The sequence below is a fragment of the Saccopteryx leptura genome, chromosome X (genome assembly GCF_036850995.1).
Source record: "Saccopteryx leptura isolate mSacLep1 chromosome X, mSacLep1_pri_phased_curated, whole genome shotgun sequence".
In the NCBI taxonomy this organism is placed as follows: domain Eukaryota; kingdom Metazoa; phylum Chordata; class Mammalia; order Chiroptera; family Emballonuridae; genus Saccopteryx; species Saccopteryx leptura.
Genome location: NC_089516.1, coordinates 93,363,184 through 93,435,272, shown reverse-complemented (window position 1 = coordinate 93,435,272; position 72,089 = coordinate 93,363,184). Strand labels below are relative to the sequence as shown.

General features: G+C 35.7%; 1 non-coding gene across 1 annotated transcript; it reads right to left on the bottom strand.

Moving 5' to 3' along the window:
- Positions 1 to 37,894: 37,894 nt before the first annotated feature.
- Positions 37,895 to 38,001, bottom strand: LOC136386597 (U6 spliceosomal RNA). The gene has a single exon (XR_010747966.1). It is a non-coding gene; the product is annotated as a U6 spliceosomal RNA (small nuclear RNA).
- Between the last annotated feature and the right edge of the window lie 34,088 nt (positions 38,002 to 72,089).

The following is a 72,089-nucleotide window of genomic DNA, read 5'->3' as shown; positions in this document are numbered from 1 at the left end:
AATTGGAGAAGATGTATATTTGTTGAGCAGTTGTATATTTGATGGAAAAGAATGAAGAGAGCTTGGAGATGAAGGAGAGAGTGGGGATAAGTGAAGAACCAAGAAAATATGATATTAACCACACAAACAACAGTGTTATTTTTGGAAGAGAAGAGCCTTCTTAAGATCATCAAAGAAGAAAGATAGATTAAAAAAATCATTGAAATACCGTGTGTGTGTGTGTGTGTGTGTGTGTGTGTGTGTGTGTGTGAAAATTGTGGAGCTATTTTGGCAAAGTACTTGATACATTCTCATGATTGAAAGAGATGAAAACCTAAGTAGTGACAGAGACAGAGAGAGGGACAAATAGAAACAGACAAACAGGAAGGGAAAGAGATGAGAAACATCAATTCTTCATTGCAGCATCTTAGTTGTTCATTGTTTGCTTTCTCACACTGTATGGGTCTTGATCAGGGGGCGATAGCAGAGCAAGTGACCCCTTGCTCAAGCCAGCGACCTTGGGGTCGTGTTTATGTTCACACGCTCAAGCCAGCGACACCACGCTCAAGCTGGATGAACACGCAGTCAAGCCAGCAACCCTGGGGTCTCAAACTTGGGTCCTCTGATTCTCAGTCCGATGATTTATCCACTGCGCCACCACTTGCTGAAGCCTAAATATATTTAATAACAAGAGGATATGTTTATTATTTCTCAACCGGCCAGTGAAATTCATACTGAGTTGTTCCTTTCTTCTGGAAGAAACAACAATAATAAACGTATGCACTTATATCTATCTTTCATTAAACCCTTACAAGACAAAAATAGTCTAAATTTTGAAAACATTGTAAGAGTGGTGGTGCTGATAAAATATTAGGTAGGTACAGCCTGACCAGGAGATGGTGCAGTGGATAGAGTGTCGGACTGGCATGTGGAGGACCCAGATTCGAGAACCCGTGGTCACCAGCTTGAGCGCGGGCTCATCTGGTTTAAGCAAGGCTCAGCAGCTTGAGCCCAAGGTCACTGGCTCGAGCAAGGGGTCACTTGGTCTGCTATAGCCACCCCAGTCAAGGCACATATGAGAAATCAATCAATAAACAACTAATTGGAGCCGCAATGAAGAATTAATGTTTCTCATCTGTCTCTCCCTTCCTGTCTGTATGTCCCTATCTGTCCCTCTCTCTGACTCTCTCTGTCTCTGCCACAAAAAAAAAAAAAAAAAAAGAAGAAGAAGAAGAAGTTTAAGCAAGGTAGGTACAATAATTGTGAAAGAGTGCCGAAGTCCAGTTCACAAGCTTTCTAGAGTAAAGCCTTCTGGATAGACAGTTTGAATATCAGTTATTTTATTAGTGGGGCCTAAGTTTCTCCTCTCTGTAACATTGGGTCACTCATACGGGTCACTGAAATTAAGGGATATTTTATAGCTTCATATTCATTTTGAAATATCCCTTAATTTTTGTGAGTAGTATATTTATATTTTTCTAAGACATAATTATTTATATTATAGACTCTTGAAAAGACTGAGAAAATACATGGCTCCTTTTAGGAAATGTGCTGCTCAGGATGAGATTGAACAAGTGGGTTTGGCTTCCTGCCACAACAAAAGCCAAAGTCGTGAAACAAGTGTTGGTGAAAAAGGAAAGAGGTTATTTAAGTGCTGCAACCTGGAAGAATGGTGGACTCAGGTTTTAAAGAGCTTATCTCCTTCTTGCTCAAGCCTGTAGTTCTTATAAAGATAGGGAGGGGAGGGCTTTTTTCTCATCCAATTATTTTGTTTGCTTTTGGTGTGTTCAGGTCCTATTTACCCATGTTCCTAATATTTGGTGTTTTCATTGTAAGAACCTACCCATGCCATCCTGGCCGATTGGAGAGACTCCTTGGCACTTCTTGATTTTCTACAGTAATAATCTCCCTTTCAAAATTCTGAACCCTTGTAATATATACAAGGGTAGATGGATGGAGGGCTCATCTTCTGTAGTTTCTTTCTGCTGTCAAAGGGCGTAGCCTTACCTATCCCAGGGTCCGGAGATTCTTTCTATGTACTAAAGGAAGAGAGTGAAGAATGGAGGGAAGCTTTTACACAAGGGAGGGTTGTTTTCAGAAGACAACACACACAGCATCTTGATATGGCACTGCCGAACAAGCAAAGCTGACAGACTGCTTCACATTTCGAGAGACAGTGTTGTAGATGGGCTTCCAAAGTAAGACCTATTGAGTAGACAGTGAAGAATTTAGTGAAGGGTTTGCCTAGTTAGTGCAGGGGGGAATTGTAGTGAAATCAAAAACTGGAGAGACTAAAAGATTCTCAAGATTTAATCTTGCGCTGGGCTTTGGATAATACACTGAACAGTAGGGGTAAGTTTGCTGAGGAAATCACTGTCTAGAAAATGCAGAATAAAATAAAAAGTAACATTGTCACATAGCTTTGGAGGCACTGCCCCTTTCTGAAAAGGAATTTTGAATCTCTTTCAGTGCAGCTTTCTTTTGCAGTATCAATAGCAGCAGCAAGATTTGAGTCCTTCTCCAGTGGTGCTTGCTTCATCCATGTGTGGTGGATGCAAGACTGAACTCCTGTGAGCTTCAGGAAATAATGTATTGTCAGCAAGATGTCATAGGGACTGGCCCATTGCTTGGCTAAATGCTGCTCAAGACTTGAGTCTTCCTGGTCTTTAAAAACTTGTTATCCTGGCTGAAACAAGTGTAAGGGTTCAGCAGATGGGTAGATAGATGTACAATGAATAAAGCTGTTAGTGTTTGTCTTAAATGTTGTACATATTGTTTGATTTTTGACTCATGTTCTAAATCTAAAGTGTTTCTTTAAAAAAATTAAGACTTTATTCATTTTTAGAGAGAAAGAAAGAAAGAAGAGCAGGAAGCATCACTTCACGTATATGTTGTGACCAGTCAAGCCCAGGGTTTCAAACTAGCAATCTCAGCATTCAGTGGGTAAAGGTCAACGCTTTACCCACTGTGCCACCACAGGTCAGGCATAAAGAGAATGTTTCTAAAACAGACTTAGCCGGATTTTCCACAAATATTTAAAAAGAGTTTCATTTTAACCCTCTTTGGGGTGCTACTTTATTCCGGGGCAAGGCAATAGGTTGTGCCTGTTTCCATTTCAAATGTGTTTCGTGGCATATTTTCATCAGGGTCTTCTTTATTGCCTGGTTTATTTTCTCAGGTCTCCTCATAGATTGGAATCTCCAATATGCATTCAGTTTTCATTCAGTCTGTAGTGTCTGTCCTATCTTCCAACAGATTTATTAACTGGACAATGGTCTATTGCTGCTTTGAATGTTTGTCTATAGTGACTACCTGGCTTGTCACTGACCATTCTCCATGAAGCTGCTTCCATATATGTATAATTCCCTGGAAGATTCTTTCAGCAGCTGGTCCAGTAGTCCAGTCTGCTGGAACAAACTTTGTCAATGCTTTTTTTTTTTTCCGAAGTGAGAAGCGGAGGACTGAAGACAGACGGACTCCCACATGCACCCAACCAGGGTTCACCCAGAATGCCCACTAGACGTTGATGCTCTGCCCATCTAGGCTGTTGCTCTGTTGCAACTGAAGCCATTCTAGCACCTGAGGCATTGAGCCATCCTCAGTGCCGGGGAAAACTTTGCTCCAGGGGAGCCTTGGCTGCAGGAGGGCAAGAGAGAGATAGAGAGAAAGGCCAGAGGGAGGGGTGGAGAAGCAGATGGGCGCTTCTCCTCTGTGTCCTAGCCAGGTTCAAACCAGGTACTTGCACATGCTGAGCCGATGCTCTACTGCTGAGCCAACCAGCCAGGGCCTGTCGATGCTTTTTAAATAGTCATGTTGGAGGTCTGAGCTTCCCTCTGAGTTTGGGAGTAACATGGTCAAGTTTAAGATAGTGGTAGTTTATAAGGTAATATGTGAGATGTCTAATAAAATGGCTTGATTTTTCCCCTGTGTCCTGCCATCAGCTAATACCCTCTGTTCTGTTCTAATACAGTTAGAATCTGGTGTGATACAAATACCGTAATACGTTGCCCCAGTGAATTGCTCTGCTTCTTGTAAGATGACACATGTAGCTGCTGTTGCCCAGAAGCATGGTAGCCATCTTTTTTTCAAGTGATCCAGTTTATTGGAGAGATAAGCTATGAGTTGAAGGGTATTGTTTGTTTGTTGTTTCTCTGTGGGATCCATACCCCTTCTTTTTAGGTTTTTATGGGTTGAATATTATGCACCCTACCTGGGGTTCCTTTGGCACAAATGGCTCAGTTGCCCTACTTGTAGATCTCAGGGAGAGAAATGCTTACTTCATGGTCCTTCATGGCAAGTCAGGAGCACTTGGAACTGATGAGCATGTTCTGGTGAAGCTTCTAAACACAATTTTTGCTTCTCAGGGGGAAAAAGTTCTTTGTGTATGCAGTTGATAAAGTAAATTTCTGTCCAACCATGGCATGGGGCAGTCTGGCATGGAGAGAAAACTATGCATAAATTCTTTTAGCTCCCAGCTGACATTCTAGAGGCTAAAGGAACACCTGTTTTGTAACTGTTCTCTCCAGTAATCAACACCACAGGTAACATTTTCAAGGGATTTTATCTTTCTATTTTTCTTTTTAAGTTCTGGGCAGTCCTAGTTCCAATGGCCCTCCTTTTTGCAATAGGTGCATTAATTGGTGCTTAGTGGGTATTTTCCCCTTTCTTTCGAGTTCCATCTTCTTATTTCCCGACATTGTTTATAAGAAAATAGTGGCCTGCTTTAATTTTCTTGTTTCCTGCACATGGGAAACTTTAAAGGCTACGTCTACCAGCTGGGAGAATTTATTCCCAATGCCCTATCTAAACATTAGAGCTTCCTTCTGACATCCAGGGCCAGTGGTGGAATTCAGCTGGTTCTCACCAGTTCGGCACAATCAATACCTATTTTATTGTTGAGTTCAGTGAACTGTTTGTTAAAATAGCACTTGTCATCAGGGTTCTTTCTAAGGTGGGCACCTGGGAAGCCGACCAATGTGGGAATCACACATTTACATTCTTTACTCTTTTTTAACGTCCATCTGTGCAACAGTGTGTTCTCTGCACCCAAATTGATGTTCATTCTGTCCATTAGGGGGAAAAATTTGTGAGGATGCCAATCAAGAAGCAATATAGGAATATCTTAAATAAAACCAGTTTTATTGTTTTATGTCAGGTATTATTTAAGATTTTTCATTAAGATTTTAAAACTCTTATAACATAATCTAGTTTTATGTAACTTTTATTGTTCTTATTTAAGAATTAAATATATGAAATAACTACTTTTTGGTATATCATTTTTTTTATACTTAAAATGGTCATTAGGGCAGAGAACTGGTTGTTAAATTATCTGAATCCCACAAGTGTCCAGGGCACTTTGCCTAATAAAAGTCATATTTACTGTTCTGACATTTTCTGGTGCCCATCGGTCAGCATCAGTGACCTTTCACTAGGCCTGATAGATTCTTTCTAAAAATTCAAAAGGATCTTTGCTTTGTATCAGTTGAACATTCTATATCATATTCAGGCTTTTTTGTTTAGGCACCCCTTTCTTAATTGAGCCTTTTCAATATGCACCTTTTGTAATGTTCTAGGAAGGCTAGGTTTCCACCATTCGAATCTCAGATAGGCTGTCAATGGAATAGCCCTGACTAGGTTGGGGGTCCCAATGGCATTCTCTTGATGGAGGTGATGAGCCTCTTCATCAGCCTTATTTATAATAAGCATCTTTTCACCAGCTGTTAACTGGATATGTATAAGTCTGCTCAGTTTGGAAGCTGAGTGGCAAAAATGGAGGTGATAAGATTTGTCATCCTGTAAGCATCCTCCATATATGAGGGGTTGGAATGCTCCTAATTCAGTGAATCTAAAGTAGAAAATGGAGTATAGGCTGAGTAGCATCCAGTGGGATGGACTTCCTCATTTATTCTGCCTATAAGATATTGCCTCAAAGGGACTTGTCTTGCTCTGGATAGGGAAGCCCCACGGCCAAATTGGGTGCCTTTCTAGATCTTCAAGAAGGATACCTCTCCTTCTTCATATGGTGGTGAGGCTGTCACCCCTCTGTGCCCTATTTTAGGGCTATCTAGTAGTATGTGGTGGTGGGAGAAATCTTCCTGCTGCTAACCCTGGGTCCCTGGTATTAGAGAGAATTAACTCCTCATTTTCCCTTCTTCTTCTCTCTTACTATCAGGGAAAGATTTTGAAGCCAAGTCCCTTCTTTGCATCACTAGGTTCTTATTCCTTCTTTACTGAATCCTTATAATGTAAAGACAGAAATGTTGGGCATATGGGATTTCATGCCATTTCCCCGACTATTGGCAAAACAATTCCAACTGTATGATGGTGTAGTAATTTAGGGAACCAATTTGGGATCATTTTTCCCTGTGGCCTAAAGTATACATAGACCAAGCAGTGTTACAATAGAAAACCAATTTCTACTCAGTCATTAGATCATAACTGTACATGGACCAATCTGCTAAAATTTGGCTCAGTGGACTCCCTTCAGGAATTGAAACAGAACAGCCCTGATAGTACAGAGGTATAAACCCAAAACCATAACCATGAAGGACCACAGATGAAGTGGGAACATATAAATAAAACTTGGATCCATAATTCAATTATTCCAAATGAACGTTCATACACAAGTCCTAGTGTCTTATCTCCTACCAGCTGATAGCTCAAGCAGTCCTTACCAAAGCCAAATGGCATGAAGCCCAGATGACAACTATGACCACAAACCGTCCTACCAACAACCATTACCATAAATGCTTCTAACCAGACCCAAATACATATCATGAAACCCAAGTGGCACAAAACCCAGGCAGCTATTTTATAGATGCCTGGCTAATCAAAACTTTGCGGGCAGATGTTCATGATCTCTCAGTTGCAGCAATTTCCAGAAGTAAGCAGTGTACCAGCTATTAATTTTACACGACCAGCCCATCAGAACTTTGCCGGCAGCTGTCATTGACAGGAAGCCTAAGTGTCAGGAATAGAGGAGCCCAGTGTACAAGCTGGTTTGACTGACCAAGTCTTGGGGTCAGCCCACTCCCCTCAAACCAGTTTTCTTTGAGCAGTCAAGCATTCCAAGGGACTGAAGCCTTAGGAGGAATGCAGCGAGGCTCCATGAGAGAAGTTCAGGGCTGCTGCGGGGAAGTCGTCATCATTGTCCTCCGGTGGTTGGCCTGCCACTGGCAGCTGGAATCATGGCCTGGATCCTCCAGGCCTCACAGACAGACATGCTCTCTTCGCTGGCTCACCAAAAATTGTAACCAAAGAAGTGTGTTCGTCTGCTTGCGACAACAAAAGCCAAACTTGTGAAACAAGTGCTGGTGCAAAATATGTATATTCAGGTCTTGCAACCTAGAGAATAGTGGACTCCCATCTCAAAGACTATCTATCTCCGTGCTCAATCCTGCAGTTTTTATATAGGAAAAGGGAGGGAATGGCTTTTTTCCCCCCTATGCAATTACATTGTTACCTTTTGGCTTGCTTGGGCTCTATTCACTCATCTTTCTAGCCTTTGGTGCAGTTGATGTAAGAAATTCCCCTTGTGCCATCTTGGCCAATAGGGTAGACCCCTGGGCTCTTCCTGACTGTCTGCAGTAACAATAATGCAAAGTATTATCTGTCATTTTGAATAGTCATTTTTCTCATGACAAACTCTCACCAAACCTTCTGTGCCCAAATTGAACTTCTTCTTTTGATTCTTCATCTATGTCAAAACTTATGTTCTTAGCAACTTGTCTACCCTTTTTATCTCACACATCAAATAGTGTCTCGTGATTGTTGCTCTATGAGTCAGTCAGTGACACCAATGAAATGTGTCAGTTATCTTAATAAATCTTTTCTTCTACAGCTGGTATATACATAGTGTAGCTGAAGGCAATTAGTGATGGCTCTGTTAAGGAGGTGGTGAGAAACAACAACAAAAAAGGTGGTATGAATTTATTAAACTCCTGTGGTTTCAAAGATGAGTAAACTGCCTCTGTCACGAGCTTGGGCATTTGCATTATTAAATGGGTTTCTCTCCTCAGCAGTGATTTTTTTTTTCACATGAAGCATTTTTTAGCTTTTCATCTGTTTCAAACAGGAGGATGTCCTTTTCTAAGAATTCCCACATTTTTAATTTCCTTCTTAGAATCTTCTTTTATCTTCTTTTTTCTTTGATAATTTTAAGAAGGCCCTTCCCTTTCAAAAATAACCCTGTTGTTCATGTAGTTATTATCATATTTTCTTTTTTTAGATTTTATTTATTAATTTTTAGAGAGAGGAGAGACAGAGAGAGAGGGAGAAGGAGGGGAGCAGAAATCAGCAACTGGTAGTAGTTGTTTCTTGTATGTGCTTTGACCAGGCAACCCCGGGGTTTTGAACCCACAACCTCAGTGTTCCATCCAGGTTGACACTTTATCCACTTCATCACCACAAGTCAGGCTCATATGTTTCTTAATTTTTCACTTACCCCCACTCTTTCTTTCATCTCCAAACTCTCCTCATTCCTTTCCACCTCTCAACAAATGTACAACTGCTCTACCTTTAGAAGACAATGAAAAAAAAGGGAAACAGAACAAAGCAAAACATCAGTTCCTCGATGCTTCTTAATACCTGAATGTAGGTTTTTATCTATCTTCTTGTTTTATCAGTATATAAATCAATAAAATATTATGCATGCTTATTTCACTTTAAAATATTCATCCATGGGTTTCTGCATACTGCCTTTATCACACATTTTGAAATTGATGCCTCAGAAGTCAGCTATAAAAATCCCATAACAAATTTTAAAGCTTATTCTCAGTGCTCAACATAATTTAAATCTGGAACACATTGTCCTAATTATCACTCACTTCTTGAAAAATTTTTTCTTCTTTGCTTCAGTACATCCCTGCAGTAACATATTACTCACCAATTATAAAAGAAAGAAGTGAGGAAAAAAAATGACTATAAAAAGCATAATGGAATACTTTAAGGTGATGAAATGATTTACATATTGATTATTGTCATAGTTTCATGACTGAATATATTTGTCAAAACTCATAGAACTCTACACTAAAGAGGACAAGTTTTATTATTTGTAGGCTATAACCCATCTCCAAATAACAAAGACAACAATAAAACTTTCTCTGCCATCTTATCAAGTTAGGCGAAACCAGTTTCTCCATACTGAAATTTCCAATGCCTTTAATTAATTTATTTTCCACTTCTAATTCCTTAGCAATATTTTCTGGATCTTTCGTGTCTTCAAGGTGCTTTTTGTATTACAATAATAATGTCACTCATGTGTCTATTCATTTAATCATCCATTCACTAACAAACTACTGAGTGCCTATCCTGTATCTAAATCTATGTTGTACCTTTAAATACACTAGTACACAAGAACAACATATCCATTTATCTACATGAAGCTTATGCTCCAATGAAAGAGACAGAGAACACAGGGTGTGAATATGGCTATTTCAAGTAAAGGTGGTCACTAGTAATCTGCACTACATTGATGGTAATATATGAGCTGAGATTTTAAGAAGAAGGAGAAATTAATCCAAAAGAAAAAGTGGAGGAAAGTTTTTTAGACACACAGAACCAAAAATGCAGACACTGAAATAGGGAAAGGATTGAGATTCACTGTCCATTATGAAAGACAAGTCACTTATGGCTATTTAAATTGAAATCAATAGAAATCAAAATTTATATATTTTTTCTTCTTTTCCCAGTGAGAGTAAGGGTAATACAGACTCCCACATGTGCCCTGACTGGGTAGTGACAGCCCCCTTCCCCTGTATGAGACCAATGCATTGCCCATCTGGGGCCATGCTCACAACAAAGCTATTTTTAGCACTTGAAGTAGATGCCCCATGGAGCCATTCTCAGCACCCCACCCCCGGCAGATGTGTTGGAACCAATCAAACCATGGTAGCAGGAGGGGAAGAGAGAGAGAAACAGAGAAGTGGGAGGGTAGAGGTGGAGAAGTAGATGGTCATCTCTGTTATGTGACCTCACTGGGAATTGAACCCAGGACATTCACACACAGAGCTGATGCTCTACCACTGAGCCAACTGGCTAGAGCTTAAAGTCAAAATTAAAGTGCTAGTTCTTTTGTCTAACTGACCACATTTCCTTCTTTCTTTCTTTTTTTATTTGTACCCTGATACTGATATAACATGTTAAAAGCATTTCATCTATCTACACTGTACAAAGCTTTTAAAGTTCCCCAAATTAGATTTTTATCTTAATAAGTCAAATTACTCTATATTGTTAAAAACCATTATACTTAAGAGCATTTCCTAGAAGTCTCTCACCCTAAACATGACTAAAATATTTACAGACAGGTACACAGAGACACAGGCAGGGCAATGACCTACCCACAGTCACAGAACACCAATGGCGGAGACAAGAACTGCAGTGAAGACCACCTTGCTCTTACTATGATTAAGCATTTTTTACATTTTGAAAGGCTACACCTTCTCTAACACAAGATAGTTTAGATTTCAGACAATATAATATGACACCAAAACACTTCTCGCTCATTAACTACAACAGGACTTTAGTCTTAGAACAAGGAGACATGATTCTTTTATAGGCTAATGATCACAAAACTAAAAAAAAAAAAAAAAAAAAAAAAAAAAGGACTTCTCAGAGAACAAATAGCAATTAGTTTAACTCCCTTCTGAACATAGTACTCAAATTTAGGATTTACTGACCTGCGGAAAAAATTATTTCTATGTCTTCTAGGTAATGATGACAAATAAAGAAAACAATAGGATCTTCCTCCTGTAATATTGAATTGCTGGGGAAAAAATGAACAATCTGGAATCTCCCCCCAATAAAAACCCCAGCAGAAAATCTTCATAATAATCAAAATTCTTATAATATCTCCTGCCAAAGAGAAGGGATTCTGAATCCAAGTTATTTTACAGAATCTCAAGATGGAAAAGCAAAACCAAAATCCTCCAACCCAAGCTGTACTCTGCCTGCCCAAACCCCTTCTCTGAGGGGGGGAGGGAGGATCATACAGAAAATATGGGTACATCTGCTCACCTTCCTCAGGAGTACTAAGAAGCAAAGTGGAACAGGGAGGAAGGCAAGCATAACGCAGAAAGATCAGAGAGGACAAAGTGAGTGGAGAAAACAAATCCAAGAAACAAACAATTTGCACTTTAGCAACTCTAGAAAAAATTAAGGAATACAATGAATTTAAGAAACTAAGACTTCACCCCTCCCGCAGCCGAGGCTCCATTGGAGCAAAGATGGCCCGGGCGCTGGGGATAACTCCTTGGCCTCTGCCCCAGGCGCTAGACTGGCTCTGGTCGCAATAGAGCGTCGCCCCGGAGGGGCAGAGCATCGCCCCCTGGTGGGCAGAGCGTTGCCCCTGGTGGGCGTGCCGGGTGGATCCCGGTCGGGCGCATGCGGGAGTCTGTCTGACTGTCTCTCCCCGTTTCCAGCTTCAGAAAAGTACCAAAAAAAAAAAAAATTAAAAAAGAAACTAAGACTTCAGAGCTGAGATCTTGGCATAAGAATGAGAAGGAAAAAAGAAACACCTGGCTGAGAAAACAAAATGGGGGTCAAAACGACACCATCACAGAACTACAAATGCATAAATAACATCTAGAAAGCTGTAAAACCAAACCTCTTCAACAGGAGAGTCCTCATCAATGCGACGGAAAAAGAGACGGAAACAAGAAAGAAGGTAACACATAAGATCCATGCTGCTTAATATAAAGCAGTTAGCATCATTAGGAAAGCACATAATGAATAAAATAAAAAAACTTTGTTACCTTCCATCGTGGAAGCAGAGAGAGGGCTTGGATAGTCACTACATGGTAATAATGATGGTCCACCTGATTGTGTGGGTTGTTTTTTGTACTTTATGTTCTGCCTGTTTTGTTTTTGTTTTTAAGATAACACATTTCACTTTCCTAAAACCAACAGTCACTGTAGGGACTTTGCTTAAGCAAAGTCTAACTGACCACATTTCAAAAGCACAGGGGCTGTATGTATCTAGTATTTACCACACAAAATAGTACAGTGATACATCATTTTCATTATCTCAGAGACTTTTTATACACTGCTAAACTAGAAGCATACTTTAGTATATTAAAAGTGAAAACAGCCTGATCTGTGGTGGCGTAGTGCATAAAGCATTGACCTGGAATGCTGAGGTCGCCGGTTCAAAATCCTGATTTCCCTGGTTAAGATACATGTGGGAGTTGTTGCTTCCTGCTCCCCTCTCCACCCTCTCTCTCTCTTTGTTTGACCTCTCTAAAATGAATAAAAATATTTTAAAAAATTTAAATGGCAGGCATTTCTGGTGAGTTGAATATAGCATTTCAAGAAAAGATAAGGAACAAAAATAACTATTTGTTACCTATTTTTTGTTAGAGTCTAAGTTTTGGATGTAAGGAACTCTTTTGTGTTAATGCTTTATGACGACCTGCACATATTACACGCCCACTAAGTATCATCCAGCATTTACCTGTCCATATTAGAATTACATGTTTTGGGTGTTAATCCATCTCATAGAGCCTTCGTCTCTGTTAGTCATACAGTTCTGGAAAAAGATACGGAATTCCATATTCAGACAGGCAACTTGCTGTCAAGATGGTTTTCTTCAATAGTATGCACTTCTTCCCTTTGAAAAATACCAAGACTCCTTTTATCTTCCTATACCCTTATTTTCTGAGTGGTTTGAACCTCTAGGGCACAGAAGCTAAAATGTGCTTTAAATCATTTTTATGGAAAAAAGGATTTACCCACACTTCATATGCCTCCATATTTGATTATATCACATATTTCAAAGTCCTTGGTGAAAATTGTCTTTATAATTTTTCTAATGCCTTCTTAGACCACTAACACCTGTTTCTTAGTCGTTTCAGAAACAAACTGTGAATCCATAAGGGATATAAAACTATATTATATGTATTTTGACTAGTGGGTCTTCTTTCATTCTGATTTTTCATTGGGGAACTTTGTACTTATTTCACGATTTTTTATTTAATGGGTTGTTAATATTTCTGAAATATAGATTTTTTGTTTTTCTGGATAACAAGAGAAAATAATTGGAGTGTTATCATTGTTAAAATAGGGATCATACATATCATGGAAACTAACCTTTGAAATTTTAAGAAGTTTCTAGAAATTCCATTGCAGTACTAGATACATAAATGGTATAAATGATAATGTAAAAGCTAAATTCAAGAGGATTTGGAAAGCCCAACTGTTTCAAAATATTTGCCTATTCCCTTCATTCCCTCCATCAATAATGCCTGTAGTGGTAGAGCATCGGCCCGGCATGGCATGTGGATTTCCTGGGCTCTATCCCCCTACAGGGCACATAGAAGAAGTGACCATCTGCTTCTCTCCCTCCTCCCCTTTCACTTTCTCTCTTTCTTCACCTCCTGCAGCCATGGCTTGGTTGGTTTGAGCACATCTGCCCCAGGGATCTGAGGATGCCTCCATGGAGCCTCCACTTCAGGTGCTAAATATAGCTCAATTGAAACATAGCCCCAGAAGGGCAGGGCATTGGTCACAGACCAGGCTTGTCTGGTGGATCCTGGTTGGGGTGCATCCTGGAGTCTGTCTCTCTATCTCCCCTCTTCTCACTTGGGAAAAATTAAGAAAGAAAGAAATGCTTGTAGTAGATACTGAAAACCTTTTTACTTTGCTTAAGTTTGCAACTTATGTGTAAATATCATTAGAAAAGATCACAAATATTAACTATCATAATCTAATATTTTAGCAAGCTTTTTTTCCCCACTTTAATGGCTAGTCGTGGTCAGGACACTACAGAAAAAGAACATGGAATAGCACTTGATTAGATGGTATATATCTAACATGGAGAATAATGTAACATATATAATAAAAAGTAAATTCTTAGAGTTTATTTTCTTTTCTAATAAATAACTGCTGTTTTTGGTCAGAAAGTCCAATAGAATTCTTTAGTTTCTTATAATCTTTTAAAAAGATGCATGATTATTTACTCATAAAATAAATTTATTGTAGACATTTTATATTTTTACTTGTGAAAATAACATTTAGAGCAGACAACTGTAAATATACTACTGCTACGGTTTGAATGTTTATACTCCCAAAATGCATATGTTTAAATTCTAATATCAAATATGATTATATTTGTAGCTGGGACCTTTGGCAAGAGATTAGGTTATGAGGATGGAACCCTCATAAATGAAATGAATGTTCTTATAAAAGAGGAGAGGCATAAGTGAGCTTCCTTGACCCTTCTGCCATGTTAAAATATAATGAGAAGTCTACAACCTGGAAGACGGTTCTCATCTGACCATACCAGCTCCCTAATTTGGTACTTCCAGACTCCAGGACTATAAGCAATATATATATATTGCAAATTAATATATATATATTAAATTAAGTGAGAGATTGAGGATTGAGGGCAAAGAGATATACTTTCACAAGCCACCACACCAGGATCCACTTAACAACTTCCATTTGGGCCTGATGCTCTGCCCACTTGGGGCCACTGCTCCACTGCTCCACAATAGAGCTATTTTAGCACCTGAGGCGGAGACCACTGAGCCATCTTCACCTCCCATGGCCGACTTGTTTGAACCAAAGTGTGTGGAACCTGGGATTCCACATACCAGACTGAGGCTCTACCACTGAGCCTAATTGACCAGGGCTAATTTCTGCTGTTTTTAAACCACTTAGTCTATGGTATATATATTTTTATCATAACCCAAACAGAATAAAACAAATACTATGCAGGATTTTGTTTTGTTTTTTTTTCCTTTTACATTTAACATATATCTATTCACATTTTCTATTCAGAAAATTAGAAGGACTCTTCACTTATTCAAGTCTTTGATGATCCTCACTAATGTTTTGCTAATTAATTCACAAAGTACCTACCAACTGATGGTTAATTTTATTATAGTATTTTCAGATTTGCATTGCAAAATTTCAAAGACAGAGTATTTTCTCATGTATAATACACACTTCTTTTGGAAAAATTTGGGATCTAAAAACTGGGTGTGTTGTATACAGTGATTATAGATTCTTTTACTTGCATGTCCGACTTTCTTGCGCTTGTTTTTGTGCTCATTGTTGAAAACAGTGATTCGTCATCAGACACAGATGAGGACAAGCTAATGGATGGGACTTTTGATAGTGATGAGGAGTTGTATGAATTTTATGATGAATAAAACTTGAGTTCAATAACTTTATGTAATGCATTTTTTTAAATTTTGTGCCCCCAAATTAAGGTGCATCTTTTATATTGGAGCATCTTTTTTTTTTTCTTTTCTGAAGCTGGAAACAGTGAGAGACAGTCAGACAGACTCCCGCATGCGCCCGACCGGGATCCACCAGGCACGCCCACCAGGGGCGACGCTCTGCCCACCAGGGGGCGATGCTCTGCCCATCCTGGGTGTTGCCATGTTGCGACCAGAGCCACTCTAGCGCCTGAGGCAGAGGCCACAGAGCCATCCCCAGCGCCCGGGCCATCTTTGCTCCAATGGAGCCTTGGCTGCGGGAGGGGAAGAGAGAGACAGAGAGGAAGGTGCGGCGGAGGGGTGGAGAAGCAAATGGGCGCTTCTCCTGTGTGCCCTGGCCGGGAATTGAACCCGGGTCCTCTGCACGCTAGGCCGACGCTCTACCTCTGAGCCAACCGGCCAGGGCCTATTGGAGCATCTTATACATGGGCAAATATGATATTTTACAAATGATAATTTCTAAACATTCTGTATTTTATGTAGAATTTTGCTATTTTTGTATATTTATGTGTAATCCTCTTTCAAATTATAGTCATATTTCAGATAGATTTTGTCATCTATCAAGTTATGAAGATAAAAATGATTTAGGCTTTTTATTGGATTTTGTCCATTTGGTTGAGTGTTATTTTTAGTTTCTGCTACAGGTGTGGTAGATACTTTGCATAATCTGGAGGAGGATATTTCTGTGACGCAGCTTTAATCACACAGTTGAAAACAACACCCAAGGTGGAGGAACAATAAAATGGAAAGAATCAGGGTCTCTGAGTTAACACAGAGCAGAGTGCAAAACCAGTAAGAACATCACTCTTTCAAACTTTACCATTAGATTGCAGCAGGCATCTTTAAACAATTATATATATTTGAGCACCTCTTTATTACAGCTCCAAAAATGTGATTCCATGGCACCACTTGATTTTTCTTTCTATAATAAATTATATTCCATGCCCAATTATACATTTCATAAATATTAAAGTAAATTATCAATAAATTTACACAATTTTAAATTTTTTAGAGAGAGGAGAAATACAAAAAGAGAAGAGAGAAAGAAGGGGGGAACCTGGAAGCATCAACTCATAGTATGCTTTCTGTATGTGCCTTGAGTAGGGTGTACCCAGGGTTTCTGTATGTGCCTTGAGTAGGGTGTACCCAGGGTTTCGAACCAGCAACCTCAGTGTTCCGAGTTGATGCTTTATCCACTGTGTCACCACAAGTCAGGCTTACATAGTATTCTTTTAAAACTTTTTATTTATTGATTTTTAGAGAGAGGAAATAGATAAGAGAAAAAGAGGAGAGAAAAGCAGGAAGTAGTAGTTGCTTCCCACATGTGCCTTGACCAAGCAAACCCGGGGTTTCAAACCGGCGACCTCAGCATTCCAGGTGGACACTTTATCCACTGCGCCACCACAGGTCAGGCATATAGCATTCTTAATATAATAATAATGCTATTCTTGCTAATCTATAACTTACTGCTTTCATCCCTAATATTAGATCTTTTTCTTTCCTCTCTTCATAAAATTAACTAGATATTTGGTTGTATACTCAATATTTCTCAATGAAATATTTTTAATTACTTATAATCTATATCTGTGTTTATACTACTATCTATTTTCTTATTTATCTGTTTATATTTATTAATCCTTGTTGTCATTACCTTTAACTATAGTGTACTGACTATAATCTAAGTTCCTGAATTTAATATTTTATTTCTCTTTATGGTTTATTAAATGACTGAAATTATTTGAACTTGTGAATTTGTCCTTGGGCATAATTTTGATTATGTCACATATTTTAATATTTGATGTTAACATGATTATTCTTTTGTAAATAATACTTTTAAACCATGAGTGATTTGAGAGACTGTTTTGAAATTTTTGAGTCATTTTATTTCATTTTGTTATTAGTTTTAAAATTTACCATAGCATGGTTATAAAGTATACTTCAAATAACTTCTATGTTATTGTACTAATTTGTTTATTTTATGGCTTTATATTGATATATAAAGTTGTCAATGTTAATGTTAAACAAACATATTATGTTTGTATAATGGAGAAAATTTAGTATTCCTAATGTAAAGAAACCTTTTACAAATTGAAAAGGAAATACCTACCACCTTAAAAATAAGATGGAAGGTTAGGTCCCAATATTCATCTTTCACACCCCCCTCCACACACACAAAGCAAACAACTATCCACTAAAGTAAACTACAGTAAATAGCTCATGGAAACTTCTGGACTATAAAGAAGCAGCAGAAGCCCTATGGAGTTCAAAAGGTGAAGATGCCTGCATAGAAATGTATAGGAAGTATATAACCTGCATTAACCTGTCCCTTGGCCAAAGCAGCTTGGCAAGAGGTGGGATCCCCTTATAGGAATTTCATACCGTAGGGAAAAGGACAGCAGGAGAACCCCATCACACCTACCTACTGTGGCTAATCGCGGCCTTTACTACAGCGGTCTCCTCATCTGCACCAATACTGATACCAGCTCACCGAATTGTCCCAGAGGCCCTACCACTGTATTCACAACTTGGGCTTGGAGCTGTTGCTGTGGTGGAACTTGTATTCAGGGACCACAGTTACTGCCTTGACCCACTCTCTGAGGTGAGAAGCTATAGTACCACACTATAAATAGGGCCAGGGTTGTCACTGCTCCTCACCATACTCCTGGCCCCAGATCACAGCTTTGTCCTGCTATTGCCAGGCCAGTCTCCACTGTCCTGAGCCCCACCCACTGTTTCCCAGGTCACACTTTAACCACTGTTACTGAGGCCACGTTGTTGTTGTCTGAGCCCCGATGCTCATTCCAGGTTCTGACTTTAAACCATCATTGTTCAGCTGTGCGGCCCTCCCTGGTTCCCAGGTCACTAATCTGAGCCACTATTGCCAGGCCATGTTGTTACTACTCTGAACCAAGCTCCTCGTGTCCTGATATGTGGCTTTCATTGACCAGCACTGGAGTCATGTTCTTGCTGTCCTGTGACTTCCCCATGGACCCAGTGTTGAGATTTTGACACACCATCTCTAGGCTGTGATGCTACTGAAACTTACTTACTTACCTCCTGAGCCCGAGCCACGACTTCCTCTTGTCATCCCAAGGCCTGTGCAGCTGCTACATACTCCCCCACACACACATACACACAACAGCTGCAGTCATTGCCACATATCCCTGAGAACCAGGTCTTGGTTCCACAAGATATCTGCACATGTCCACACCAGGGAAACCAGTGCCACACCACAGCGAACAGAGCTGTGTCCCAGGATCACAAGCACCGTGATATTTATTTACCTTAGGAACCTAGCTCTACTACTGCTCTGAGTGCCAGTATGCTAGACCAGGATGCAAGGATTGCTTAACCTATGCAATAAATAAATGTAATATACCACATTAACTGACTATAAAACTAAAATTATGATTTTTTTTTGTATTTTTCTGAAGCTGGAAACGGGGAGAGACAGTCAGACAGACTCCCGCATGCGCCCGACCGGGACCCACCCGGCACGCCCACCAGGGGCAATGCTCTGCCCACCAGGGGGCGACGCTCTGCCCACCAGGGGGCGATGCTCTGCCCCTCCGGGGTGTCGCTCTGTTGTGACCAGAGCCACTCTAGCGCCTGGAGCAGAGGCCAAGGAGCCATCCCCAGCGCCCGGGCCATCTTTGCTCCAATGGAGCCTTGGCTGCGGGAGGGGAAGAGAGAGACAGAGAGGAAGGAGGGGGGTGGAGAAGCAAATGGGCGCTTCTCCTATGTGCCCTGGCTGGGAATCGAACCCGGGTCCCCCGCATGCCAGGCCCACGCTCTACCGCTGAGCCTACCGGCCAGGGCCTTATGATTGTTTTAATAGAAACAGAACAAGCATTTGACAAAACTTATCATTTAATGATAAAATTTGTCAAAAAAATTAAGTATAAAATAAATGTTTTTCAACTTAATAAGAGCCATATATGACTAGTTCACAGAAAACATTATACTTAATGGTAAAAATCTGAATATATGAAGATTAGAAGTAGTGAAATCACATTTCTTTATGAACAGTTCCTGAGCAGGGCCCTTCTTTTTTCTTCTTCTTTTTTTCAAAGTGAAAGGAGGGGAGATAGACAGACTCTTGCATGCACCCCAACTGGGATCCATCCAGCAACCCACATCTGGGGCCATACTCGCAACCAAGATATTTTCAGCGCCTGAAGTGGAGGATCCATGGAAACGCCCTCAACTTCCAGAGTCATGCGTTCAAACCAATTGAGCCATGTCTGTGAGAAAGGAAGAGAGAGAGAGAGAGAGAGAGAGAGAGAGAGAGAGGGGTGGGGGGGAAAGGTGGAGAAGCAGATGGTCTATTCTCCTATGTGCCCTGACTGAGAATCGAACCAGGAAATCCACACACTGAGCCAACTCTCTACCACTGAGCCAACTGGCCAAGGAATGGGGTCTTTCTTGTGGTGTGATCTTTCTTACTGGTTCTTTTTGGCTGACTGCTGTCTGTAAGTGGGACAGGGGATTCTCAAGTCATAGTATTTATGAGCAAGTCTCCTTTTCTGGGATTCCTCTTATCCTGTGTTTCTGGATGGGATGGGGCTCCCAAGCTCCTGAAAACTAAGATTTACCAGGCAAGGCCACTAGGGGCGGATTCCTTTTGCAAGTGTGGCCTGGCAGTGTGGGTGTTTATTGGTAGAAGAGGAAAAGTGTCAGGAGAATACTTCCTCAGACCACTGTCAGATTGGGACCACGCCCTTAAGCATTCATTTAACTTTATCTCTTTAAAGACCCATTTTTAAAAATATAATCATATGGGAGATTAGGGCTTCACTATAAATTCTTGGGGACACAATATGATTCATAACTATCTTTAAAAGGATTTTTTTGGTTATCTCTTGCATTATTTCTAGGGTTTATATTTCCACTTAATGGGAAGATACAAGGAGAAAGAAATCTATACCATCTTTTCCAGACCAAAGTTACTGTCAGTATTTTAAATGATACAAAATAGTAAACAGAATCTTCAAAAGGAAAACATTAAATTAAACAATTATAAATGATGTATTTTTAGTATGATTTAGACTGTCTTTACTGTGACAGCAACAAAATAGAAAATTTCTATGTACTATAATAACTTTTTTTTTTAATTTGGTAACATAACCAACAATTAAAATTTGAAAAATGATTAACCCTTGGATTAGAAAACAGCCAATTTGATGGCTTTTTGTCTCAGCAGAGAGCAGTAATTGAAAAATCAGAGTTGACACACATACACATCATTATCTGTGTGTGATTTACATTTCTTTCTTGAAGCCTTGAATTTTCATCTCCCAATGACAATCAGGCAGACTAGAGAATTCAATAGAAAGAGGATTAACGGTCATCTATTTTCCAACAGAATATAATTGTGAAAACTATAAATTCTATACCAAGCACAACAGGGACACAGTATTACTTGAATGTAGTTCCCCACTATACCCCTGGCATCTCCATTTGCAGATCACTCTGCCCACCAATCATAAGACAGGCTTTTGTTTTGCAACAGGATTTGGGCAGTGTATACATAGCAAAAAAAAGTGGTAGATAATCGAAGTTTACAGATTTGGTTTGCGTCCAGTGTTTTTTCAAACAGCAACTTCATACTGGTCTGCAGAAGAGTTAACCACTGTGATGTTGCATGAAGATTATAGAGTCTATAATCATGGTATCTGATTCATAGAAAACTAATCCTGTATCTATGTTGATTGCATATACACAGGTTTATGTTTATATGGAGAACTTTATAATATTCAAAAGTGAGGTTTACTTGATGATAGTTCTGAAAAATAGTTTTGAGAAAAGATGAGCTGATTAATCTAGTAAGCCGACACTCCACATTTTACACTGTTCTTTTTTTTCCACATAGTAAATCCCATTTTATGTAAAGGTATCCTCTAAATAGTTATCTTTATATATTTAGAGGTAAGATAAAAAATTTTGAAGTTATTTTCTCTCTCTCTCTCTTTAAAGGTAGATAGCTAGCTAGCTAGCTAGATAGATAGATTTAAGCTTGTTATCTTAGATGTATTTCTACTTTCCCATCTACTTTTTTTTAAAGAATTTATTTACTCTCTTAGAGAGGGGAGTAAAAGAGAGAGAGCGGGGAAGAGAGAGAGAGGGGGGAAGAGAGAGAGAGAGAGAGAGAGAGAGAAGTGGGAGGGCCAGGAAGCATCAACTCCTGTATGTGCCTTGACTGGGCAAAGTCCAGGGTTTTGAACTGGTGAACTCAGCATTCCAGGTCAACACTTTATATACTGCGCCATCTCAGGTCTGACCTTTGTCATCTACTATTGTAGTGGCTGATATAATCAATCACTCTACTAAATTGTCCCCTCATTTTTTTGAGGGACAATAGAGAAATTATTTTATTTAATATTTTGTTTTCAAAATAAATAATTCAGAATTAAAGGGAATGTTTTACACATGTTTAGGTCATGTAAAATTGACAAATGGTGACTTTGTTTAATTAAGTAATTTAAAGGCAAATGCCAGCAATTCACATTGCTCTTCACACAGAGCTGTAGTGGGGTAATTTCTCAGGTCACAAAACGTCTTTCAACTGGGAAAGGTGAACTAACCTTATAACTTGTGATTCAAGATTTGATTGAAGCATATGAATTTGGAAAGTTTAAATCAATAAACATTTTGCTTATCATATCCTAGACAAAGCAGTTTCAAGCAAGGTTACTATTTGTCTTTTCTAGTCTGATAGGTTATGAACTAACAGGATACAAGATCATCATATATATTTGTCCAAATAATTCTAATGTAAACCTTGCTCCCTTGATTAACTTGATGTTGCATTATAGTTGCGATAACATAGATATATTTTAAGAGAGACAGCAAGGGAGTGGAGAGGAAAGAGATGAAAAGCATCAACTCGTAGTTGTCAGTTGTTTACTGATTGCTTCTCATATGTACCTTGACAAGGTGGTGGAGTCTCAAGCTAAGCTAGCAACCTCTCGCTTAAACCAGTGTTTTTGGGTTCAAGCTTGTGACCTTTGGGTTTAGGCGAGAGACATTTCAGCTCAAGACAGAGACCTTGGGATCATAATGATTCCATGCTCAAACCAGTGACCCAAAAATCAAGCTTGCAAGCTTGCGTTCAAGCTGGTGACCTGGCGAAGCCCGGGGCACTCACACTCTGGGGCAAGGCTCAATCCACTGCACCTCCACTGTTCAGGTTACAATAGCATAATTTTAACTCAGCACAGAAAGTGCATCTCAGAGTGACAATTGAAAAGTCACATGATGTTCCAACATTGTTGAGTAGTTTAGAAAAGTAGAATGGCAATTATTAATATTTCTTTTCTCCTTTCTACCCCAAACCATTTCATTATCATAATGATCATTTTCACAATGACCCTTGGTTATTTATATACCTTCTTTACTGATTTAGGTTCTAGTTTAGGTTTATTCTTGAATCAACATAGACTTCCTTTGTGTGATCAAGACCTTTTCTTCATCATCATTAAAACTTATCTTCAGTCACTTCTCCTAAACTTGACTTTTTACTCCTGTGGTGACATTTTGTTTGTCATTTCCTAAATTTATTTTTTAATTTAGCAAGCAGTTATGTGGTTGTTATTGAGTGTCAGGTACTATAGCCTGATGACAAAAGCTAGATCAATCACTCTTATTATTTATTATTTCTGTCTATATAACTAATACTTGCAAACACATGGATATCTACTATATCCATGGACTGTTCAAGTTCTTTCTAATAGAAACACGTTTATGTCTCAAAATAACTTCATGGTGTAGGTTATATTATTCTTCTTCTTATTCTATACAAGAGAGAACTGAGTCACTGAGAGGTCATGTAACTCGCCTTTGATCTTAAAATTAGAAAGTAGAAGATCAAGGAATGACTTCAGGGCAGTCCTATCCAAAGCTTACATCTCACAGGCTGTTGCCCATTAGTGTCAGAATTAACAGGGTATATACCATTAGATTATATATAAATAGTGTGATGTTTCCATGAATAAATGTGATTTCTAAAAATGTTTAGATTTACATTGAATTGAAAAAAGAATACTCTATATATGTAATCACAATAATAGGTTATTTATGTCGAAAAGTGCTCCATCGAAAGTTAGTGGTTTGATTTGTAGCACAAGGCAATTGAAAAATCCAGTATTTCCCACAACTGGAGTTATGCAGGAGGACTTCTTTTCTGGAAAACTCTTTCAAAAATAATCAAATAAAAATTTCTGGGTTTTCCAAATGTCTGCAGGTCAGTCATTAATAGTAAATTCTGCATGTATCAATTCCAGCCCAACTTTCTGAGGAGTGTAGCTGGCTTCTCAAAAGATACATATCATCGCAAAGACAAAAAATCCATCACAGGTGCAAGTACCTTTTTTGTGAAGTATTTTGACCACAGTCTCAAGACCAGAAATTAGTACATATCTGATTTCTCTGAAATGTATCATCAAGCTAGGCTAAAAAAAGCATTTGGGTGCTGATCTACGGGAGTTATTTCACAGAGACAAGGTTTTTTTTTTTTGTTTTTGTTTTTGTTTTTTTGTTTTTTTTATGACTTCTGTATTTTATGAAGTGTGACAACCAAATAATTACATAAATAAATTGCTGCTGAATTCTGATTTCAGATTAAGTATTGTTTTGTAGTGTACTGAGAAATCAGATACATTCAAGGGATTAGAATCAAGAATTAGTTTAGCTTCAGAACAGCCTTATTGGACAAACGGAGGATAAGTAGCATTATCGCTACACAATTAAATGATTTTTCTGGTAACTCTAAAACTAAGTACTGGCTGGCATTTAGCCTTCATTAGGATGCATAAAGCTTTGGAACAGATGAGTAAACGACAACAGCAACAAAACAAACAACAGAATAGCTCAAGAAAGAGATATAATGATAGTTACAGATAAAAAGAAAAAAATATAACAAAATAGGTGTATAAAATCAGATCTCAAATGCTTAAGGATATATGAGAAAATGACTTTATAATATTTTATTAATAATAAACTTTTATGTGGATTTTATGTGGATCTATAGTCTTTTAAAGAGCTGTCGACTTTAACTCAAGATACACTTTTCAACTTCATTTATTCATGAATATACCTGTTCATTGCCTTGGTGTCAGAAATATTTTATGCCTCATACAGTCTGTAAAGTACTCTTAGAGTAAGCAGCATAATTACTTAATTCTGAGGATAATGATATATTCACATTATTAGCATCTGATAGACTACTACTACTAATATGTTTATACGAATGTTATTAAGCGATAGTCTGAAGGAAAACGAAATACCTTTGGCATATATCTATTTCTGCACATAGCACTTGATTATAAATATAATGATATCAGGATATCACCACCAAAATCTTAATAACTAAGAATTATTGATAAGATATAAAGACAGAAAAAGTAGAGAGAAGAAGAACAAAGCTGTATGGAGGAAAGCAATAGAAGAATAATAGCCAGATAGGAAAAAAAGAGAAAGAAATTTCATAAAGCCTATGCTTTGCAAATGCTTTTTAGCAGAAATTTCAATTACCATCTTTCAGAAAAATAGTATATATTTTAGTATTATTTTCAAAATCAAATGCCAGCAATAAGGAAATTGCTAATTAAAAGTAAAATATATATATTTTGACTGTTTACTTCTTTCATCAAATTAAATCAACTTTTCTAAATGTTAATGGATATTTTAATTGCTACCTAAAGAATTATTTAAAAGTACTGAAATTCCTTAATTTAATATTGATAGTAATAAATTATAGACAACATTAAAAAGTTTTCTTTGCAATTGTATGTCTGGTACTAAAATAAAATGTAGTATAAAATTAACCTACGTTTCATAAAGTTTTTCTGAAGTTTGTGCTCATTTCAGTAATGTAATATGATTGTTGAAAACTTGGTCTCTGTAATCTGGAAGATCTATCCTGGATCCTTAGTTTTTCCATGCATGAATTGTATGACTTTGAATTTTTGAAAATTAATTAATATCTTTGAATCTGTTTAGTTTCCAAAGAAATAATAATACTTTACAGAGTTGTTGAAAATATTAAATGAGATGTTCTAATTAAGATGTTTGACACTATGACTGGGATAAGCAGCCCTTTTAAATTTTGCTGATCATTGGCTAATGTGAGATGAGTCAAATTGAGCAAGTATAAAGCCCTAAGTGTTGCCTTTCCATTAGATAGTAAACAAGTAGTCCTCTGAGTAAAATTTATGATTTAACTTAATTATTTTAAATTTTTCATCAATTTAAATATGTAAATAATTTATTTAGCTATTTAGTTAATTAACAATTAATTAAATAAAATACCTTGTCAATATTATTTGATAAAAATATAGAAATCACTAGTTTTTGTCAAAGAATATAATCTAGTACAAATTTGAAAAACAAATGAAAAGCATGAAAAGAGACAATCGTGTGTGTGTTTGTGTGGTGTGTGTGTGTGTGTGTTTCATTTTTTCATGAGACTAATCTTATTACCTTATCTAAACTGAAGCAATCAATGCGGTGGGCTCCCAGGCTCCAGATGTAATTATATATACTTATCAAGCTCTGTGACTTACAAATCCTGATGTTTCTTATGGATGCTATATAAAGAAATAGAGATTTCACTTAGAATGATAATATACAAAATTATATTAAAAAACCCTATAATTAAAACTTCAAAACTATTCCTAAAGTAAAGGGAATTGTCAACATTGTATTTTAAAAGGTCATCATTTAATGTTCAAAGGATATTTTGTATTTCCAAGGTTTTCAAGGAAACATCTATGGGACTAACAAGGAAGTTTTGGATATATTGGAGTGACAGTCATGTCTAAATGAAAGTTCAAAAACTTGAAAAGTTAAGATTTTCAGATCAATATAAGGAGTTTGAAAGTCACCACTCCATCCTAATAACAAGTAAAAAGCTGAACAGATTGAAGAATTAATTAATGACTCGTCTTGAGGTCTTAAGAAAAAGGGGGACATAGTTCAAACTGCTGCCCCAAGACTAGAGAGCAAATCAGGTGACTACGGAGAGTCAAAGTTTCCCAGAGCAAAGATTTATGAGTTGAAAGACTGCGAGAACCAGCTCAATGGTGGGAAAATCTGAAATGTAATTGGAAAATTTTTGAGAGACCCAGTCATACGGGGACCTTCACAATATTGTTAGATTAATCTCCGGGAGCTCAATAAGGTTCCCACAGTAAATATCTTCCAGCAGGTGGCTTGGAAAAGGAACCATTTGAAATACATCTGAGCACTTGGTTCTTTTTAACAAGGCCTAACCTCAGAAAATAAAATATAAAGGAAAATTTCTTAAATAAGCCAAGGAGAGGATAGGGGGTAACATCTTATTTATAGAAAAACAAAAATAAATATAACAGCTAACATTCTCAGAAAACATGCAAAGAGGAAAGGCACACCGAGATATATTTAAATTGTTAAGAGGAAAACCACTAACATAAAACTCTATACCTTGCAAATTTTTGTTTCAAAAGTGAAAAAATAAATTTTCTTAGATAAAAACTATGGAATTTGTTGCTGTTTGACCTGCCTTGCAATAAATTTCAGAATAAAGAAAAATAATCTAGGTTAGAAACATGAATCTATATAAAGAAAAGAATAACATCAAAGAAAGAATAAGTAAAGTTATAAAAACTATTATTCTTATTCTGCATTAATCTAATTGATAACATTTGGTTCAAAATAATGAGTCACGTTATATATAGACAAGTGGCAAGTGTTAACACAGGTAGCTTGTAACGATGAGGCATGTGCTTTTAAGATCTGTATAACCCAAAGAAGTAAACAGTTTGATGTTCCCACTTACTTATGCAAGAATACTTCTTTTTTTAATTTATTTATTAAATTTAATGCAGTGACATTGATAAATCAGGGTACATATGTTGAGAGAAAACATCTCTAGAAAGAATACTTCTTTAGGTGATATGGGCCACACCTTATGTGGTAAACTGGCATTCAGTTTGTTTTGTAAGATGTCTTTGATCATATAAAGAACTGAGAATTATTTCATCTAACCCTCTACCCCTGGTGAATAGTTTTTATAGTCTCATGTGTCTCCCGATTTGGTAATGGTTCCTGAGCCTTTGAGGTCTGGAACGACATAGTTGTCACTTTTCTTGATGTCAGCAGTCTGCACTGTAAACAAAGGTCATAACATCAATATAAGCACGTTTATGAAAAAGGGAAGAAAAATCAATAACAATGAAGACAAAGAAAATAGACGACGCCATTTGCACTAGGATCCTCAAAAGCCAAAACATGGTGTTAACAGGTTTCTATGGTATAAAAGAAAAACTAGGCAAAGGCATTTTCCCACATGCCTAGCAGGAAGGGGAATTACATATGTGAACATATGAATGAATCCACTGCAGAAATTTGAAGGCAACAGCATAATAACCATAAAGCTAAAGACAAATAAAAAGGTATTTAGTTGAGAACTGTAGGGGTAGATCTGCTTTTATATTAATACTAGTAGTATAATTATTGGTGGTTAGAACAGGTGCAGTTGCAAGTTTCTGAAGAGGGGAAAGCCAGACAGGTTGACCCGAGGGATGAAGTATTTGAGCTGACTGAAGGGTCATTATGGGGGTAGTATGCCAGATTAGGATTCCTATTGGAATATTCTAAGTATTTCTTTGGCCACCTAGTATGTATAGTAAGGCTTTAGAAGTCTAGCTTCTTGGAGAAAAACACATGACTTTAGGGAGGTTAGAGACTCGTCACTCTGGCAGAAATACATTACCCAATTAAGCTTGCCTCCATCTTCCATCTTAAACGCCAATCAATTATACCTTGTCCAGTGATCGGTAACAGTAGGGTCCAAAATTGTGAGGCTCGTTACCCTGTCCAAAACTTGGTATAATTGCATGGGCACCTCCTTCTATGTTTGTACAGTGTGATTCCAATCTATAATATGGTGTAACAGGCTCTGTAGAGTTAGTGATTTGATGAATTAAGGCTGGCTCAACCACCTTTGTTCAACAACCAAGGAGTCTTTTCCTAACAACAATCACATCTGTGTGTTTCAGCAAGACATTCTTTTTTTTATAAGCCCTTCAGCTTGAGGGTCATATGGTAAATGGAAACTTCATTCAATGTCATTATCTAGTGCCTGTTGTCACATCCTATGACATGAGACCTTCCATCTTTATGCGATGTGGGCATCCATACACAGTGATTAATTTTAATAACTCTTTTAATTTGCTTATCTACAAAGAAAAGCCACTCATAGACCAGTAGCTGTATCTAAATGGGTAAGAACATATTTTGAGCTTTTACTAGTACACAAAGTACCAAAATAATATATTTTCCATTTTTTATTTGGTAGTGAGCTTTATGTATAATATATTCCCAGGTTGGTGAGGAAGCTTTCTAAGCCATAAACAGGAGCAAACCAGGCAATCTTGTATAGCTGCAAAAATGTCACTGTACTTTATAGGAAAACCTGTTCCCTTTTCAATATTGCTCCCTACTTTTGCTACTGATGTTCACATTTCTGATAAACACAGTGGCCTAAATCTTCAGCTTATATCAGCACCAGGGTTCTAATCTAGGCCAAAGTATCTGCTCCCAAATTACCAGGGAAAGAACTATCAGAATGAGCAGGGACATAAAACACAGTGAGACCTGCTCCAGGAGCTTGTGAGCTATCCCAAATATTTTTCATATTATCTGGTCCTACAACTGTTTTCTTAATAGAGTACATTATTTTACAGTCAAGGGAATGGAAACTGCTTGCAATTTATCTCCCACTATCCTAAGGATCAGGTCTCTCTAACCATGCCAAGTCACACTAAGAAATTTTACAGTGTCCTAAGCCTTGTGCCTGTCTTGGCTTAATCACCCATCCTTGATCCTGGAGTTGGTAGCATAAGAAATCAAGAGCTTTCTGCAAAAGGGCTAAATCATTTCACATTAACTTGATCTCGTCAGTGTAATGGGAAAAGCACACTGCTGGCAGTAAAAACAAAACAAAACAAGGAAAGATCTTACAGGACCATCCCATAGTACCTAGTGAGGTTGTGCAGGTAATCCCATGGAAAGACTTGAAAAGTCCACTGTCATCCTTTCTGTGGGATCCAGATTTTTCATTCCATTCCAGCTTATGAGCATTGCTTGTATCCCTTGCCATTGTAGCTTTTGCCTTCCAATTTCAAAAAGTGGCAAACTCAAGTTTCTACTCAGGTATTTTGTTTCTCAACCTTCTTAGCTAAGTTAGTAGCCAAAAAGGGTAGATGGACAAGCAAACATTCTTTTCAAGTTAGAATTTCTTTTCTTGCTTTCTAAGATTTGCTGTAACCTTTAATAGGGCGTCAATTGACAAGTAAATTGCCCATAGAAGTGGCCAGGCTACTATAGCAGTTATTTGCTGCCTTTCCTTACCATCATATGCAAGACCATACTAAGAGAACAAAGACTCCAGCCCAACTACAATTTTGGGGACTCGTTCAGTGGGCCAAAAGCATTTTACATAAGGACAACCCCTCCTCATATAGAGACCAACTAGCAATTTTCCTCACAGATACCTCTTTCTTAAAGTTAAGAAACTTAAGAGGCTTGTGAATGTCACACACTCCCAACCCGCCCACTTCGAGGTCAATGACCAAATCTGGGATTTGTTCTGTAGAAGCTTCTTTCCCCCTTTCCATTCTCTTGTCTCTTAGCTAGTTCACCTACTGTTAGGAAAATTAATCCAGGCTGAAAAACCAAATAAAGAGGCTGGAAACTGCAGGACTACATCAAATTTATTAAGAAAACTATGAACAGAAACAGCATCTTGGGCAGCAACAAGGCAGAAGATCTTGGCAGTCAAAAAAACATGAGGCTTATCATATACAACCAAGAGAAACATGCTTAAAAGAAGTTGCTTAAATCCACAAAATGATACATGTGAATTGTAGTTTATGGCACCTGCTTGTTTTTTTTCCTTGTTTTTGTTTTTTCTAGGTGAAAGGAGGGGAGACAGTGAGGCAGACTCTCACATGCGCCCCAACTGGGATCCACCTGGCAACCTCACCTGAGGCCAATGCTTGAGTACTGAAATATTTTCAGCACCTGAATCTGATGCACTCCAGTGGAGCTATTTTCAGAGCCTGGGACCACCTTCAAACCAATGAAGCCACTGGTTGCAGGAGGGGAAGAAAAAAAGAATGCAGAGAGGAATGGGAAGAGAAGCAGATGGTTGCTTTTCCTGTGTGCACTGGCTGAGAATCGAACCTGGGACATCCGTATGCTCTATTCCCTGAGCCACTGGCCAGGGCCTGCATTTACTTCTTAAGAGCTGTATAATCCAAAGCAATAAACAACCTAATAGGTTTCATGATCTGTGAAAGAATATTTCATTTAAAGATAAATTTTTAGAAACATATAAAATTGCAAGTCTGAATTAAGAAGAAACAGAAAATATAAACAGACTTAATACTAAAAACCAAATTTAATTAATAATAAATATAAATTCCCAGAAAACCAAAGCCCAGAACCACACAGATTCACAGGTAAAGTCTACTAAACATTTGAAGAAAAACTAATAAAACACTTCTCAAAGTGCTCTGAAAGATATTGGACAGGAGTAAAAGCTTTCAAACTTATTCTGAGAGGCCAGATTACTATGATACAGAAACCAAACAACAACACTAAAAAATAAAGAATTTTAGTAATACATTAAAAATATTATACACTAAGGTCAAGTGTGATTTATTCCAGAGATGCAAGGGTAGTTCAATTTTACAAATAAACCAACGTGATAGCCCGTGTAAACAAAATGAAGAATAAATATTATAATCATTTCAATAGATACAAAAAAAGTATTTTGCAAGATTCAACAACCATTTATGTTATAAACTCTCAACAAAGTGGGTACAGAAGGAACTTACTTCAAGTTGATAAAAGTTTATGTGACAAACCCACACCTAACATCATATTGAATGGTGAAAAGCTAAAATCTTTTTCTCTAAAATCAGGAGCAAGATAAAAATGCCCACTCAAAAATCACTCTTATTTGGCATAATATTGAAAGTTCCAGGCACAGTAATCAGACAAGAAAAAAGAATAAAATATATCCAAGTTGAAAAGGAATAAGTAAAGATGTCACTATTTGCATATGGCATGATACTGTGTGTGTAGAAAACCCTAAAGACCCCAAAGAAAACTAAAACCATTTATCAGAATAAATAAATTTAGTAAATTTGTAGAATACAAAAGTTACATTGAGAAATCATTTGCATTTCTATACATAACTAACAAACTATTAGAAAGAGAAATTAAGAAAGCTTTTTAATTTATAACTACATCAAAAAAATACCTAAGGATAAATACAACCAAGGAAGTGGAAAACCTGTATTCTCAAAACTATAACATATTGATAAAAGAAATTAAAGAAGACATAAATAAATGGAAGAATATATTGTGCTAATGGATTAGGAAAGTAAATTGGTCCTGGACATTTTGTTCAGTGGACATCTGCTCAACATTTGGAAGTCTTAGGTTTGATTCCCAGTCAAGGCACACAAGAGAAGAGACCACGTGCTTCTCTCCTCTGCTCCCCCTTCTTACTCTCTTCCTCTTCCGCAGCCAGTGACATGATTAGTTCAAATGTGTGAGCCCCGATTGCTAAAAGTAACTCAGTTCGTACAAGTGTCAGCCTCAGGTGTTAAAAATAACTTGGTTGATCAAGCCCCAGATGGAGGATGTGGGTGGATTCCAGTTGGGGCACATGCAGGAGTCTGTCTCACTATCTTTCCTCCTTTCACTTAGTAAAAAAATAAAAAATAAAATAGGCCCTGGCTGGTTGGCTTAGCAGTGGAGAGTTGGCCCAGCATGTGGAGGTCCTGGGTTCGATTCCTGTTCAGGACACACAGGAGAGGTGCTGATCTGCTTCTCTACCCTTGCCCCTTTCTTTCCTTTCTATCTCTTCTCCTCCTGAAGCCAAGGGCTCCACTGGAGCAGGGTTGGCCTGGGAGCTGAGAACACCTCCATGTTCTCTGCCTTGGGTGCTGGAATGGCTCCGGCTGCAACAGAGCAACACCCCAGAGAGCAAAACATTGCCCCCTGTTAGGCATGTCTGGTAGATCCTGGTTGGGCACATCTGGGAGTCTGGCTGACTCCCTGCTTCTAACTTTGGGAAATAAAAGGAAAAAAAGAGTAAAATTGTTAAACTGTCCATACTACCCCAAACAATTTACTGATTCAATGCAATTCCTAACAAAATTCTAATGGAATTTTTCACAAGACTAGAACAAATAATTCTAAAATTTATATGGAAACACAAGACCTTAAATAACCAAAACAATCTTGAGAGAACACAGCTGGAGGTATCAAGCTACTTGATATCAAACTATACTACAAGACTATAACAATCAAAACAAGATGGTATTGGCATAAAAACAGACACATAGATCAATGAAACTGAATAGAGAGTCCAAAAATAAACCCATACCTATATGATCAATTAATTTATGAAAAAGCAAGTAATAATATACAATGGGGTAAAGAATATACAAATGGTGTTGCACAAACTATACTGATAAATGCAAAAAAAAAAATTAAACCAGACTACCTTCTTAACCTGTATATAAACAGAAACTCAAAATGGAGTAAAACATATATGTAAGAGCTGAAACCATAAAACTCCTAGAAGAAAACATAGCCATTAAACCCTTTGGCACTGGTATTAACAATAATTTTATATACGTTTTTTCAGGCAAAGGAAATAACAACAAAAATAGACAAAGGTGACTCCATCAAACTAAAAGTATTTTGTATAGCAAAGAAACCATCCACAAAATAAAAAAGCTATTTGCAGAATAAGAGAATTTATTTGAAAATGACATATGCAATAAGCAGTTAATATCCTAAATACAGTAATAACACAGCTCAACATTAAAAAAAAACAATTAAAAAGACATATATATGGCAAACAAACATATGAAAAAAGTGATCAATGTAAATAATAATCAGGAAAATGCAAATCAAAACTACAACAGCATAGTACTTCATACTGTCAAAAGAACTATTATAAAAAGAATAATAACAAATATTGGGGAAGATGTGGAGAAAACAGAACTCTTTTTTACTGTTGGTGGAATTTTAAATTAGTGTAGGCACTATAAAAAAGCTATGGAGTTTCCTCAAAAACTTAAAAATGGAATTATACTATTCAGCAATTCTACTTCTAAATATTTATCCAAAAATACTTCAATAATTAAAAAAGATATATGCACCCCTGTGTTTATTGCAGCATTATTTATATTACTCAAGATATAAAGGTGACTAAATGTCCATAGACAGATGAATGGATGCAGAAGCATTACATATATATCATACAATGGAATATTATTCAGCCATAAAAAAGGATTTGGTTTTAACATTCGCAACAACATAGACGCATATAAAGAATGTTATGTTAAGTTAAATAAATCAGGCAAGCAAAGAAAAATATTATATTCCTTTAGTTATATGTGGAATCTAATAAACAAAACAAACAAAAATAATAAACAAATAAATAAATAAACTTCTAGATACAAAAACAAACTGACGATTGCCAGTGATGATGATGTGAGGAGAAATGGGTACGAGAATTAATAAGTACAAACTTTCTGTTATAAAATAAGTCCTTGGAATATAATGTACAGCATAAAGAATAGAGTCAACAATACCATAATAACTGCAAATGGTGACAGAAGTTTACTAGACTTATTGTGGTGATCATGTTGTAAGTTATATATATGTTGAATTATTATGCTTCACATCTGAAACTAACATAACACTTGTCAACAGTAATTAAAATAAATTAATAAAAATTCTAAGAATGCAAAATAAAAGAATATTTTATTCTGATGATACAAGCCCATCCTTTCTGTGGTTAATTGATGATGTGCTTACTTTGTAAGATGGTGTTAGTCATGTTGAATACTGGGACACATTTTGCCCAAAAGCGAGAGAGAGGATCAGACAGACAGACAGACAGACAGGAAGGGAGAGAGATGAAAAGCATCAACTTGTAGTTGTGGCACTTTACTTGTTTATTAAATGTTTTTCATTTGTGCCTTGACTGGGAGCTCCAGCCAAGCCAGTGACCCCTTGCTCAAGACTGAAACCTTGGACTTCAAGCCAGTGACCTTGGACTTAAGCCAGTGACCTTGGGGTCATATCTATGATCCCACACTCAAGCTGGCCACCCCATTCTCAAGCTGGATAGCCCATACTCAAGCCGGAGACCTTGGGGTTTTGAACATGGTTTCTCAGTGTCCCAAGTCTATGCTTTATCCACTCCTCCACCACGTGGTCAGGCTGTATATATCCTTTTATTTATATCATTAGGCATGTCATGTTTATATATAATGAAGCAAATGACGATAATACAAAAATGAGAAGAACAAATTAGGATATTTTATTATTGTGATGTGCTCACAGTATGCTTGAAGTGATATTTGAAAGTGTACTTGAGTTTGTTACAAAAATATATTGCAAAGTATATGGAAATTACTAAAACATTATAAATGACATTTTAATAAAGAAGAAAAATGAAGTCATATAGAATGCTTATTTTTAAATGTGCTTTTCAGCACAAAAATAGTGGCCATGGCTGGGAGTTGAGTTGGTTAAAGAATCATCCTGATATGCCAACATTGTGGGTTTGATCTCTAATCAGGGTACATACAAGAAGAAATGAATGAATATACAACTATATGAAATAACAAATCAATGTTTGTCTCTCTCTCTCTTTTTTTCTTTCTACCTCTCTTTTCTTCTGTCTAAAATCAAGAATATTTTTTAAAAAAATTTAAAAATAAGCCCACAAATCATAAAATGTGGAAGGTAAGAATAAAAAAGGTAATGAATACAAAATACTAATAACTATGGTAGGTATTAATCCAAATATATAAATAATCATTTTGAAATCATTGAGAAACTGTTAGATTGATTTAAAATCAAACCAAATATGTTAAAAACACATACTGTATAGATTTTTAAAAAAGATAAAAAATAGGTCATACTGACACTAAAAGAAAGCCGGAGTATCTATATTAATTTCTGAAAGATTAGACATCAAAGAGAGAAAAAATTGACATTGATTAAAAAAAGTCATTACATGATTATAAAAGGACGATTCTAAAAAAAAAAAGCAAAAAACTTAATTATACCTAACAATGTGCACCTAAAAATAGAGCATCCAACTGTGTGAGACAAAAATAAAAATGATAGACTTCAACACACCTCTATAAAAAATGTGTAGATTCATCTGTCAGATAATCAGTAAAAACTTTGTTAAAAGCAACATTAGTCAACATGATGTAATTGACATCTATAGACTATTTTATTCAACAACAGAAGAATACATATTTTTCTCACACTCACATGGAGCATTTCCTGAGAATGAATATTTTCTAGGCAATGAACACAACTTTGCACATTAAAAAAAAAGAATTATATAATGTCTGTTCTCAGACAACAATAGAATAAACTAGTTATTAATAACCAAAAAAATAGAATATTCAAAAAAATGGAAAATGAACAACACACAAGTAAATAACACATGGATCAAACAAACAATCTCAGGAGAAATAAAAAAAATACTTTGAACGGAATGAAAATGAAAATGCAACAACACAATGTGAGGGATGTAATAAGAGCAATGCTTAGAGTAAAATTTATAGAAGTTCATTAATTAGAAAAGAAAAAATATTGCAAATAAATAATATACATTTCCACATTAAAAATTATAAAAGGGAAAGTAAATTAAATCCAAAATAAGCAGAACAACATAAACAATTAAAATTATAGTAAAAATCAATGATATTAAAACAGAATACCAATGGAAAAAATCATTCAATCCAAAATCAAGACAATGTGATATAAGTGAAAAAATCATCAAATAGAGCAATGGAACACAATTAAAAAATTAACAGACAAGCTGAACTTTTTTTTAGAACCTAAACTTCATAAAAGACAAGGCAAGGGAATGAGAAACTAGGCTACTAACTGGGAAAAGATATTTGCAAAAGACACATCTGGTAAAGGATAGTTATCCAAAATATAAAAAGAACTTTTAAAACTCATTAAAAACCAACAACCTGATTACAAATAAACTAAAGACATTTTTGGCCAGTGGCTCAGTGGATAGTGTTGGCCAGGCATATGTATGGATGTCTTGGGTTTGATTCCCGGTCAGGGCACACAGGAAACTCGACCATCTGCTTCTCCTCTCTTTCCTCTTCCCATTCTCTCTCACAGGCAGTGGCTCGATTGGTTTGAGTATGGCCCCAGGTGCTAAAGATACTTGGTTCTGGAGCACTGGCCCCAGAGAGGGATTTCCTGGTGCATCTTGTTCAGGGCGCATGCGGGAGTCTACATCATTATCTCCCCTCCTCTCACCTAAAAAAAAAGTAGGCCAAATACATTAACTGACACTGCAACAAAGAAGCTATACAAATGTCAAAAAAGTATATGGCCTGACCTGTGGTGGCGCAGTGGATAAAGCGTCGACCTGGAATGCTGAGGTCGCCGGTTCAAAACCCTGGACTTGCCTGGTCAAGGCACATATGGGAGTTGATGCTTCCTGCTCCTCCCCTCTTCTCTCTCTCTCCTCCTTCTCTCCTCTCTGAAATGAACAAATAAAGTCTTAAAAAAAAAAAAAGAAGCCTCAACTCTTAGTTGCAGCATCTAAAAAAAAAAAAAAAAAAAAAAGTATATGGAAATATGCTCATATCATATGTAATCAGGGAAATGCAAATTAGATCATTATACCACTGCATATTTATTAGAATGGCCAGAGTTCAAAACACTGACAATATCAAATGCTGACGAGAACATGGAGTAACAGGCATGCCTGTAGTAAGTCTATACTTATCAATATTTGAATATAAATGGATTGAATTTCTCAAATTAAATGTTTCAATCAGAATCAATAGAGTTGTTGAATGGATTTGAAAAATTCAGCAATATACTGCTTACAAAAATTTTTATTATACTTTTAAGGAGACATTTAGTCTTAAAGTTAATGGAGAAAAGCATATATATATTAACTAAAATAGAGTAGGGGTCACTAAGATTATACAATACAAAGTAGATTTTCAGTCAGAATGTGTCACAAGAGGAAACAAAGTTCTTTAAATAATAATAAATATGTCAATCTTCGAGAACATATAACATAGTAAATTTATATGCATCCAATATTGGAGTTACTACTCATATAAAGCAAATATTAACAGAAATAAAGGGAGAAATAAATAGTGATACAATAATTCTAGGAGACTTCAATGCCCCGTGTTTAACACTGAGTAAATCAGACATAGCATAATACTCTCCAGGTCCATGGCATGCTGTTGCAAAAGGGGTGCATAGATTATTTTGAATTAGCGTTTTGGGTTTCTTTGGATATATTGCCAGGAGTGGAAGCACTGGGTCATAAGAAAGCTTCCTTTTAATTTTTTGCTGTAACTCCCTGCTGCTTTCCACAATGGCTGCACCAATCTACATTCCCACAAACAGTGGGAGAAAGTTCCTTTTTCTCCATATCCTCACCAACATTTGTTTTTGTTGATTTATTGTTGATAGCCATTCTGACAGGGCTGAAGTGATATCTCATAGTGGTCTCAATTTGCATTTCTCTGGTGATTAGTGACTGAACATTTTTTTCATATGTCTATTGGTCATCTGTTTGTCCTATTTGGAAAAGTGTGTATTCAGGTAGTAATATGGAACACCTCACAAATTAGCATGTCATTCTTGCACATGGGCCATGCTAATTATCCCTGTATCATTCTAATTTTAGTATATGTGCTGCCAAAGAGAGCAATAGTTTTATTTTCTTGGTATCTTTATCTGGCTTGGGTATCAGGATAATGTTGGACTTGTAAAATGAATTTGGAAGTATTTCCTCCTCCTCCATTTTTTGAGAGCATTTCAGAATGGTTGACTAATTTTTTTTTTTTTTTTTTTTGTAGAATTCAACAGTGAAGTTTTCTGGCATCAGGTTTTTATTGTTTAGGAGAGTTTTGATTACATGTTGGTTGGTTGTTCCTGATTTCACTGGACAAAATGAGGAAAGAAAGGTGAGTCCAAGAATTCAAATTACTTGCAAGAGCATTCATAAATGACCTAAAATTTTCCATGTTCCTTGAAATAAATCATTATGTCCTATAACCTTAAAGCTAATATTGCTGAAAAACAAATTCCACGTTTTGTTCTGATAGTGGATGAGTTACAACAGAAGTGAAATCTTCAACCCCTGAACGTTTCTGCTATTAAAGTTAGGGCATTGACGGAAGAAATGGACTCCTGGAAGTTGGAATGAGAATGTGTGAAAGACCCTGACAAACCTGTGGACATTGAACTCGTAAATCTTGATGAAGTTCTTCTTTGCCAGTAAAAGCATTTTCTCCACTTTTGTCTAAAGAGATTAACCCAACATTGACTGAACAGAGTACTGGCCTTGTAAAATATTGCTGATTTGTCTCAAGAAGCATTCACACATTCTTTATTGCTTTTCCCCATGTATAAGATGCACTTTTTTTTTTTTTAATTGGGGTCTAAAAAATGGATGTGTCTGCCCTGGCCGGTTGGCTCAGTGGTAGAGCATTGGCCTAGCGTGTAGAAGTCCCGGGTTCAATTCCTGGCCAGGGCACACAGGAAAAGCACCCATTTGCTTCTCCACCCCTCCCCCTCTCCTTCCTCTCTGTCTCTCTCTTCCCCTCCCGCAGCCGAGGCTCCATTGGAGCAAAGATGGCCCGGGCGCTGGGGATGGCTCCTTGGCCTCTGCCCCAGGCGCTAGAGTGTCTCTGGTCACGGCAGAGCGACGCCCCGGAGGAGCATAGCATCGCCCCCTAGTGGGTGTGCCGGGTGGATCCTGGTCGGGCGCATGCAGGAGTCTGTCTGACTGTCTCTCCCGGTTTCTAGCTTCAGAAAAGTACAAAAAAAAAAAAAATGGATGTGTCTTACACAGGGTTGTCGAAGTATGGCATTTCAAATGCCATAGTTGGAATTGAGAATGAGGCCATACATGAATGCAGTGTTTTGTCATCAGACACAGATGATGAGAAGCTAATGGATGGGAGCAGTGACAGTGATAAGGAGTTGTGTGAATTTAATGATGAATAAAACTTGAGTTCATTAACTTTATGTAATACATATTTTTGAAATCTCATGCCTCAAAATTAAGGTGTGTCTTATACATGGGGAAATACGGTATAAACTGTGGACATGAAATGTTCACTATATGCCAGAAATACTTCATATTTTTTTCAAATTATACAGAAAAATATCCGCAGACAATGTGTGGAAATAAATATTAAAATGTATGGGATCACATTTAAGAAACAAAAAGGTGTATTAAGAAAAAAAATTATTTTGGCCCACAAAGCAGATATCTATATAAATAAAAATGTAAATGTTTGTTTGTTCAAAATCTTAAATCTCTGAAAGTTCTTCATTGATTGTTTTGAAATTTTGACATTGCATTCAAATACGCACATGTTCTTATGTTTTTATATACCTACTATTATATAGATGTCACACCTGTGACAGGTAAAAACATGCTTTTTTTGAAAAACAGTGCCATCTGTTGGATGTAAAAGCAACACACGCTATACTAAATATTTTACAATTCCATTTCAATGTTATGGGAGAAATATAAATTGCACATGACTGAAGATATTTTCCGTCAAATACGCAAGGACAATTTAAATATGTATATGGATCTCACAGCAGAAATCTACAACAAAGCATTGATAATGATTGAAGGTTTGTGCTTAGAAATCACGAAAAAATTCTCAATCAATTGGGAATGCCATCACTGAATCAATGTGCTGTTGCTTCGTTTGATGTAGAATTACATAGCGAACAAAATTACAACATGGTGATCTTTTGTCGTATGTGCAATCAAATATTCCTAAGCTAACGCTTGAGCAAAAAGGCATTTATGATCAAATAATGCAAACTGTCAATAATGGGGTTGGAGAAATCTTCTTAGATGTGCCAGGAGGAACTGGTTAAACGTTCCTAACTAGACTGATTCTGGCAGCAATTCGATCCCAAAATGACATAGCCGTAGCTCTTGTGTCATCCGGAATAGCTGCGACATTGCTACCAGGTGGAAGAACTGCTCATTCCGCTTTGAAATTGCCATTAAACATGCAATTCATTGAAACTCCCACGTGCAACATTTCCAAATCATCCGGCATGGGAAAAATATTGCAGAAATGCAAACTTATTGTTTGGGATGAATGCACAATGGCACACAAAAAATCGCTTGAGGCTATTGATCGATCATTGTAAGATTTGTGTGGAAACATCAGATCATTTAGAAATGCATTATATTGCTTGCAGGAGATTTCAGGCAAACATTACCTGTAATTTCTCAATCAACACCAGAGGATGAAATAAATGCTTGCCTGAAATACTCTACTTTGTGGTGACACGTAAAAATATTAAAATTAACTACAAATATGCATGTCCAGCTGTAAAACGATCAATCAGCTGAGATATTCTCACATCAATTACTGGAAATTGGGAATGGAAAAGTTGAACTGACCTTAGGAAGAATTTCATTGCCTCATAACTTCTGCAATTTAGTGACATCAAAAGAAGAATTGGTTGAAAAAGTATTTCCCAATATTCAAGCCAATTATAAGAATCAGGATTGCCTGAGTGAACGATCTATTCTTGTGGCCAAGAACAAAGACGTCTATGAACTTAACAATATTATTCAATCTAACATTCAATGCGAGGCAGTCACATACAAGTCCGTCGACACTATTGTAGAAGCAGATGAAGTGGTAATTATCCAAAAGAATTTTTGAATTCATTTGATCTTCCAGGGATGCCACCGCATGTACTGCAATTAAAAATCGGCGTGCCAATTATCATGTTGTGAAATATCAACCAGACAAAGCTTTACAACGGCACGCAGCTTGCAGTAAAAAAGAATAATGAGCAGCATTGTAGAAGCAACAATCTTGACAGGACCTTTCAAAAGTGAAGAGGTCCTCATTTCTCGCATTCCTATGATTCCAATGAATGTGCCATTTCAATTTAAGAGATTGCAGTTCCCAATTCGATTGGTGTTTGCAATCACCATCAACAAAGCTCAGGGCCAATCTTTAGAATTGTGCAGTTTAGATCTAGACACGGATTACTTCTCACATGGACAATTATATGTTGCATGTTCTAGAGTCGGCAAACCAGACAATATCTATATCTGCATAGACAATGGGACAACAAAAAACACTGTATACCCACAAGCATTGTGAAATTAAACATTAGAAACGTGCGCTTTCTCTTTTCTTTCTTTTCCATTTAACCAGACTGAGCTACAGCAACGCGTGGCCAGGTACAGCTAGTTCTTAATATAATTTTTCAGTTTACAGGTTTAGAAAGAGATCTAACAGTTTATTATTTGTTTGGTAGGTAGTGATAGCATGTCAACTCATTTAGTATAATCCCCCTTTTGCTTCAGATTTGTACTAGGTAATATGTTAAACACTTGAACATGAAATATATCATATCTTAGGAACAATTTTAGGAGGTAAATATTATGTCTTCAAAAGTTGAGACCATGTTGGTCTTATTCAATGCTGTACTCTGGTACTTGGTAAACTGACTTATGCAGCAGGTTCTCACATAACATTGGTTCATTCAATGTCATTTCTTTTATTGACTGATCAATTGATTGATTTCAAAGAGAGAGAGGAGAGAAAGAGAAACACTGGGAGGAACAACAATTTGTTGCTCAACTTATTCATGCTGCCATTGGTTGATTCTTATATGTGCCCAGACCAGAGATCAAACTCAGAACCTTGGCATATTGGGACAACACTCTAACCACCTGAGCCACCCAGCCAAGGCCAATCAATGTAATTTCATTATAACACTTGTGAATGCCATAGGAACTTAACTCTTGTTTAAATCAATTAACCTATGCTTATAGTTTTTTATATTGTATGTCATTTTACCTAAAGTTCAAGAACCTTTTGATGACATTAAGTAAGAATTTACTGTAAATGGTAAGTATTCAATAAATGCTTGTTGATTGGATAGACTTCATTATTAGAAAATAAGACTTCAGAAGTTTAAGTATCTTATAGACTGTCACATAGCAAGTTAATAATAGACCAAAAAATCAACCCTATATCTGTCTATAGATTTATAACTAAAACTATGATATATTTATTGTCACTGGCATTTTTGTGTGATTTTACTTATATCACTCATTATATACTCACCTGGAGATTTTAACTTTATCAACATCAATTAAATTCTTACATTCCCTGTAGGACTCAGTACAAGATTTCAGTTCTCTAAAAATTGTCACAGATAATTTCTACCCAGTACTAATCTTTATTTTTCTTTGTATCTCCTCCACGTGTGTGTGGTCATCAGAGAGGCATGTTTATAATCACAAAATAGATTAGCAGATTTCAACCTTGGTTGTGTACAAAAATTACTTGTGAAGATTTTTAAAATTACACATGCCTATATCAAACTATAGATATTTTAGTCAGAATACTCCATTTGAAAGCCTGAGTAACTGAAAAATTTGAAAGTTATCTAGGCACAGTGAGTGCTGATATGCATTTGACAGACCTCTCTATAGGACCCACAAATTCATCCTTCAACTGCCAAGAGTTCTGGCTGCTGATGGCGCATAGCTGAGACCCTATCAAAAGAGCACCCCTGGCAAATGGGACTACCTCTCCCAAGGTTACACTTCTGTCTTAGATGTAGTTTACTTCTACTGATTGGTTACCTTCTGAGTACAAATTCCCCACCCTTTGCCTCAGTTGAGACAACTCTGAAGGTACATTTTAGCACCAGGACTCTGTTCCAACAACAGAGGTTTCTGTTGGAATTGCACTGTTGTGGAACTTTTGCAACTGTCAGTTCGTACTTTCCTCTCCATTACAGTTGTTAATTATAGGAGAACCTTCCAATAAACCTCCTGCATGCAAATCTTAAAGTTTTCACATCTATTTCCTAAGTCATCCAAATTACTATACCAGGTGATATAACACACAAGGAAGAATAAAATTATTGTACTATATTGTATGTTCATTAAAGAAATAACCAAAGTACCCTGTCCCATATCCAGTCAAGTACTTCTAAACACTCAGAAACAATACATATTTTAAATTGGATGCAGAGTTGCAGTTCTAAGACAAAATGGTCTAGACTTACTTTTTCCTATTCCTTCCTTCTTAATAAAACCAACTATACTTAAAATAATTTAACAATCAAATAAAAATTCTGATGGATGGAAAGACAAATATGGAATGGCTAAAAATATTAAGATTTAAAAAATGTAATTATGGTGAGTTTTGTTTGTCTTTTGTCTTTCATATATATGGAACTGAGTACCTGAGAGATCAGAAACCAAGAACTATGAACAGGTTGTATATTTGGCAAAGAAACAAACAAACAAGCAAGCAAATATAAAAAAACAAATAAATAAATAATTAAAAATAAATTAAAAAAAGAAGAAAATAAAGATCCCAGCAGTGACCTAATGAAAAAACTTAAACTTGCTGGAACCAGGGCTCAAAGTGCCTATGAGTTGGGCTCCAGCAGTGTTCCAGGGACAAAAGGCCATTCCCTGTGTCACAGCAGAGTGCAGCAGCGAGATGCTGCAATGACCCCAGTGGTGACCACGGAACTTCAGAGAAATGGAAGTTACTAGTGACAAAGAGGGACATCAGGTAATGACAATGGGACCAATCCATCAGGAAAACATCACAATTCTAGATGTGCTTGCACGGAACAACAGAGTCTCAAAAGAAATGAATCAAAAATCAAAGGAGCTGAATAAAGAAACAGGCACATCTCCAAACATAGCATGAGGTTCTTATGGGGAATTTTGAGAAAGCCTAGAATTAACTGTGATGATTGTTGCACATATCTGTGGATTTGACAAAGAAAAACATTAAATTGTAAACTTAAAATGGGTGAATTCCATGGTATGTGAATTATGTCACAATAAAGAGGCTACAAATTACTACAAGAGCCAAATATATTGATTTGGCATGTTAGAGATTAATACGCAGAATTTGCTCACTAGTATATAACCTCCAAGGGAGCTGCATTTTGTTTTCTATTAACTGTTATATCCCAAGATCCTGGCTATAATTGGCAATCAATAAATATCTGCTGTGTTGTTTTATAGCTGTTTGTAAAATTGTTTGTATTTGTGATTTGAACCAAAGTCTCAGAAAATCTGAGGTTTTGTTTCTCCAAAACCATCTCTTTCTAATGCTGTTAAAGTAAAAAACAAACAAACAAACAAAAAACTAAAGTTGAGTTGCAAATATTAAAGGAAGATACACAATCAGGGTGCAGACATCCAATATGTGATTATAGAAGACACAACTCATTGCTACCAAACATTTTTCTTTGCTAAAAAATGTATACTCTCCTCATATATCAGATGACCATGGGTTTTATAAACATTGAACTTTTTTCCATCCCAATAATGAATCGTACTTCATCTAGGCTGATTATGGTATTTTATTCCTCTAGTACTCAGGGTTTTCCAGAGAAACTGTAGAAATTGTGTGTGTGTGTGTGTGTGTGTGAGAGAGAGAGAGAGAGAGAGAGAGAGAAAGAGAGAGAGAGAGAGAGAGAGAGAGAGAGAGAGAGATTTCTTTTGAATCATTTTGGAAGCTGGCACATCCAATATCAGCAGGAAAGTCTGACATGCTGAGGACTTGGGAGAAGGTAGTGTTGTAGCTCAAGTCCAAAAGCGACATGACAGCGTGCTGCCAGCATTCCCTGTTCCTCAGTGAAGGTCAGTCTTTTCCTTAAGGTCTCCCAGTGATTTTATCAGCCCCTCACCACATTATAAAGAGTAATCTGCTTTTTTCAAAGTTTAGCAATTTAAATGTTAATCTCATTAAAATAAATATTTGCAGCGATCTCTACATGTGTTTGACTAAATATCCAGGTAAATAGCCTTGCCAAATTGACACATAAAATTAACCAACACATGTTTACGTCTTGTCAGCTTGGCACCCATGTGCTTCTCCTTAACCCATACTTTATCTCAGAATACATACAATAATAAAATGATGATTCTGAATAACATGGTATAACTATCCTGTGTAAAACCAAAATTGTACTACCTCCTTCTCCAGGAAAAAATATAAAGACCTTGTGTGATGTTCACTATTTTTCTGACAGCCTATAATTTAATTGCTATGATGTAAAGCTAACTATTTAATATTCTGATAGAAAAACAATACATCGTGTGTTACATAATAAAGGGGTAAGAGATCTAAGAAGTCAAAGTTCTTTGTTTAAATGAATACACACAGTTAAATATAATTTAAAATGAATTAAGAACAAGGCTATGTGATCTACAGGATACTATTAAAAATACAATCTGTCAATATTGACGTAACAGAAGAAAAACAGAGGAAGAAGGAGGCAGAAAGCTCATGACACTTAAAGTAGAAGCAATAAAAAAAATAAAAAGAGGGACTATAACAAACTAATAAGCTTCTGTAGACCAAAAGAAAAAAATCAATGAAATAAAGAGACAATTTATGGATTGGGAGAAAATATTTATAAATTATGTATCTGATAAAAGGTTAATATCCAAAATATATACACAACACATACAACTTAATAATAATAAACAAATTATCTAAATAAAAAACTAGGTAAAGAAACTAAATAGATTATTTTCTAGAAAAAAATTTTTAAAAAAAGACACCCAAATGGCTAACAGGTACATGAAAAGATGCTCAGCATCAATAATAATTGGGGAAATGCAAATCAAATCCACAATATGTTACCACCTAACACCTGTTACAATGTCTTTTTTCAAAAAATCATGTGGTGCCAAGTGTTGGGAAGAATGTCAAGAAATAGAAATCCTTGCTTACCAACAATTCTTGGGAATGTAAGTAGGTAAAGCTACTATAAACAACAGTATGTAGATTTCTCAAAAACTTGAAAGTGGTGGTGCAGTGGATCAAGCGTCGACCTAAAATGCTAAAGTCACCAGTTTGACCCCCAGTCAAGGCGCATACAAGAAACAATTACTACTAGTTGGTGCTTCCCACTCCCCCCCTTTCTAAAATGAACAAGTAAAATTTTAAAAAAAAGTAACTGAAAGTAGAAATGCCATATGATCCAACAATATTACTTCTGGGTATATATCCAAGAAAATGAAATCAGCATTTTGAAGAGAAATCTGCACTCCAGTATTTATTGCAGCATTATTTACAAAAGCTAAGATATGGAAACCTAACTGTCCATCTATGAACAAGAAGATGTGAGATGTACATACACACAAAATGAAATATTATTTGGTTATGACAAAGGAAGAAGTCTGACATTTGGAACAACATGACTGAACCTTGACTCTGTTATTTTAATTGAAACAAGTCAGACAAAGAGAAACAGACACCTTATGATATCATTATATGTCTAATCTAAAAATGTCATATTCATAGAAACTGAAAGTAAAATGGTGTTTTCCAAGACCTAGAGAGTGAGAGGAATGAGATTTCCACTAAAGGGTACTAACGTTCAGTTATAAGTTGAATAAGTCATGGGGAGTTAATGAACAGTATGACAACTACAGTTAACAATACCATATTTATATACTTAAAAATTGCTAAGAGAGTAGATCTTAAATGTTTTCACCACAAAAAGGAAATGGTAGCTATGTGGGGTGACAGAGGTGTTCACTAACCTTACTTTAATAATCATTTTGAACATTAGGTCATCATGTTTTACACCTTAAGGTTACATGATTTTATGAGTTATAGCACAATAAATTTGCTTAAAATTTTCATAATAGCTCATAAATCTTTCTGAAATGAAAGCTATTTGTTCTAGTAAAATAAAACCCCACAATATTTAGGCCCTGGCTGATTAGCTAAATCAGTTAAGAACATTCTTCTGAAACAACACGTTGTGGGTCTAATCCCTGGTCAAGACACACATGGGAAACAGCCAGTAAGTGCAGGACTGAGGGAAACAATAAATTAACCCTTCCCTTGCCCCTCCTCTTTTTCTCCCTTCTTCCCTCTGTCTCTCAAAAAAAAAAAAAATTATTCCCTGTCAGATAGCTCAGTTGGTTGGAGAGTCGTCTGGGAGCATGGAAGGTGATGGTTTGATTCCCCAGTCAAGGTACATTCAAGAATATATCAAATTTCCTGTCTATCTCACTGACTCTCTAAAAAAATATTTACTGGTATAAAATATTATCTTGTACTTATTATTTAAAAATTAATAAATAGATAATGGTAAAGATTGAAAAAATTTGCTCACACATCTGTGTAGAATGGTAAATCCTAAATTTGCAGGGTAGGCTGACTTGCTGGAAATCTAAGGCCGAAAGAATTGATCCTAGAGTTTGTGTCTGAAGGCAAACTGCTGGTTTAATTCCCTCTGCCTGTGCATGTCAGTCTTTTTCTTAAGGCCTCTCATTGATTAAATTAAGCCAACCACATGGAGAGTTGTGTGTTTTACTCAATGTCCTCTGAACTAAATGTTCATTTCATCTAAAAATATTTTCATCACAACATCCAGACTTCTTCGGCCAAATGTCGAAATACTGTGGCATACTTAAGTTGAGTCACAAAATTAGCCATCACAATTTTTCTTGACGATAGGAGAATAAGCGTGGGAAACAACACTGGCCAATGAGATGTGAGACTAGTCTACTAGGGAACTTCTAGAAGATTTGTCACCCTTCAGTGGAAGAGGGGAGAGGTACATGCAATGGTTTCCTCTTTGATACTTTGAACACAGTTAATTCCAGAATCCAACCTGAAGTGTAAAGGTCTAAGCCTAGAGTGAAGTGAGAAGACAAAATAGAACAGACGAAATAACCTGAGTCTTTGATTACATCTTTGAGTCAACAGATTAATCAACTCCCTCCCTTCTGAAATTGTAATGAGATGCAATAAATTTCCTTATCATTTAAAAACCAATTAATGTAATTTACCTTAATAACAGTCTACAGAAGAAAAAGCACATGATCATGTCAATTGATGAAGAAAATTACTTGACAAGATTTAATACCTAATCATGATAATACTCAGCAATTTTATGTTGTTATTATAGATACTAACTGAATTTTTGCTCTCTTATTTTTAGCAAGAAATGCATATATCACAGATAAGAATTAGACTTCAAGATTTCTTCAACCTTACTGCATACTAGTGCACTCAACTGGTAAGTGCATTACAAATACGAGTTTCCTAGATCTCTTAGATTAGATTTTCTGGCAACAGGCCCCTATATTATCTATTTTTAACAGGCTCCCTGGAATGATGATTGAGGTAACTGGTCCCTGGGGATAGAAATTTGCAATAATCTAAATTTGGCTATTATTTAGGGTTTTTTCACATAATAATGAAATTCTATTCAGATTTTCTTTTGTACTTTTCTGTTACAAAGTGTTAAATACACTTTAATGGCAAAGAAATGACTCCTATTTCTACCATCCTACATTGCAGATACTGAGATTGTCATCTTGCATTTTGACAAAACACAATGTTTACACAAGCTGACAGAGCTTGGGTTTATAACTATTTTATTTGTACATAATATGATGAAACAGGCACTGGATTATATTTTCCCCTTAAGATTCAAGGTGAAAGATTTAACTGTTACTATTTCTCTGTAAAAGTTTAGGGAACCTTAAGTTCTTCATATTTTTGTGTTAGAAAAGTAAGTTGACTTAAATTTCAAGTAAGTTAGTAGAAAATTGATGCCTCCATCCAATTTGTGATATCTATCATTTAATAGAAAATATTTGTTAATAAATTTTAAGATTTTTGGAATCCATATTATTGTTCTTTTGTGTGTTGCTTCCATTTATTCAAAACTAAGCAGAAATTAAATGAATCATCTATAGAATTCACTGTAATTTAGTATCTGGAAATCTGATTGTATACTTATCCAACCTATATAAAGCATTTTCATCAAAATCATTTGTCATCTTTTAAAACATTTTTTTGAAGTTTACACTTTACTTCTGTCTAGTTCACAGGATGCACTCAATCTTCCCCCTCAGAAACATCTTTCTAAAAGATGAGTTCATCTAAGTGTTAAAAAACTACAGTATGGGAGCTAAGAAAACAAATACTGATAAATAAGAGGCAACCTTGATGGTTTAATTTCCATACGCTTTACATTAGGGCAATATATCATTTTCTGCAAGCAGAGCCAGAGTCAATTAAGAGGAGTCAGAAGGTCTAGACTGGTGATTCTCAATTCTGTCTACACGTCAAAATTAGTCTTGGGGGGGAGCAGGACAGAGTTTGAACATACTCTGTGCGAGGTCCCTGCTTCCAGAAGAATTAGCAGAGAATGTTTGGATGTGAGACCCAGGTATTTTAAAAGTGAACCTCCTGTTGACACTGTTGGCAGTCAAAAGGAGAACTGCCGTAGACATACTTTTAATTTTTTTTTAAATTCCATGATTTGATGCTGTAGAAATTTCTACTTCCAGATTATTAATTATGTGTAGTAAATGAGTGTTTTCAGCAGAAGGCTAATTTGATGTAATTATACATTTTAGTGTGAGAGATTTAATTGCATACTATGTGCCATAGTAGATTGCATTTGGGATGCTTCTGGAATACATTTCAAAACATGCATTATATATTCCAACATTCTTTTTTTTTTTTTGAAGGACAGAAGGAGAAAGAAAGAGAGCATGAGAGGGACAGCCAGGCAGGAAGGGAGAGAGATGAAAAGCACCAACTCATATAGTTGCAGCACCTTGGTTGTTCATTGATTGCTTTCTCATTATGTGCCTTGACTGGGGGGGGGGGCTACAGCAAAGTGAGTGACCCTTTGTTCAAGCCAACAACCTTGGGCTTCAAGCCAGCGACCTTTGGGCTCAAACCAGTGACCATGGGGTCATGTCTATGATCCAACACTCAAGCCGGCAACCCTGTACTCAAGCGGATGAGCCTGCACTCAAGCCAATGACCATGGGGTTTCAAACCTGGGATGTTAGCATCCCCAGTCAATGCATCATCCACTGCACCACTGCCTGGTCAGGCCAAAATTATTTTTCTTAGAAACGGAAGTAGGTTGAACAGATTGTTTTCACCTGCCTACTAGTACAATCTTTTGTGGGAGATACTTTGAAATTACTTGCTGCTTTGTTAGTAAGTTGTCTCTCTCTCCAGAGCTGCAAGCTGTGATTCAAGAAATTTTTTTCTGGATATGACATAATTTTCAGATGAATGTTAAACCAACTTTGTATTCCTGGGATAAATACCACTTGAGCATTACGAATAACTCTTTTATTTTTGTTTCTTTACAATTATTTATTTATTTCTTCTGTGTTTTGGTGATGTATTCCAGAAACCACTACCAAGATAAATATCATGAAGGATTTCCTCCATATTTCCTTCTAAGGGTTTCTGTAGTTTCAGGTTTTATGCTTAATTCTTTCATCAATTTGAGTTTTTATGAGTATATGTGTATAAATAAAAATTAAGGGTCTGATTTTATTTATTTACATATGGATACTCAGTTTTACTAAGCCCTTTGTTGAAAAGACTATCTTTTTCATTGCATATTCTTGTCAACTTTGGAAAATGTTGACTGCATGTAAATACTTAGGTTATTTCTGAGCTCTCTATTCTGTTTCCCATTCTTTATGATATAAAACAAAAGGTACATAAATCTACACTTTTAGAAATATTAATTGGACATGCTAAATAATAACCAATAAGATTATCCAAACATGCACACACACTTTTAATGTCACATAGTATAGAGTAGAAGTTGGAGTGTGCAGAACATAGACTAGGGCTTACGGCAAAATGTCTGCAAAATCCTCCCAGGGATAGGTGCTGGGATTTTGTACTAGACAATCTGTATTTTGTAAGTAATTACTAGCTTACTATGGAGCATTGACTGAAAGTGTTCCTTGGAGTGAAAGACAAAAAAATCTTGAAAGTTGGAACACACATGATATCTTGGGTGATGTTAGATAAATTCTCTAATGAGGTGGTGTATTAGTCAGGGTTCTCCAGAGAAGACAGAAACAGAGATAAAAGAGATGATAGATGACAGATGATGATAGATAGATATATAGATAGATAGATAGATAGATAGATAGATAGATAGATAGATAGATAGATAATGATTGATTTGACTGTAAAGAATTGGCCCACACAATTATGGAGGCTAAGAAGTTCACAGGAACCTATTGTTTGGAAGAAAGAGGCCCAGAAAATGAGTGGTGTAGTTCCAATACTAGTCCCAAAGCCCAAGAATCAGGGAAGCCAATGGTGTAATTCTGGTCTGAGCATAAAGGACAATATCCCAGTTCTACAATCAGGCAGAAAAATAATTCTTTCTTCATCTGCCCTTTTGTTCTATTTAAGCCCTCAAAGGATTACATGATGCCAACCCACATTGAGAGGAGCTCTCTGTTTTACTCAGTCTACTGATTAAAATGCTAATTTTATCTAAAAATAGCCCTACAGAAACACCTATAAATAATGATCAGCCAAATATCTCGGTGTTTCATGGACCAGTCAAGTTAACACACAAAATTAACCATCCCCAGGGAAAAGCAATGGCCAGAAAAATCCCATCATTCAATGGAAATTGTTTAATTAAGAACATAATGCTGTGGAAATGCAAAGTGCTACAAAGCATATTTATGAACAGGTAGACCCATTTACCCCAGAACTGACTTAGCAAGCAGCTGAGGAGTTGATGATTCTTCTGCCACTTTGACGGTGTTCTATAAACAGCTCTCAGTAAACCAACAAAGAATTGCGTGGTTTATGGATGGCAGTTCCAAAGTGAATAAAAAGCATCTTGTTTGAAAGATCACCGTTCTGATGGGAAAAAAAAGAAAAACAAATCAGCTTGTTTGTTTCTTTACTAAATTATGGGTGGTGGCCAATGGAGTGGTCATACAACGAAGAAAAACTTAAATTTAAAACTAACCTACTTAAAAGATACCTTTATGGGGCTCAGCCTTATTGGAATCATATGGGAATTTAAGACGTGCACATATATAGAACATGTCAATTTTAATCAGAAGGAGCCTCTTTCAACACTGGTAGGTGATTGCCAGGTACCCCAGTGTGTTTGCAAAAAAGTTTCCACCTGTGTCTGTAAAATGAGTCCACATTAGGGGACCACAGCAATGCAAAGATTGCATGAATGTAAACATATTTTTTCTTGCTCCTCTAAGACAAAAAATGCCAGTGAAATTGTTCTATCTGCCAATAGGAGAAATAGAAACTGAAAATGGCTATGGGCAGATTCTCGGTAAGAAACCTCTCCCTGAACACAGCTGGCAGGTCACACTGATTCTGGTAGCCTCTAGAGGCTATAGTAGGTCTTGGCAGGAACAGACACTTATCTGGACTTGACTTTATTTACTCAGTGAGAGATGCAAGTGTTTAGAGTACAATAAAAGAACCAAAACAGAATATACTACATCAATTTGGACTGCAGAGTTACATATATTCAGATCAAATAAAGACACTTTGCAGTCCATAATTTCCAACAATAAGTAAAGTGATAGTTTCATATCTTCCTCAGAGTAATGGTCTGACATAGAATTGGAATGGGCAATTAAGATATTGGTTTTCCAAAATAAGGAGAAATTATAGAAATGAAAGGCTGGTTGTATGACCACTCCATTGGTTTCTGGCACAGACTTTCAAAATTTTCTGGAATTAGCTGAACTATAGTGTCTTTTGCTACTCATATTGAGCTCTTTTCCAACATACCTGTATTTATGTTAAAAAACTGAATCATAATGGGTCCTTAAACAATTTCATAAGATTCTTTTTTTTAAAATTTTTTTTATTTTTTATTTATTCATTTTTTTAGAGAGGAGAGGGAGAGACAGAGAGAGAGAGAGAGAGAGAGAGAGAGAGAGAGAGAGGAGAGACAGAGAGAGAGAAGGGGGGAGGAGCAGGAAGCATCAACTCCCATATGTGCCTTGACCAGGCAAGCCCAGGGTTTCAAACCGGCAACCTCAGCATTTCCAGGTCGACGCTTTATCCACTGTGCCACCACAGGTCAGGATTTTAAACAATTTCAAGGAGGATCAGGCCATAACAGAAAGACCAAACACTTGAACTGAAGATTGAAAGATTGAAACTTTCGGCCCCATCCCAAGGACTAGAAGAGAGAGACTATAAATTAAGTTCATTCACATGGCAAATAATTAATTTAATCATGCCACTGTAAGGAAGCCCCATATAAAATCTCTGGACACTAAAGCAAAGGAGAGATTCCTGATTGGTAAACATTTACATCTTGGGAGGGTGACACACAGACTCCACAGGGACAAAAGCTCCTATTCCTGAGATCCTCTTAAAATTTGATATATTGCCTGACCTGTGGTGGCGCAGTGGATAAAGCGTCGACCTGGAATGCTGAGGTCGCCAGTTTGAAACCCCAAGCTTGCCTGGTCAAGGCACATATGGGGGTTGATGCTTCCTGCTCCACCCAACCTTCTCTCTCTCTCTCTTTCTTTCTCTCTCCCTCTCTCTCTCTCTCTCTCTCTGTGTGTGTCTGTCTCTCCTCTCTGAAATGAAAAAAATAAAATAAAAATTTAAAAAATAGATATATTGTCCTATATATATATCACTTTATCTTGTCTTTTCACTTAAATCTTTTATAAAGAGGGTAATCCTAAATGGATTGCCTTCTTGAGTTCTGTGATTTATTCTAGAGAATTATCAAATTTAAGAAGTTGTGTGAACTGTGAATTTGTAGCCAGCCAGGCAGAACTGTCAGTGGTTTAGGACAGTGGAATCTTGTACTGGCATCTGAAGTGCGGGACTGTAGGGTTAATGCTGGACACGGGCCTTTCACCCCTTCTGGCAGACAGACAGCTCAGGGCCCTGGCCCATCCACCCTTGAATGTGCATCGTGTTCTGCCAAGGAACAAACAGACCTTGAAGAAAGCTTCCATTCTCTGATTCCCAGTACATGTGCTTCCTGCCTTTGGCTTTGTGCCACTATTTTCTGCTTTTTAAACCACACTGCCCATGTGGCTGCTTGTGGATCTTGCTTGCCTTACTGGCTGCCATTGGTCCTCCCAGTATATAAGTAATAAAGGCTATGTTTGTTCTTTCTGGTCCTCCTTGTGGTGGTGTTTTTTTTTTTTTTGTTGTTGTTGTTCTTTGATTTTTTCAGAATATCTGCCAGACTGGTGGACATGTCTGATCTCGAACTCCTGCATCACAGGGAGTCTTGTGAAGGATTTTTGCAATGAACTATGAAATTTGCTCAGATTCTTGGTAGTTAATGTTAGAATTGAATTAAATTGCAGGACACCCAACTGATGTGTTAAGATTGATGTTATAACAATGTGATATGTCTTTTTCCATCATTTTTACTTTCAACTTATTTGTATTTTGAATAAAAATGTGTATAGTATATAGATAGATATTTTATTTTATCTTAAATCATAATGTTGCCCTTTAATTAGACTGTTTATTTATTTTTTCTTCACAATTAATACTATGGTAGATTGATTTTATTTTTTGTTTCTTTACATTTCATGTCTTTCATGTTCTTATATTCACCATTACTACTTCTTTCAGCAGTAATTTTTAGTGTATCATTTTATTTTTTAATGATTTTCTTTCATTATATATTTTAATTAATTTATTAATGGTCATTCTAGGGCTTACCATATACCTCTTAACTTAATTGAATCAGAGTTATATCAATTTAATCTGTTTGACTTATAAATATTATTTTCATAGTTCTATTCCCTCTTTTTTCTTTACTTGTGCTATTATTTTTATAGGTTGTAAACACAATTCTGCATTTTGATTTTTATTATTCAATGAATTGATTCAATTCATTAAGGAAACACTAGTTAGCAAAATTATACAGGTTTCAGGCATACAACTCCACACCACATCACCTGTACACTGTATTGTGTGTTCATCACTCCAGGACAAGTCTGCATTGATTATTATTTATCTCCCAGTCTGTATTTTTATATACTTACAAAATTCAACATACTTTAAATAAATTGAGAAAAAAGAGGACTACTATGTATTTATGGAATTTGTTATATTAACTTTTTATTAACCATCAGATAATTTTTATTTTTTTCCTGTGAATTCAAATTACTGTCAGTGTTATTACCTTCCCACAATATGGCTTTAATTCTACTCACCTTATTTGTGATGTTATTGTCAAATATGTTACATCTCTTTATATTGTAAGCCCAACAACACAATTTGTACATGTTTTGTATTTTTGTGGTTTTTTTATATCAATAAAAGAAGAAAAAGTGGGAATTTAGTCTATTTTTTATAATTACATCATTATTTTTACTAGTGCTGTTTTCTTTCTTTCTTTTATTCAGAAGATTCTTTTTTTTTTTCCTTAGGTCATATGTTTTCATTCTGAAAAACTTCCTGTAATTTATGTGAGGTGAGTCGGCTAATCCCAAATTCACTAATTTTTATCTTCCTAAATCTTTGGTTTTGTTTCACCTTTATTTTTTTACAACATTAGATTTTTTATTATTTTGCTCTGGCTGTATAGCTCAGTTGGTTAGAGCATCATGCCAGTTACACAGTGGTTGCAGGTTCTATCCCCGGTCAAGGCACATATTGGAACAGATCAATGTTCTGTCTGTTTCTCTCCCCCTCTCTCTAAAATTAATAAGGAAATGTTAAAAATATTTTAGTGTTATTTCATGTAGCTAATATATTCATTTTTAGCTATCACTTTTATTTTTAAAAGATAATTTTTTTCTGGATGCAAGATTGTTAGTGGATACTTGTTTTTTGTTTGTTTGTTTTTCTTTCAGTACCTTGAATACGCCATTCTAAAGCATTTTGGCCTCCATATCTATTGTTTTCACATAAGAAATAAACTTTTAATTTTATTATAATTCCTTTGTATGTAATGATTTTATTCTAATTAAAAAATATTTTTTTGACAGAACATTTGTTCTGTGATGTGGTATATATGGATGTCTTTGTTTTTATCCTAATTGGAGTATACTGAGGTTTTCAATATGTACCTGGATACTTTTTTTTTCTTATTTTCCAAGTAAGAGAAAGAGAGATAGAAAGACAGACTCCCACATGTGCCCCAGCTGGGATCTACCCGGCATCCCCATCTGGGGCTGATGTTCTGCCCATCTGGGGCTATGCTCGCAATTGAGCTATTTTTAGCATCTGAGATAGAGGCTTCATTGAGCCATCCTTAGCACCTGGGCTGATGCACTCGAACCAATTGAGACATGGCTGCAGGAGAGGAAGAGAGAAAGAAAAAGAGAAAAAGAAAGGGAAAGGAGGGTGGAGAAGTTGATAGTCGTTTGTCCTGTGTGCCCTAAGAATCTAATCCGGGATGTCTGCACACTGGGTGGATGGTCTACCACTGAGCCAACTGCCCAGGGTCTACCTTCATATTTTTTATAAAACCTAAGAAGTTTTCAGCCACTCACTATTAAATTTTTTGTACTCTCGTCTCTCTATCCTCTCTTTTTAGTACTTCTTGATGCATATATCGGGCATGCTTAGTGGTGTTCCACATTTCTCTGAGAATCTCTTCATTTTAATTCATACCTTTTCTCATACAGTCTTCAGTTAGCATAATGTCTATTAATCTATATTCAAGAAATAGAAATATAGATTATTATTGTTTAATAAATAATCTAAATAATAGATTATTAGATTAAATAAATAATCTAAATAATAGATTATTTCTATTTCTCACTCAAAAATTTTATCTTCTTTAGTAAATTTTAATTTTTAATTCTTATACTTTATAATTTCAGAATTTATAATTTTTAAAATAATTGTTTTTTGGATATTCTCTTTGATTAACAGATGTCATCAGTTCTCCCTTTACTCTCTAAACATGGTATCCTCTTAGTTCTTTCAACATATTTATAATAGCTTATTTAAAATCTTTATCAAATCTGCTAACTGGACCCTCTTATGAGTAGTTCCCGTTGTCTACTTTTTTTTTCCTGTATATGAGTCAACTTTCCTGTTTCTTTACATACATTTTTTTTTAAATGGAATGTTTTTGTTTGTTTGTTTGTTTTGGGTGTTTTTTTTTTTGGTATTTTTCTGAAGTTCGAAACGGGGAGGCAGTCAGACAGACTCCCGCATGCGCCCGACCAGGATCCACCCGGCATGCCCACCAGGGGGCGATGCTCTGCCCCTCTGGGGCGTCGCTCTGCCACAATCAGAGCCATTCCAGCACCTGAGGCAGAGGCCACAGAGCCATCCTCAGCGCCCGGGCAAACTTTTGCTCCAATGGAGCCTTGGCTGCGGGAGGGGAAGAGAGAGACAGAGAGGAAGGAGAGGGGGAGGGGTGGAGAAGCAGATGGGCGCTTCTCCTGTGTGCCCTGGCCGGGAATCGAACCCGGACTCCTGCATGCCAGGCGGATGCTCTACCACTGAGCCAACCGGAACGGGCCTAAATGGAATGTTTTAAGTAACATATTTTAGCAACTTTAGATACTGATCTCACTCCCACGTTACTTCTGATGGTTGATTGCATATTTATTTGTTTAGGGATTTGGCTTCACTATCTTAGTGAGGTCCATTTCCTCTTCAATATGAAGCTTCTAATTTTCTCTTCAGAGAATACAATCTAAGGCATGTGCACAATTACCATGGGGTGACAGTGGTTTTAGGAGGGCTCTTTCATTGTCTCTTTTACTTATCTCTCTGTTAAAATGTCTGCTTTGTTATTACATACAGTTGGTTACACTAAAATGCTGATTGATAGCTTTATATTTTTTGACAATGCTCTGAGATAAAAATTGCTCCACAGTGTGGTCCAATTAAACGTCAGACTTATTCTTGAAGTAGTTTTTGAAACTAGTTTTTATATTTGTTCTGTTCTAAGGAAGACTCTTGTTACCTGTCTTTTTTTTCTTAGATCTTTGTTAAAATAGCTGGTTCATGGTTCAGTTTCATTTTCGCACAGAGGAAACAGGTTTTTCCGGAGGTATTTTTCACCTGTGCATGTTGATGATTTTGGTTTAGAGGCCTTTTCAGTACCTTGTCCAAGATAATTGTGAGTGAATAAGAAAATTCAAAAAAGACACCACTATGTTATTCTTTAAGGATCAAGGACCCTAGACAATATATATATTTTCCACCATTTAGATACTTTCTGTACTTGTTTTGTGGCATCATGCTCAGGAAATTTTAGGTGTAAAGGGAAAACCAGGGAGAAATGTAACCACTTCATCCTGCCTGAGACCAAAACTGTTTGCTTCATTTTTGAAAATATTTTTGGTAGGTATGTTAGATGGACAGTTTTATTTTCTTCTACATTTTAAATATTTATTCCAGTGTTTACTGAAATTTATTCCTTCTGTGAAGAAACTTACTGTAGGTCTTATAGTTGTTCTTTTCTTAATGTACATTTTTTATTGATTTAAAGATTATCTCTGCTTTTCTCCTTCCACAATTTCAGTATGATGTACTTAGTTGTGGTTTTCTTTTATTTTCTTTTTTTCTGTTTTTTAAGTGAAAGAAGGAGAGACAGTGAGACAAGCTTCCACATGTGCCCAGACCAGAATCCACCAGGTAACTCCTGTCTGTGACTGATGCTCGAATCAACTGAGCTATTTTTAATGCCTAAGATTGACACTCAGACCAACTGAGCTATCCTCAGTACCTGAGGCTGATCTCAAACCAATCAATCCATTGGCTAAGGGAGGGGAAGAAGGAAAGAAGAGGAATGGGGGGAGGGGAGAAGCAAATTGTAACTTTTCTTGTGTGGCCTGACCGAGAATCAAACCCCGGAAATCCATATGCCAGGCCAATGCTCTAGCTACTGAGCCAACTGGTCAGGACCAGGTGTGGTTTTGTGTTAATGGTTTTGGAATTTATTACAACTTTTTAAATCTATGCATCAATGGTTCTCATCAAGTTTAAAAATAGCCCTTCAGCTATTTCTTCTGATAATACTAATGTGTCCTTTTGGATCACCAACTCATGATTTTATTCTTTTACCCTCATATATGTCAGGTACACTGTTGTATTTTTTTTTAAACTTCTAACCTTGGTTTTTATATTTTCTAGTGTCTTATGTATCTTTTCGTTAATTCTTTCTTCTCTTTTTTTAATTTTCTGTTTATTCTTTTATTAAATTCTTAAACTCAGCTACGTTTTCAGTTTTATAATCTCTATATGAGTTTTAAGGATTCTAATTGTCTTGTGAAATCATCATTTTGCCCATTTTTGTTGTGGTGGAGGTTCGTAAATATAATAAATCCAGTTATTTCACAAACCTTACTGGATAATCCATGATATGACTCTTTTTTTAAAAAAAAAATCTTTCACTAAAGTTTGCATTTTCAGATGCTTACCACATTTTTTTTTTTTACTATTTCCTTGAGTACTCCAACTTATGTACTGGGTAACGTGGATGGATAAATAATTTAAGTGAAGTAACAGAAAAGAAAGATTCTGGAGCAATCCAAAATTTGATGCAAGCTGCTTCACTAATTGGATCATATCACTTGGGAGATCCAATAACCCAAGAGAAAATTATGATAGTAAATAATGGTCTGTGAAATTTCTGGTAAGTCCCAATAGGATGATTGAAGTATATTCTTTTAATATTCTCCAGAAGAGCACTAATCCTCATTTGAAAATCAGCTTCTGCTATGCTAATGAGTCTGTATAAGGACTGAATGTGAGACACTCTGACATCAAGGAAATCTGTATGCAGAGCTGGCTCATCATGAAGGGAGCATTGCCAGATGCACCTTAAGCAACTGTCATCATTATTTTGTACCTGGGGGCTCACCCTGGCACTCAGGATCTTGCTGTTCCAGAAGCAGAAACAATCTGAAAGTGTGAAGGAGTTAACTTCCCTGGCAGCAACTATCGATCAATGGTGGTTATATGTCAGTGGATAAATGCCACAGTCACCTTGTCCTCTCCTGGGACAATTCTGAGGCACATCTCATAATTTTACTCTTTAGTAATATTTCTCCAATTCCTCTTTTATTTTTGCACTTCCTCACATATGTTTCTTGATATCATTGTACAAATAAATTACTTTCTATCAGATTGCTTTCTCAGGGGCTGTTTTTGGAGCAATAATTTTTTTTTTAAGTAAAAGCATCAGAATGAAAAATATGAGAAAGGATTCTCTCACTATCATCACACTGGGCGATGACTTCAAAGTTTGCCTGCAGATATGTTAATGTGGTTTTTGGAAATTGCTGAACAAGAAAATTTAGAGACAAATTATTAAAATTAACTTGACTTATGCCAAGTATAATAAAAAATTTAAAGACTGTTGTTATAATCAAACTACCTCTCCCAATTTTAATTTATGTCAACCATACTCATTTTTTAGAAATCCACTACATCTAAGTTTTATACTCAACTTGTCAAAATTATTGATTCTTAGAGAAAGAGTGAAATAAAGAAAGAGAAAACGAGAGACATCAATTTATTATTCTACATTTTCATGCTGTTAGTGGTTGATTCTTATATGTGCCCTGACCAGGAATTGAACCTGTAACCTTGGCATGTAGTGATGACAATCTAACTAACTGTGTTACATGGCCTGGACTCCTTTTCACAATCTTTTTTACATTGATCTTTATAAAGGTTAGAAATAGTTTAATTAATTATTTGATATTTTAGTTAATCTCTATTCCTTGGTTTAAATTTTATGTTCTGTAAAGTAAGAATCAACACCTAGTATGTTGTTAATGTTAACAATATACTGTAACATATAACAGTGTATGTTAATAAAATCATATACACTTTATTTTTTATTACAGTTTTCTTTATATTTTTGTTTATTCTTTACTCTCCTCAGCTTCTTCAAATAATATAATTTCTTTATGCCACAGGTAAAAAAAGAGTACCGAAATAATGAAAGATTTTTTACTTATTTTTTTTCTCCATAGTTATATAACTCTAAGCACATAGAGGTAAATAAAGCCATTTATTTAAGTATATCTTCATACATAATTTATTTATTGTTTTATTAAATTGGGGTTATATTCTTTATACTATTTTGTTGGTTATCTTTTTTTCATTTTTTAATATTTAATTTTTAAAGAGAGTTTATATTTAATATTATTTTGTATAAGTTTCAGGTGTACCGCACAATGGTTACACAATCATATACTTTACAAGGTGATCTCCATAATATTTCAACTACCCACCTGGCACTATACATAGTTATTACAGTATTATTGACAATACTCTCTGTGCTGTATTTTACATGCCTGGAACTATTTTATAACTACCAATTTGTTCTTATTAATCCTTTCATTTTTATACTCAAGCCCCCAAACCCCTCTCTTCTGGCAACCATCATCTGTTCTCTGTATCTAGGACTCTGTTTCCATTTAGTTTGTTCATTTATTTTGTTCTTTAGAGTCTACATATAAGTGAAATCATGTATTTGTCTTTTTCTGTATTGCATAGATACATACAAAAATATATAAAACTAGACCACTTTCTCACACCATATATAGGAATAAATCCAAAATGGATTAACTCAAAACCATAAAACTCCTAGAAGTAAACATAAACAATAAAATTTCAGATATTTCTCTTAGAAATTTTATTTTCTGATATACTTCTTTGGGCAAAGGAAGCAAAAGAAATAAATAAATGGAAATACATCAACTAAACCATTTTAGCAATATTTTTTGCAAGTAAACCATCACCAAAAATAGACAACATACTGAATAAGAGGATATATTCACAAATATATATTTGATAAATGATTACTATAAACAATTTATAAAGAACTCATACAACTCAATACCAAAAGCAAATCAATCAAATTGAACAAATAGACAGAGGATCTGAATAGATACTTCTCCAAAGAGGACATCCAGATGACCAATAAACATATGAAAACATGTTCAACATCTCTAATCATCACAGAGATGCAAATTATATATTTATATATTATATATTTATATTTATTGATATTATTTATATTTCATATATATACATGTGTATATATGTATAGACACACACGTATATGTATATGTATATGTATATGTATATGTATATGTATATGTATATGTATATGTATATGTATAACTGGTTTATCTCCAGTTAAATCATTATCATTTTGTAGTATGCTGTTGTGTGGGTATAGCTTTTGTTATTCAATATATTTCTAATTGATAAACATGTTTTTATTATTCATCTTAACAAAACACTGTTTCTTTCTTTGTGAGAATTAAAATGGCTTTTCCCTTGGTTGGTTAATTTTATATATAATAATATTATATATATATATATATGTGTGTGTGTGTGTGTGTGTGTGTGTGTGTGTGTGTATTTCCTTATAATTAGCAAAGCTACATTAAATACTAAATATCCCTATGTGTACCTCTGGAACATGGGAGCTTTTATTTCTGTGAAGTATATTTTACTAGAAATGCTATTGTTAAGTTGAAAGTTTTTATATTTCAAATTATATATAAAGGTTACCAGATTTTTAGTCATAAAAGGCTATAAAATTCTTATTTTCATATGTCCATTTACAATACTATATGAGACTCTTATTTCTGGGTATTACTGCCCATAATAAAATAAAAAGATTGTAACAAACATTAAACCAGTACTGACACCACAGGTACAAAAAAAGGCAAGTATAACAAAAGAAAAGAAATAATTATCTCTGCATATATAATTAATTCAATAAGGTTGACAGAATATTTGGTATTTAGCATAAATACTAATGAACATTTACATAGAATGGAAAGCCACAAGAAACCTTATAATAATGATTTTGAAGTAAAAGTATTAACTACATATGGCAAATTACTAATACATAAACAGGGCGAGTAAGTACCTCTGGAAAATGAAATCCATTCCCTCATTTTGAGGTGAAGAATTAAAGGGGTAAAATTAAGGCATTTTTAAATATTCAATTTTTGTAAGGCAAAAATCAAAGGTTTCTAGTACAGAAAAACTTTGTAGTCATTTTTTTAAATTACAGATAATTTTTTTTAAATTACAGATATGTATGGTTTTGACTAACAAGAAAATGGGAAAAGTGCCTGACCATGTGGTTGCACAGTGGATAGAGCATCCGTCTGGGACGCTGAGGACTCAAGTTCAAAACCTCAATGTTGCCAGCTTGAGCGTGAGGCTCATATGGGTTCAGCATGGGATCATAGACATGAACCTATGATTGCTGGCTTGAGAACAAAGATCACTGGCTTTAGCAAGAGGTCATTGGCTTGGCTGGAACCCCCTGGTCAAGGCACATATGAGAAATCAATCAATGAACAACTAAAGTGCTGCAACTCTGAGTTGATGTTTCTCATCTCTCTCTCTTTCTGTCTGTCTGTCCCTGTCTTTCTCTCTTAAAAAAAAAAAGAACACGGAAAAATTGTACAATCAAATCAAACATAAAAGAGAAAATCTTGAAATTTCAAACAATTTTGATCAAAACAGTAAAACAAGAACATAAAGGTAAATTAAAAATGGTCAAGAAATAAGTCAAATGAATAATACATGTAATATGGAAGAATTAATATTATAAGTTTATTGGTTACAATTCTAATGTAACGTGTCTGACTTCTCCCATTAGAGAATGATAAACCCTTAGAGATGGAAGTAAACTAAAAATACTCAGGAAACACACTAAAAGTAAAATAATAAATAATAGGTGAAAAATTATATCAGAAACATTTCTAAAAATGCAGAAAATCATAAGTAAAAATTAAAAATATTAATATAGGACATAACATATATGATAATAAGAGAAACAATTTTCATCAAGCAATAAAAATTAGGAGCCAATTGAGACCTCTGTGTGCAGTTGAGCAGATGTCTACTATGTAAGGGCCTGGCTGCAAGCCCATGCTACAGGAAAGGGCATCTCATTTTGTTTTGAAGGTGTCTCCATCCATCCATCAAAGTATGTGCTGCAGGCAGTAGTAGGCTTTAGCCAGTTTGCACCAGTTTGGCAGAAATGATACTTAATTTTTTGTTGAGTTTAGTGAACTAGTTAAAAATGGCACTAATAATCAGAGTTCTCTCTCAGGTGGGCGCCTGTGCAGCTGCCTAATGTGGAAATCACAGATTTACATTGTAAAGGAATAAGATAGTACTCCTACAGTGAAAAGATGGTCAAGGATAAATCACACAGACCATGATGCTTGATAAAAGTGAAGAAAATTACAAGGGAGGGTGCCAATTAAGAAGCAATATAGAAATATCTTAAATAACAGTTTTATTATTTTTTTGGTCAGGTATTATCTAATACTTTTCATTAATATTTTAAAACTCTTTTTATAACATAATCTAGTTTTGTGCACCTCCATTATTGTTCTTATTTAAGTATGAAATGCACGGAATAATAAACTACCTTTTTGTGTATATATATATATATATATTTATACTTAAAATGGTCATTAGGGCAGAGAACTGGGTGCTAAATTATTTGAATCCCACCATTGACTGAAAGGCTATGAAAATCAAGGAAGATAACATGATTATTTTCATTTTTTAGTGAGAGGAGGAAGGCAGAGAAACATAGTCCTGCATGCACCCCAACCAGAATCTACTTGATAAGCCCACTAGGGGGCGATGCTCTGCCCATCTGGGGCCATTGCTCTGTTGCGACTAGAGCCATTTTAGCACCTGAGGCAGAAGCCATAGAGCCATCCTCAGCATCTCAGGCCAACTCACTTGAGTCAATCTAACCATGGATGCAAGAAGGGAAGAGAAGGAGAGAGAGAGAGAAAGAAAGAAAAAGAGAGAGAGAGATTTGGGGAAACACTTGTTAACTATGTAAACACAACAAATTAAAATCAATAAAAAATTTAAAATGATAATTTTTTAGACAAATATTAATAGCCAAGATTGACTTCAAAGGTATTAAATTTGAATGGAGCAATTAGTAGAGCAGAGATTAGAAAGGTAATCGATGCTTTTCTATCAAAGAAACCACTACAAGATGTATTCACAGGTGAAATCTGTATAATCTTTGAAATAAAATTTATTTGAATGTTAATTATATTATATGAGATCATTGAAAATAGTAAATAATTTTCTACATTGTTTATGTGATCACAATACATGAAACATTAAATGCTAATAACTATGGAGCAGAGATAAAAAGATAAATCTAATTCATTTGTCAATAGAAATATAAAATGTATATTAATTTAATAGGTAAATTCAGCAATATAGTAATCAAAAAATGGATTATGACTAAATAGGGTTTGTTTTATGAATACAAGGATTATTCAATATAAGATGGTAACTCATGAACAGTAAAACACATTTTTAAAATTTCAGAATATATTTTTGTTCTCAAGAGTCAAGATTTTGGCTTTGCTAATCAAAAGTGCATTGGCCTTCAGACTATTCATTACATTTGTTAAAAAATCTATCTTAAAATCATTGCTCTACAATAACTTCTAATTCTGGGCTATCAGCACTCTCCTTTAGAGTAATGAATATCACTAGCTTTATGTTGAAGAAAAGAAAAAAAATGTATGATAGAAAAAAGTCACAGCTAAAATTTCCAAATTCTTTTCAACTCCATAGTCTTATTACTAAAGAGTCTCTGAGAGGTGCTTCAATCCACCCACCTCCCAATTCTCTAATCAGAGGGTAGAAACAGAGAACTCAGTAGCTAAAAATTTATGTAGCTCTGGAAAAAGTTTTCACAAGAGCTTGGCAATTGAAATTACATGTAGAATAAGTTTAACATTACATAAGTTTTTTATTTGATAACCATGAATTCAAAAAATTAACACTGATACATAAAAGTGTGTATTTCTCTTCTTACAAAAACCTGAATGTATCTTACCTTTTCAATGCGGTCAGAGTTAATATTTGTGTGTGAATGTTCCTTTTGAGTTCCTACAATAATCATATAAATACCATTCAGGTTTTGAATGTATGTTTATTTAAAATAGAATATGAAAGCTATGATGAGATTACAAGATCATATTAAAATTTTTATTACTGATATTTCATTGTAATGATCTATGGCAACTCATTTCATTCATACAACAAAACATCTGAAAGCAATCACTTTACAAGCTATTGCAAGCCTTTACAAATTTAAAAAAAATATGTTACTATAGACATTTTAATTTTCTTAGATAAAATAAAAACCACTTTTCTGAAATGCACTCACTTATTTCAATAAATCTTCAATCAATTTAGTTTCTTTTTCCTGAAAAATTGGGGGCCAAAACAAATATATATGCAAAGATCTGTACAAGAGTGAGCAATGAATAACATCAATTAAGTGATCAAACTTCCACAATAGATTTTCCAGGCCACACATGGAAAACAAAATCCATAAATATCTGCCTAAAATGGAAAGCTCTGGATTTCTTCTTACAGTGGTATTGGGCTTCACACCTTGTTTTTTGACTTGTGCTTTACAGAGCTGTTGACTTGTTATAAAGTAAGTTGTTATGGCAGTTCGGATGTGACATTTAATAGTATCTTTGGGTAGATTACGAGAGAATTTGTATGGTACTTTCTGAATCTCCTTTGTGTTTTAAATTTAATTTAATCAATCTGTACATAGTTGAATAAGTGTAAAACACTAGGGTAAGCAAAATAATGCATTTTTTTTCAATTTTATTTAAATATTATTTATTTTCTCAAAGTAGATAATTACGATAAAAGAGAACACTGCATGCCTGACCAGGCAGTGGCGCAGTGGACAGAGTGTCAGACTAGGACACAGAAGACCTATGTTTGAAATCCCAAGGTCACTGGCTTGAGCATGGGGTCACTGACTTGAGCTCAAAGGCCGCTGTCTTGAAGTTTAAGGTCGTTGGCTTGCACCCAAGGTCGCTGGCTTGAGCAAGGGGACACTTGCTCTACTGTACCCCCATTCAGGGCACATATTAAAAATTAGTCAATGAACAATTAAGGAGCCGCAGCTAAGAATTGATGCTTTTCATCTCTCTCCCTTCCTGTCTGTCTGTCCCTATCTGTCCCTCTCTCTGTTTCTCTCTGTCACAAAAAAAAGAACACAGCATATATAATTTTTAGAACTGTCAAACAAACTCATACAGTGACTGAAAGTTTGGCTTAGAAGTAAATTATAAAGACTTATTCAAGACCCTTAGGTTTTGCATACTAGAAACACAACAGTACCATACTTACAGTGATCACAGAAAGAAGAGCTGAGTTCTTAAAGTAAAAAAGAAAACTCTTGAGATGAATCAGTTCTGCTGTTTCAATTCAAGGACAGTTATCAGTGAGATATCAGGTGGTCTGAGTGATGGATACCAGGTGGTCTGGAGGATCAGCATCAAGTCTGTTTACTTTCAGGGGTCTGAATGATAGATGTCAGGTGATCTGGACTTGTATGTATTTCAGAGGATAATCAGAGGGTGATGTGGAGGTCTAATATTTATCCATGCATTAATACAGAACTGGAATATTCAAAAGTTTAAGTTCCTTGGCTAGTTAAAACAAAATTAGAATTGGACTCTCATGTCTTAACTTACTTGATTTTAGTAATTTAATAGCTTTACAATATATAGTGACTTAATTTTATTTCTTTACTCTATTTTTTATAAGTTTCCAGAAAACTTATTTTGATATTAAAATAATGTGTTTTGTATCAGGTTATTTAAAAAATCTTTAGTCATCATGAAGAACATAGAAGATGTTGAGAACAGACTGCATATATGAGGAAATCCTCTAAAATGGGACCATCAGATTCTCATGATCTTGTGAATGAATAGTTTATTAATACACACCTATAACATGATTCAACTACTTACTACCTCCAATTTCCTATTGGGAGTGGCCATTTAACTCTTTCTTGATCTATGTTTTCTGTGAAGTTGGGGAGTTGGATGGTTTGGGCCCTAAGTTTCACTTAAAAGTCTTTAAATTCACAATGCTTATTTGTGCCTTAAACTTCAGATTCAGAGGGACTTCAAATGCTATTGTAGAATTTTTTTAAAAAATAGTTTCTGGGTTCTAGTTTTGTAGAAGGTTAGAAAATCATTAATTTATTAGACCTTATATGGGATAAAAAATAATTTTTCTTTTACCATTTTAGTTCTTGTCTGAGACCACTGTAATAAAGAACAGAAAACTATAAGTTTAACATGCATGCTTTATATATGCATGGGAGATACTTAGAAAAAAAAAGAATAAATCCTGAAGGTAGCCTAAGCAATTGAATTAAATACTGTCTTTAGCTAGATCTAAGAGAAAGAAAGGTATGGAGAAGCCAGTTTTAGGGAAGTTACCAGACAAAAAGCACATTAAGCAAGGGAAATATTTGTTATGCCGATTTAAGTGGGTACTATTAAAACAAGACAACAGGCCCAAAATGAAATTGCTTATGCTAAGCCTCATGTCACCAAACCAAGACAATTAAAGTTTCAGCTTCCTAAGTGGTTTCTTAAAGCAGTCTGTCAGAAATCACTAGATTAGCACTAGTTAGATAATCTGCCGGATACTCTGCCACCCCCCTAAAGAAAAGTAACCGCAATAAGCAACTTTCTTTTTGACCTAGTGTAACATCTTTGTTCCTGCTCCCTTCTGTCTATAAAACTATTTCATTGTGTGTAGCTCTTCAAACTTTCTATCTGCTAGATTGGATGTTGTTCAATTTGAATCAGTGTTTGATCAAATAACGTCTTAAATTTTTCAATATACTTCAGTTTATCCTATAACAGTACCTTCTCTATTTGTTAAGTCCCCTGCGATTTAGTCAACTTTCTCTTCCTGGTGCAGTGAGGGAAACACACAACTGAAGATTTCCTCTTTGAATAGAAATTTCTTTTACAAAAAGGTAACTGCTACCCTGTTTTTAATGTTTTTCTTTTGTTTGCTCCTTCTCAAAATAATTAGGTCGAAATAATTTTGATACCAAAGAGGCATAATTTGGGGTTCTATATTTTGGTACAGTTCAGCCTGGAAAAAAATAATTAATGTCAAAGAAAAAAATATTTTAACACTTGTTAAAATGATAAGGAGGACTTTATTTGAAACTATTGCAAATAATATCAAGACTAATATAATAGGGGGGAAGCATATTCAGAGAAGGCTCAACTCCAAATACAACAAAGTAGCTGAACATTGATAGCCAAAGTGCAGAATGAGGGGCGAGTAGATAAAGAATTACTAAGGAAGTTAGTAATCAAAGAAAGGGTATTTTTGCTAAACTGACAACAGTATTCTTGGTTAAGGCAGGGCAGGGTGATCAGATATCAATGATGAAGGTATTCTCAGTAAACAGCCATAGCAGTATTCCACTACAAATGGACTAAACTACTAAACATAAGGCCCAAGGACAAAGCCTAGTTGGAAAGAAAACTCAGAGGAGCTTGATTAAAATTTAGTTGAAAAAATAATCTTTATCAGTGATCTCTTTCCCTACCCATAAAATAACAAATTATTTCTGCAGAATGTTTTCTGGATATTTTCTTTGGGAAAAAAAATGTTATTGTGAAAAATAAAATTGAATTGAGTAAATCTGAAGATTTAATTTGGTTTATTAAGCAATTCATCCCAACTAGCAGCTAGAAGTGCACTCTCAAGAGTTGTGAAAAATGGGAGGTTTTTATGGGAAGAAAGGTGGAGCAAGAGAGGTATCAACATAAGAAAAGAAGAGGTTAGTCTGGGGCCAGGACACATTTTCTTTGGGGGAAAAGAACTGGAAAAGTGTTTTGTTTTGTTTTTTTAATGCAGATTACCTCTTCTTTATAAGGAAACTGAAATGAGCCCATGTGATAGATAATCTTATTGGTTCTTAATCAGAAAATTCCAGACTCATTGCTTCAGAGTATAATTTTGGAAGTGGTTTAAACTGTAATTATATACGATATTAGATTTATATTTGTTGTCATGGGTTTCTTGCACTAGTGACAATATTTTGGGCCTGTGGTTTTCCCTTGAACACCATGAATACAGAAAGCTGCTTTCAGTAAGTAATCCAAGCCATTATCCTCTTTAATTGCAGGGTTTTGCTTTATACAGATAATGGTTTTTTTATTCTCATCAGCTATGAATGTGCACTACATACATTCAAAGAGAGTGAAATTTTAAAGTTGAATTTTTAAAAGCTTCTTCTATGAAAAAATAAAATTTACTCACTACATAAAAGGCTATAATAAAATAGTTATAGATTTTTCTCTAAAATAAACACAAAACAAAATAAACACAAATATATATATATATTTCCTTTATAGCAATTTTGCTTAGTAATTTGAATTTTCATTTAATAGATTATCTGCGATTTTTTCATCATTCTAATGACAATTTATTTAACATAAGAATTCTAATAGATTATGACTTATAAGACTGGATGAATAAAGAGGTAATTATTTACACAGCAAAATAAAATTATAACAGAAGAACTATTGAGTGTGTATATTTTTTAACAAACTGATCTGTAAGTGTGAGTGTGCTTAAATAAAGCCATGGAAGTATAGAAATCAAAAGTTTTATTAATGTAAATAATCAGTGTCATAAGTTTTTCACTGAGATATAACGTATATTAAATAACATTCAAAGATCTTGTGTTCAATTTTATGACTTTCGACAATTATATATACTCTAGTAATCCAAAACCTAATTCATACATAAAACACTTCCTTCTTTAAATTTTTTTAAATGTATTGACTTTTGAGAGAGAGAGAGAGAGAGAGAGAGAGAGAGAGAAAGAGAGATGATTTGTTCTTCCACTGATTTATACATTCATTGGTTAATTCTTGCATGTGTCCTAAGTGGGGATCAAACTCACAACCTTGGCATGTGAGGATGATACACTAACAAATTGACCTAATTGGCCAGGGCCCATAGAACACTTTCTTTATGGCAGAAATTTCTTTCATGCTGCTGTGAAACCAGTTATCCTCAATTAATGTCTCCTGTCAAATACAAATCTGCTTTGTCTTAGGTTTCATTTCTTTAATCCTGCCAGCATGATTTCATTTCAGGGCTTGCGGCAGGTAACCAACCACAAAAGAATGCCCAATGAAGTCATGGACGGTTGAAACTGCTGACGATTGAAAATGCACCAATATCCATAATTGGTGAAGAGCACCTTTGTGCCCAGGGATAGCAATAGCCGATCAGCAAATGTCCCACTACCCTTCCTACTGCCTTAAACCTAGCCCTTAAAATGTGGTCTGGGTCTGTAACTGCTGCTGCTCTCCCTCCGAGATCAGACGAGATCGGGTGCGTTCAGGGTGGTATGGCCGTAGACTGCTGCTCTCCCTTATGAGACAGCCTGGTAGGTTTCCTTTCATTAAAGCCTATTAAACTGGTCTTTCGGACTCCGATTAATTCTATCACTTTGTGCCACTACAGATTTGTTTTACATCTTCTAGGACTCCAAGTAAATGAAATAAAATAGCATGAGTACATTTTAATCTGGATTCTTATGCTCAGCATAAATTTTTGCCATTCATCTAGGTTGTTGAATACAACAAATGTTAGTCCTATTAGTGAAAAGTATTTCAGTGAGTGAATACACCGAGATTTATTTACATGTGTACCTGTTGATGTACATTGAAGTTGTTTATAATTTTTAGCTATCTTGAAGGTTTTTTTGGCTGTTTATTTAAATGTCTTTATTTTTTATTATTTTTTTACAGGGACAGGGAGTCAGAGAGAGGGATAGACAGGGACAAACAGGAAAGGAGAGAGATGAGAAGCATCAATCATCAGTTTTTTGTTGTGAGACCTTAGTTGTTCATTGATTGCTTTCTCATATGTGCCTTGACCACACACCTTCAGCTGACCGAGTAACCCCTTGCTCGAGCCAGAGAACTTGGGTCCAAGCTGGTGAGCTTTTGTTCAAACCAGATGAGCCCATGCTCAAGCTGGTGACCTAGGGGTCTTGAACCTGGGTCCTCCTTATCTCAGTCCAATGCTCTATCCACTGTGCCACTGCCTGGTCAGGCTAAATGTCTTTAAATGATAT